This window comes from Rhinoderma darwinii, chromosome 11, assembly GCF_050947455.1.
Source record: "Rhinoderma darwinii isolate aRhiDar2 chromosome 11, aRhiDar2.hap1, whole genome shotgun sequence".
NCBI lineage: Eukaryota > Metazoa > Chordata > Amphibia > Anura > Rhinodermatidae > Rhinoderma > Rhinoderma darwinii.
In genome coordinates this window covers 2,013,650-2,085,738 of record NC_134697.1, presented here as the reverse complement: position 1 = coordinate 2,085,738, position 72,089 = coordinate 2,013,650, and the positions used below count along the sequence as shown (strand labels likewise).

General features: G+C 39.4%; 1 protein-coding gene across 2 annotated transcripts; it reads left to right on the top strand.

Annotated features, from left to right (window-relative positions):
* The first annotated feature begins 30,393 nt into the window (after window positions 1-30,393).
* On the top strand, window positions 30,394-70,756 carry LOC142663567 (pancreatic triacylglycerol lipase-like). Of its 2 annotated transcripts, none has more exons than XM_075842313.1 (11): window positions 30,394-30,534; window positions 35,511-35,559; window positions 37,190-37,344; window positions 39,070-39,195; window positions 39,903-40,037; window positions 63,258-63,366; window positions 64,067-64,186; window positions 65,567-65,686; window positions 65,767-65,885; window positions 67,569-67,700; window positions 70,678-70,756. In XM_075842313.1, exons 2-10 carry the CDS (start codon window positions 35,511-35,513, stop codon window positions 67,677-67,679), a joined length of 1,044 nt encoding a protein of 347 aa, XP_075698428.1. In that variant the 5' UTR covers window positions 30,394-30,534; the 3' UTR covers window positions 67,680-67,700; window positions 70,678-70,756. The 2 variants fall into 2 exon arrangements, with proteins under 2 accessions (XP_075698428.1, XP_075698429.1); XM_075842314.1 differs by lacking the exon at window positions 30,394-30,534 and adding an exon at window positions 35,340-35,419.
* Window positions 70,757-72,089: the final 1,333 nt, after the last annotated feature.

Genomic DNA, 72,089 nt, shown 5'->3' with positions numbered 1-72,089 from the left:
GTGGCTCAGCAGACAGTATCACACATGATAGGATTAGATACAATGGCTCAGCAGACAGTATCACACATGATAGGATTAGATACAATGGCTCAGCAGACAGTATCACACGTGATAGGATTAGATACCGCTCAGCAGACAGTATCACACATGATAGGATTAGATACAGTGTCTCAGCAGCCAGTATCACACATGATAGGAGTAGATACAGTGGCTCAGCAGCCAGTATCACACATGATAGGATTAGATACCCAGCTCAGCAGACAGTATCACACATGACAGGATTAGATACCCAGCTCAGCAGACAGTATCACACATGATAGGATTAGATACCGCTCAGCAGACAGTATCACACATGATAGGATTAGATACACAGCTCAGCAGACAGTATCACACATGATAGGATTAGATACACGGCTCAGCAGACAGTATCACACATGATAGGATTAGATACACAGCTCAGCAGACAGTATCACACATGATAGGATTAAATACCCAGCTCAGCAGACAGTATCACACATGACAGGATTAGATACCCAGCTCAGCAGACAGTATCACACATGATAGGATTAGATACAGTGTCTCAGCAGCCAGTATCACACATGATAGGAGTAGATACAGTGGCTCAGCAGCCAGTATCACACATGATAGGATTAGATACCCAGCTCAGCAGATAGTATCACACATAGGATTAGATACACAGCTCAGCAGACAGTATCACACATGATATGATTAGATACACAGCTCAGCAGACAGTATCACACATGATAGGATTAAATACCCAGCTCAGCAGACAGTATCACACATGACAGGATTAGATACCCAGCTCAGCAGACAGTGTCACACATGATAGGATTAGATACAGTGTCTCAGCAGCCAGTATCACACATGATAGGTGTAGATACAGTGGCTCAGCAGCCAGTATCACACATGATAGGATTAGATACCCAGCTCGGCAGACAGTATCATACATGACAGGATTAGATACCCAGCTCAGCAGACAGTATCACACATCATAGGATTAGATACAGGGCTCAGTAGACAGTATCACACATTATGGGATTAGATACAGGGCTCAGTAGACAGTATCACACATTATGGGATTAGATACAGTGGCTCAGCAGACAGTATCACACATGATGGGATTAGATACAGTGGCTCAGCAGCCAGTATCACACATGATAGGATTAGATACACAGCTCAGCAGACAGTATCACACATGATAGGATTAGATACACAACTTAGCAGACAGTATCACACATGATGGGATTAGATACAGTGCCTCAGCAGACCGTATCACACATGATGGGATTAGATACAGTGGCTCAGTAGCCAGTATCACACATGATAGGATTAGATACACAGCTCAGCAGACAGTATCACACATGATAGGATTAGATACAATGGCTCAGCAGACAGTATCACACATGATAGGATTAGATACAATGCCTCAGCAGACAGTATCACACACGATAGGATTAGATATAGGGTCCAGCAGATAGAATCACACATGATAGGATTAGATATACAGCTCAGCAGACAGTATCACACGATAGGAGTAGATACAGTGGCTCAGCAGACAGTATCACACATGATAGGATTAGATACAGTGGCTCAGCAGACAGTATCACACATGATTGGATTAGATATAGGGCCCAGCAGACAGTATCACACATGATAGGATTAGATACATGCTCAGCAGACAGTATCACACATGATGGGATTAGATACAGTGGCTCAGCAGACCGTATCACACATGATGGGATTAGATACAGTGGCTCAGTAGCCAGTATCACACATGATAGGATTAGATACACAGCTCAGCAGACAGTATCACACGTGATAGGATTAGATACACGGCTCAGCTCGCTGACATTGCGGCTCCAGCGCTGGACCCAGGAAAGGTAAGAATAATAATTTTGCTTCTTTATGTGTTACTGATTATTTTTGTGTGTTTGTGTTTTTTTACAGGTTCGGTTGTTGGACTTCGGGTACGAGGACTTCAATGACAGCGTTTTTTTATTCTCAATAAAATGGTTAATGAGGGTTGTGTTTTTTTATTTCAATAAAATATATTTTCTACGTGTTTTTATCTTTTTAAACTGTATTATCACCGCCTTAGTAATGGCCGCTGGCTGATTGGCAACCTAAGGCGGGACTTAATGTTACCAGGTGCAGAGGCCAACACTAACCCCTATTATTACCCCGGTACCCACCGCCACCTGGGGTACTGGGAAGAGCCGGGTACGAACCAGTACCCGACCATCTGTAGTGACAGGCAGGTACCAGGGCGGCCGCAGGCTGGTAGTATTAGGCTGGGGAAGGCCAAAACCAGTGGCACCTACCACCCTGGTAATGCTGCCTGCTGCTGCTGTGTTGTATCTTGCTGGTTATGAAATTTGTGGCGGGGGACCCCACATCGTTCTTTCCAATTATTATATATTTTTTTTAAATGACGTGGGGTCCCCCCATTTTTCATAACCAGCCAGATACAATAAAGCAGCAGCAGGCAGCATTACCAGGGTGGGAAGGGCCACTGTTTTTGGCCTTTCCCCTCCTGATAATACCAGCCTGCGGCCGCCCCAGTGGCCGGCCATCACTACAGATGGTCAATTACTGGATGGTACCCGGCTCTTCCAGCACCCCTGGTGGCGGTGGATACCGGGGTAATAATGGGGGTAAGGCCTTATGCACACGACCGTATTTTTTCCCACCCGTAAATACTGGCGTAAATACGGGTCCGGTGTCACACGTATTCCACCCGTTTTGCACCAGTATTTACGAACCCGTGCCCGTAAATATGGGTCCGGTGTCACCCGTATTCCACCCGTATTTACGAGCACGTTTTTGGCGGCAAAATAGCACTGCACTAATCGGCAGCCCCTTCTCTCTATCAGTGCAGGATAGAGAGAAGGGACAGCCTTTTCTGTAATAAAAGTTAAAGAAATTCATACTTACCCGGCCGTTGTCTTGGTGACGCGTCCCTCTCTTCACATCCAGCCCGACATCCCTGGATGACGCGGCAGTCCATGTGACCGCTGCAGCCTGTGATTGACCTGTGATTGGCTGCAGCGGTCACATGGCCTGAAACGTCATCCAGGACGTCGGGCCGGATGTCGAGAGGGACGCGTCACCAAGGCAACGGGCGGCAGACCGGACTGGAGGAAGCAGGAAGTTGTCGGTAAGTATGAACGTCTTTTATTTTTATTTTTTACAGGTTTATACTGATCGGTAGTCACTGTCCAGGGTGCTGAAAGAGTTACTGCCGATCAGTTAACTCTTTCAGCTCCCTGGACAGTGACTATTTACCGACGTCGCCTAGCAACGCTGCCGTAATGACGGGTGCCCACATGTAGCCACCCGTCATTACGAGAGCTCCATAGACTTCTATGGACTGTCCGTGCCGTTATTACGGCCTGAAATAGGACATGTTCTATCTTTTTCATTGGCACGGGCACCTTCCCGTGAGAAAACGGGAAGGCACCCGTCGCCAATAGAAGTCTATGAGCCCGTTATTACGGGTCGTAATTACGACCCGTAATAACGGGAGTTTTTACGGTCGTGTGCATGAGGCCTTAGTGCTAGCCTCTGCACCGGCTAACACTAAGCCCCGCCTTAGCAATGGATGCTGTCAATCAGCCGGCGGCCATTACTAAGGCGGTAGTAATATAGTTTAAAATAAAAACACAAAGACATAGAAAAAATATTTTATTGAAATAAAAAAAAAAACACACAGCCCTCATTAACCATTTTATTGATAATAAAAGAAAAAGCCGTCATCGAAGTAGTCCTGGAATCCGACGTAGTCCAACGACCGAACCTGTAAGAAAACACACAAGAAAAACGATTAGTAACACATGTGTTTGGCTTAGATACAGGGCCCATGTGTGATACGGTCTGTGGGATCCTGTATCTAAGCCTACCACAACGTAGGCTTAGATACAGAGTCCAGCAGACAGTAATGTTATACAGTATAAGATTACTGTGTGCCGGGGCCCTTTATCTAAACCTACCTGTGGTAGGCTTATATACAGGATTCCACAGACCGTATCACATATGGGCCCTGTATCTAAGCCTACCATGTGATTGGCTTAGATACAGGGCCCAGCAGACAGCATCACACAATCTGTGATCCTGTCTCATGGGCCCTCTAAGCCTGCTACATCGTAGGCTTAAAGGGGTTGTCCAGTCCCTAAACATTGATGGCCTATCCTCAGGATAGGCCATCAATAGCTGATGGGTCGGGGTCCAACTCCTGGGACCCCCGCCGATAAGCTGTTTAGAAGGGGGTGCAGAGCTCGTAAAATCGCTGCTTCCCCTTCATTTCCCTCACTTGCACACAGTGGCGTAGCTATAGGGGTCGCAGCGGTCGCAGTTGCGACCGGGCCCATAAGCCTGGGGGGCCCACGGGCCCCCGTTGCTATACAGCATGTTTTCTAACTAAATCTTCTGGGCCGTGAAGCCGGCACTTCCTGGTTACGGTCACATGGTACACTTAGTGTACCATGTGACCGTGTTGTCACGTGACACGGCTTCCAGACAGAGCAGAAGAGTCGGTGCGGAGGACTCCAGGTAAGCTGCAGTGTAATGTAATGTATTGTGTTGTAACGTTATGTATTGTAATGTAATGTGTGTGATGCCTTGTAATGTATTGTGTTGTATGCGGTGGAGAGGGGGGGGAGCGTTAAATCACAGCCCCCCCCCCTCCTCCACCGCAAACTGCACAATACAGTATAGTACACGAGTGTATGAGAGCGGGGCTGCGGCTGTGTAATACAGTCACTGCCCCGCTCCTGAGTCCTGACATGTGCGCGCCGTCAGGATGATGTGATGCGGCCGGCGCTGCACTAATGAGCGTCGGCACTGAAGACAGAACATGGTGGGCGCGCTACAAAACACCCCCATGTTCTGTCCCCAGGGCCTGAACTGCCGCTCATTAGTGCAGCGCCGGCCGCATCACCTCATGCTGACCGCGCGCGCACTTATATCAGGAGCGGGGCAATGGCTGTATTACACAGCTGCAGCCCCGCTCTATAACGGCAGAGATCAGAGAAACCTCTCCTCTCATTCTCCTGAATGCTGTGATCAAAGATAACTGCAGCATTCAGGGGAAAATGAGAAGGGGGGATGCCCCTGGATCGCGTCACGGGGAATTCCTGTGACGCGATTAAGGGACATACCATATATGGGCAGACAGCCCAGGGTCTGTTGAAGGACCCCAGGGCTGTCCTACCATATTTCCTGTTAGGGCATACTGAGGTATGTCTTAACAACTGCCTGTGTACTATCCGTACACAGGCTAATGTACAGACTTATAGCTATATGCCAGTACATTGAAGTTTAAAAATAAAATAAAAACAAAGTAATGTTAAATAAAAAAATTACACATTCACCTTTTTTATAATAAACATTAAAATAAGTCTCAATACATAAAACATACACATAATCGGTATTGGCGCGGCCGTAATAACCTGCACAACAATTTTTTTGCATCATTTATGATGTGTACTCTGTAAAAAAAAAAAAATTGCTTTCTATCACTTAGGCCCCATTCACACGACCGTGCCCGCAATCACGGCCCGCGATTGCGGGCACGGCCGGCCGCCGACTGCCACCCGCATTTTCGGGCTGTGCTCCCATACAAAGTATGGGAGAACGGCCCGCAAAATGCAAAAGGACGGACATGTTCCATAATTTCCGGAATATTTCTACGGCACGGACACCCATCCGTAGCGCTACGGAAATGTGTCCACGATCAATGAAAGTGAATGGGGATTATTTACGGTCGTGTGCATGGGGCCTAATTGTGAGGCACGAGGTGCGATGATGAATTTAACCTCCATGTGCCTCACATTAATAGTAATTAACCCCATCATGTACCTCACACATTAACCCATTATGACTGAGAAACATGATGAGGTTAATTACTATTAATGTGAGGCACATTCAAAATTCATCATCGCACCTCGTGCCTCACATCATAAAATGGAAGAACTTTTTTTTTAATTTTTATTACTGTTGGCAAAGTAAACGAAGTATCGGTATCGAAGTCCAAATTTTGGTATCGTGACATCCCTACACTGTGGGTCGCGTCCCCCTGGGGGTTCGTGAGTCACTCACCGAGGTCCCGGTTCCAATCAATGCTGGAGCAAGGAGCTGACATCTCCTTGATCCAGCATTCCCTGTGCCGTGAGCGGCTCGACGCAGGCAGGCGGGATGTAGTGACATCATCGCGCCTTCCTGCGCCGAGTCACTCATAGTACACACCTGAGGAGGCGAAGGGTCCTCCACTCGACGTGGGAACGGGGATAGGTAAGTAATTATGCACATATGGGGGCATTATACTGTATGGGGGGGCTGATATTGCGGGGGGGGAGGGGGCATTATACTGTATGGGGGGCTGATATGGGGAGCATTATACGGTATGGGGCCATTATGGGGGGGCAGTATACGTTATGGGGCATTATACTGTGTGGGGGCAGCTATGGGAGCATTAACTGTGTGGGGGCATTATACTATGGGGGCTGTTGGGCAAGGCGTCTGGGCATAGGAGCGCGCAGGGGTCTGATGATGATGGTGGTGTTGGGGAGGTGTAGGGGGGCCCAAGCTGAATTCTTGCACCCGGGCCCATGAGCCTTTAGCTACGCCCCTGCTTGCACACATATCCGTGTCGGCGATTCAGTGTGAGAAAGTGACCGGAATGAAGGGGAAGTAGCGATTGTACGAGCTCTGCACCCCCTTCTAAACAAATAATTGGCAAGGGTCCCGGCTGCAGTGGATGTTCTGACTCCATCCAGGGTCTGGATGTTGTGCGCTGCGCACAGCGCTGTGACGTCAGGATCTCCGCTGCGATCCGGAAAGAGGGGGGGTAAGTACTGTCAGTTACTATAGTAACGGGGGCCCGTGTAGTTTATTACATAGGCCCCCGTTACTATAGTAACTTTTCATTGATGTGCGGGGGGGGGGGGGCGCACATGCGACCGCTGCGACCCACTATAGTTACGCCACTGACTCTGACGATGTGTCCACCAGTAAAAACCACGGATCCCCCGTAATAACTGCAGCTCTGACTGGCTGAGCCCTGACACAAAGGGTTAAGGTTTCGGGTTACATTGTGACAGCAGAGCCGCCATACTTCATTTTTATGACAGTCGTTCCATCGGCAATGTGCCGGCTCCCTGATATACTCGGCCATGATGGCGCTCACATTAGGAGACTTTCTTTATTACCACACCATTCTGATTTTTCATTTCTGTGTAAGAAATATATCTGTAGTGTAATTGCGGCACAGATAACCACGAGTGCGACACAAACCGCGGCAGCGACACGTTACTGTCCTGTACTCTGCAGACCATTGTATGGACCGCAGGTTATGTATACAAATTCACAAATTCACCAGGAACTGAACGGCTCGGACTATAAGGCTCTTTTCACACGGTTAACAAAAAACGGCCAAAAATTCGGAGCTTTTCAAGGGAAAATAGCCCCTGATATTCATCCGTTTTTTAAGCAACTTGCGTTTTTTGAGGTGTTTTTTACGGCTGTTTTTTAGCTGTTTTTCAATGAAAAACGGCTCAAGAAGCGACATGTACTTATTTTACGTGACTGCTTTTAAAAATGGCCGTGTAAAAAATGCCCCATGGGAACGGAACGCCATTTTTCCCATTGAAACCAATGGGTAGATGTTTGGAGGCGTTCATCCCCCCCCCCCATTTTTAGCTGTTTTTCGGGGCATTTACAGCCCAAAAAATGGCTAAAAATAGGTCATGTGAACACACCCTAACACTTACCTTATACTCCATCCAGAGCTGCATTCACCATTCTGCTGTTACATGTCTTGTACTCTGTTTGTAATGACGGGGTAGGGAGACAGACAGGTGAGCCCTAATCTACCCGCCACTCAGTCCCTGCCTACATGCAACGGCCCGTCCTAGGCGACGGCATACAACTGGGCGACGGTCCCTACGCTCAATAAGTGCACGACAGACAAACAGACAAGGGTACACAGAAGCTAAGGGAAATGGGGCAGTTTCCCACGGCAACACAGTGAGCAACAAGAGTAGTGAACAAGCCGAGTCAAACCAGGAGTGCACGAGGTACAAATCGCAGAGCAGGAGCGTAGTCCGTAAAGTCAGGGTCAAAATGAAGCAAGGTCAATAATCATAGCAGGAGCAGCAGAGCCAGGAAACAGAAAAGAATCACAGGCAAAGGAGGAGCAGGAAATGCAGGTATAAATAGACAGAGGGCGGGAGCTAGCTCCGTCTGGCCAGGCTGTGATAGGCTCTCCCACTCCTCAGCCTCCCAGCCTGACTGGTAGAAGATCGTGTCACTCTCTCAGACTTAGGAGCAGGTGCAGACTGATTACCCACATCAAGAGCTGCATTCACCTGTCTGATGTTGCATCATGTCTTATACTCTGGCCACATCCAGAGCTGCAATTACAATTGTTTTCTTTAAACGGTCACAAACTTTTCAACAGACCTTAAATAATTATAATCGATCGTACAAGCGAATATAAGAAACTTTGTAATATACCTTATTAGAGAGAAATTTCTCTTTTTCCACTTATACGGCTATCCCCCCCAACTGTTTTCTCACTCTAAGGCTGGGTTCACACAACCTATTTTCAGACGTATTGGAGGCATTTTACGCCTCGAATTACGTCTGAAAAAACGCCTCCAATACGTCGGCAAACATCTGCCCATTACTTTCAATGGGTCTTATGATGTTCTGTGCTGACGACCTGTCATTTTACGCGTCGCTGTCAAAAGACGGCACGTAAAATTACAGCCTCGTCAAAGAAGTGCAGGACACTTCTTGGGACATAATCGGAGCCGTTTTTCATTGACTTCAATGAAGAACAGCTCCAAATTACGTCCGTAAAAGATGCGGCGAAAAACGCCAGTACATGCAATTACGACTGAAATTCAGGAGCTGTTTTCTCCTGAAAACAGCTCTGTAATTTCAGACATAAATGCAGTTATCGTGTGCACATACCCTAAATTTACTGCTATTTCCATCATCTCAAGACTAGACAGATTATCAGATAGCTGAGGGATCAGGTTACAGCTGCCAATAGAAATCCATGGAGAGGAGATGAGGAAGCAGGTGCAGAGTGAGAGAAAGGCAGAGAGACCCACAGAGACGCTGCTGCTGCTGCATCTAGTTTGTGTTCTTTCTCACCACATTGCTGGATTCTCAGCTACTGCTGTTTAATCTCCTCCATTCTTCTGCTTCCAGTATATTTTATATCTCACCCCAGGGCTGGATTCACGGCTACACTGTTCAGTACTGTTTTATAATGTCATCCATGCTGCTGCTTCTAGTAAGTGTTCTACCTCACCCCAGTGCTGGATTCACTGCTACAATGCTCAATACTTCTGTATAATGTCCTTCATGTTGCTTCTGCATCTAGTATGTGTTTTATCTCACCCCAGTGCTGGATTCACTGCTACATTACTCATTACTGCTGTATAATCTTCATGCTGCTGCAGTTTCTATATACAGTATGTGATATATAGTGATAAGATGGCAGGATCTCCTATTTTATGTGTGCAGTGTATGGCAGACATAATAGCAATTAGGCTCAATCCACTGGCTCAGAAAATTAGAGAGAGAGCATGCAAGGGATAAAACTGCTAAAAAAATGCAGAATACAAGTAATATAATGGGCAGAAATAGTGTTATTCTTCATGTACGCACATATGACAGTTTATTCTGAGAAGTCTCCTGAAAGGACAGGAACACTCTTAGGCCTCATGCACACGAACGTATTTTTTTCCTCTCGTAAATACGGGTCCTTTGTCACACGTATTCGACCCGTATTCCACCAGTATTTACGGACCCGTGCCCGTGAATACGGGTCCGGTGTCACCAGTATTCCACTCGTACTTATGGACCCGTTTTCTCTGCACTAATCGGCAGCCCCTTCTCTCTATCAGTGCTGGATAGAGAGAAAGGGCAGCCCTTTCGGGCAGAGTTTCCGCAGCGATTGAAAGTAAAAGAAGTTCATACGTACCGTTGTCTTGGTGACGCGTCCCTCTTTTGACATTCAGTCCGACCTCCTTGGATGACACGGCAGTCCATGTGACCGCTGCAGCCTGTGATTGGCCTGTGATTGGCTGCATCGGTCACATAGGATGAAACGTCACCCCGGGAAGCCGGACTGAGGAAGAAGCAGGTAAGTTAACTTTTAATACTATTAACTCCAGCGGTAGTCACTGTCCCGGGTGCTGAGATTTACTGCCGATCAGTTAACTCTTTCAGGACCCTGGACAGTGACTATCCCCTGAAGTCGCCTAGCAACGCTCCCGTAATTACGGGAGCCCCATAGACTTCTATGGGCCTGCCCGTGCCGTTATTATGGCCTGAAATAGGACATGTTCCATATTTTTCAACGGCACGGGCACCTTCCCGTAAGCATACGGGGAGGTACCCGTGGCCAATAGAAGTCCATGGGCCCGTAATTATGGGCCGTAATTACGGGCGTTTTTAAATTCGTGTGCATGAGGCCTAAGGCTCTATTCACACGAGCATGTTCGGTCCGTAATGGACGGAACGTATTTCGGCCGCAAGTCCCAGACCGAACACACTGCAGAGAGCCGGGCTCCTAGCATCATAGTTATGTATGACGCTAGGAGTCCCTGCCTCTCCGTGGAACTACTGTCCCGTACTGAAAACATGATTACAGTAAGGGACAGTTGTCCGGCAGCGAGGCAGGGACTCCTAGCGTCGTACATAACTATGATGCCAGGAGCCCGGCTCCCTGCACTGTGTTCGGTCCGGGACTTGCGGCCGAAATACATTCCGTCCATTACGAACCGAACATGCTCGTGTGAATCCAGCCTAAGACAGGTCTACTTGTACACTCCCTGCTGGTTCAGTATCTGTACAATAGTGTGACTGGACTAGTAAGCAGATTGCACACAGGGTTAGTATAGGTGGTGCTTCCCCTGCCTATATCACCCTGTACATCAAGACCAATCTACATTAAACTTTTACCAATAAGCTGCAGAGTTTGCTCATACTTGACAACTTTAAAGAACCAACTATAGAAAGCTTCGACATGCGGAACGCTTCACACGTCTAGGACAATTTTTTCCAATGTAAACCCCACCCATAAGTATAGACCACACCCACATAATGACAGCTAAAGTGCCACCGGCACTGTCAGACTGACCCATAGACAGACTTATCTAAGTGCCCCCATAAACAGTTCCAGCAGAGTGCCCACAAATAAAAATACTGCCATCAGAGTACCCCCACATAAACAATACTGCCAGTAGAGGTCCCCCTGATAAATAGTGCCAGCAGAGTGCCCCCACATAAATAGTTCCAGCAGAGTGCCCCCACATAAACAGTTCCAGCAGAGTGCCCACAAATAAAAATACTATCATCAAAGTACCCCCACATAAACAATACTGTCAGCAGTGGTCCCCTGATAAATACCGTCAGCAAAGTGCCACAATAAACATCTCCAGCAGAGTTCCTCCAAATAAAAATACTGTCAGCAGAGTGCCCGAATAAGCAATACTACAAGCAAAGTGCCCCCCACGTAATCATTTCCAGCAGAGTGACCTATAAATATAATAGCTCCCACCATTTGATTGGTGGGGGCCCAACTGCTGGGATCACCACTGATTATAGAATGAGGGTCCCGGGCCCCTGTATGCTCAAACGGAAACCAGGTGGAGAGCGAGTAGAAAGCGATGTCGGCTGCACGTGTGCTCCACTCTTTATTATAGTCGGTGGGATTCATAGAAACAGTCCAGCCGCTCATCACAGATTATCCTGGGGGTAGACGGAGGTGTCTGACAAATATCATTTATGTCCATTGCTGCTTCCTCGTAGGCGGTCCCAATCTGTGCGAATAATTTCCTGTATTCAGAGATGACGGTTGTATTTATTATTGAGTTCGGTGGGAGCTCCCGTAGTGGTGGTTGCAGACACCCCGGACTTATCATATCTCCCTATGGCTGCGTGAAGGAACGTGGGGAAAACTTTATCAGAAAAATGGAGCTCCGATTGCTATAAAGATGTATTATGCACCTGGGAACCCCTAGTATTTCTCATATATGAAGATTTGCTACAATGTATCCAGAGCAGTAAATCTGCTTCAGGCTGATACATTTTACCCAATCAGGACAGAGTTTATACAGATGATGAATTTAACTTAGAGGAAGCACAGAATCTGTGAGGCTCTGTTCACACGCAAACGAAAAACGGCTGTAAAATGTGGAACTTTTCAAGGAAAGCCTCTGATTTTCAGTTTTTTATGCATCAAGCGTTTTTTGATGCGTTTTTTACGGCCGTTTTTGGAGCTTTATTTCTATTGAGACGATGAAAAACGGCCCAAGAAGTGACATGCAATTCTTTTTTACGGGGCGCTCAATGGGCAGATGTTTGGAGGCGTTCAGCCCCCCGTATTTTCAGCTGTTTTTCGGGGCGTTTACAGCCTGAAAAACGGTTGAAAATGAGCCGTGTGAACGTACCTTTAGAAAGCTGCAGAATATTTTATTATACAATGATTGTAGCTAAATGTTCAACAAACTTCTGACATCTCATAGTGACATTTTAGAAGTTTGGATTGGTGGGGGGTCCGAGCACTTAGTCCCCCGCCAATCAACTAAACGAATCTGTAGAAGCGCTCGTGTGGGCGCTCAGCCGCTTCGTTTCTGTTCGGCTTTTCCGGAGGGCCGATGTAGCGGTGTACGGGCTCATAGACTTTCTATTGAGTCCATCCTCCAATACATTGATTTCCGGAAAAAGCCGAACAGAAACTAAGCGGCTGAGCGCCCACACGAGCGCTTCTACAGATTCGTTTTAGCGATTGGCGGGGGACTGTGTGCTTGGACCCCCCACCAATCAAAACTTTTTCATCCGTAATTAAGGACCGTAATTACCAACCCATTCATTTCTATGGGCTGCGGACACCTTTCCGTATTTTTACGAATGAGTGTCCGTGCCGTAGAAATGATAGAACATGTCCTTTTTTGTCCATAATTATGGCACAGACTCCCCATAGAGGTCTATGGGCACTTCCGTAATTACGATCTGTATCCATAGCCGTCCATAGTTATAGAAGCGTTGCTATGCGACCCCAGGGGATTACCCAAGATTCCTCCTTGTTTTTTTGTGGATCCGTAAATACGGATGCACTATGGACCGTATGTATGGACACCCTTCCGTATATGTGGCTGATTTATGGATGACTATAAATGACTACAGATCCGTATTTACGGACAGTATTTACGGATGGATGAAAAATACGGTCGTGTGCCTTGCCCTTTAATGTGATCTGTCTGATAAGTATGTTGAGCTATGTCAGGGCAGCGCAGCTACAGGTCGGTATATACACGTGCATACATCAGCCTGTCAGTCACCGCAGGGCGAGGCGGGGGGAGCGCTCCCCTCAAACATACACCAGACTTATAACTATGAGTCCGCGCCATTCTTTCAGCGCTCATATTAGCCAAATGGCACAATATTTTTTCTACTAGTACAGACCTGTATATTTAATATGCTGCCCTTACGTAATTGGTATTGCCGCAACCGTAACGTCCCGTACTATAAAATGACTACATTATTTATCCTGCACTGAGAGTGGCAGGAAAAAATCCTAAAAAACAAGGACAGAATTAATTTCTTTGTTCATTACACATAAAATGTAATCAATAAAATATATGAACTCCAAAAGGGTTCCAATTAAATTTACAGCGGATTCTGCATGAAACGAGGCCTCATACGACAAGAATGTGGTGATGTAAAAAAAATCGCTGCGTCCTTAAGGGGTTAAAGTTGTTTGTTCGTTACATAATAGTCACCGCAGATTAGCGCTGCAATGGTGCGACGATATTAGACCTGTGACTGGCAGCCAGTAGGAGCGGAGCGCACGTTTCGTTACATAAGCGCGATGTAGAATAACACGCCGTCCCCCGTGTCCTTGAGACTTCATTCTTAGCTGCTCCGCTGGAGCTTTACTTATCTCGGCAAGAAGTGAAATGAATATTATTGCCATCTGTCGATACTTGAGATTTTCACAGGTTGTGAGCAGCGCCATAATATTGTCAAGTACATAAGTGCTGATCCCGCAGAAATGAACCCAATACTCCAGCTTATTGTAATGTCAGCTCCGTCTTCATAGAGACATTCAAGAGAACGATGAATCAGCAAATGGGTAAAATGAAAATGTCCTTAAAGTAAAGATTTACCTCTACAGATTCTATAATGACATAATATGGTCAATCCTGTAAATGTGTCAGTCATGGACTCCAGGTACAGTAGAACAGCACTTTAGTTTATGGATGGTACCAGATCAATGTCTATGGAGGCATGTCCGCTCCTCGTTGGAAATAAGGGTATGTTCACACGGCCTATTTACGGACGTAATTCGGGCGTTTTTGCCCCGAATTACGTCTGAAAATAGCGCCTCAATAGCGCTGACAAACATCTGCCCATTGAAAGCAATGGGCAGACGTTTGTCTGTTCACACGAGGCGTATATTTACGCGCCGCTGTCAAATGACGGCGCGTAAATAGACGCCCGCGTAGAAGAAGTGACCTGTCACTTCTTTGGCCGTAATTGGAGCCGCTATTCATTGACTCCAATGAATAGCAGCGCTAATTACGGCCGTAATTGACGCGGCGTTCAAGCGCCTGCACATGCCGGTACGGCTGAAATTACGGGGATGTTTTCAGGCTGAAACATCCCCGTAATTTCAGCCGTTACGGACCCCCGCCGTGTGAACATACCCTAAAAATACATTTGCGATAATACTGATAACAAAATACTGCTATACAGTGCCCACATAATACTGCTATACAGTGCCCACATAATACTGCTATACAGTGCCCACATAATACTGCTATACAGTGCCCACATAATACTGCTATACAGTGCCCACATAATACTGCAATACAGTGCCCACATAATACTGCTATACAGTGCCCACATAATACTGCTATACAGTGCCCACATAATACTGCTATACAGTGCCCACATAATACTGCTATACAGTGCCCACATAATGCTGCCATATGGTGCCTTCATAATACTGCTATACAGTGCCCACATAATACTGCTATACAGTGCCCACATAATACTGCTATACAGTGCCCACATAATACTGCTATACAGTGCCCACATAATACTGCTATACAGTGCCCACATAATACTGCTATAAAGTGCCCACATAATACTGCTATACAGTGCCCACATAATACTGCTATACAGTGCCCACATAATACTGCTATACAGTGACCACATAATACTGCTATACAGTGCCCACATAATGCTGCCATATGGTGCCCACATAATACTGCTGTACAGTGCCCACATAATACTGCTATACAGTGCCCACATAATACTGCTATACAGTGCCCACATAATACTGCTATACAGTGCCCACATAATACTGCAATACAGTCCCCACATAATACTGCTATACAGTGCCCACATAATACTGCAATACAGTGCCCACATAATACTGCTATACAGTGCCCACATAATACTGCTATAAAGTGCCCACATAATACTGCTATACAGTGCACACATAATACTGCAATACAGTGCCCACATAATACTGCAATACAGTGCCCACATAATACTGCTATACAGTGCCCACATAATACTGCTATACAGTGCCCACATAATACTGCTATACAGTGCCCACATAGTACTGCAATACAGTGCCCACATAATACTGCAATACAGTGCCCACATAGTACTGCAATACAGTGCCCACATAATACTGCTATACAGTGCCCACATAATACTGCAATACAGTGCCCACATAATACTGCTATACAGTGCCCACATAATACTGCTATACAGTGCCCACATAATACTGCTATACAGTGCCTTCATAATACTGCTATACAGTGCCCACATAATACTGCAATACAGTGCCCACATAATACTGCTATACAGTGCCCACATAATACTGCTATACAGTGCCCACATAATACTGCTATACAGTGCCCACATAATACTGCTATACAGTGCCCACATAATACTGTTATACAGTGCCCACATAATACTGCTATACAGTGCCCACATAATACTGCTATACAGTGCCCACATAATACTGTTATACAGTGCCCACATAATACTGCTATACAGTGCCCACATAATACTGCTATAAAGTGCCCACATAATACTGCTATACAGTGCCCACATAATACTGCTATACAGTGCCCACATAATACTGCTATACAGTGCCCACATAATACTGCTATACAGTGCCCACATAATACTGCTATACAGTGCCCACATAATACTGCTATAAAGTGCCCACATAATACTGCTATACAGTGCCCACATAATACTGCAATACAGTGCCCACATAATACTGCTATACAGTGCCCACATAATACTGCTATACAGTGCCCACATAATACTGCTATACAGTGCCCACATAATACTGCTATACAGTGCCCACATAATACTGCTATACAGTGCCCACATAATACTGCTATACAGTGCCCACATAATACTGCTATAAAGTGCCCACATAATGCTGCCATATGGTGCCTTCATAATACTGCTATACAGTGCCCACATAATACTGCTATACAGTGCCCACATAATACTGCTATAAAGTGCCCACATAATACTGCTATACAGTGCCCACATAATACTGCTATACAGTGCCCACATAATACTGCTATACAGTGCCCACATAATACTGCTATAAAGTGCCCACATAATACTGCTATACAGTGCCCACATAATACTGCTATACAGTGCCCACATAATACTGCTATACAGTGACCACATAATACTGCTATACAGTGCCCACATAATGCTGCCATATGGTGCCCACATAATACTGCTGTACAGTGCCCACATAATACTGCTATACAGTGCCCACATAATACTGCTATACAGTGCCCACATAATACTGCTATACAGTGCCCACATAATACTGCAATACAGTCCCCACATAATACTGCTATACAGTGCCCACATAATACTGCAATACAGTGCCCACATAATACTGCTATACAGTGCCCACATAATACTGCTATAAAGTGCCCACATAATACTGCTATACAGTGCACACATAATACTGCAATACAGTGCCCACATAATACTGCAATACAGTGCCCACATAATACTGCTATACAGTGCCCACATAATACTGCTATACAGTGCCCACATAATACTGCTATACAGTGCCCACATAGTACTGCAATACAGTGCCCACATAATACTGCAATACAGTGCCCACATAGTACTGCAATACAGTGCCCACATAATACTGCTATACAGTGCCCACATAATACTGCAATACAGTGCCCACATAATACTGCTATACAGTGCCCACATAATACTGCTATACAGTGCCCACATAATACTGCTATACAGTGCCTTCATAATACTGCTATACAGTGCCCACATAATACTGCAATACAGTGCCCACATAATACTGCTATACAGTGCCCACATAATACTGCTATAAAGTGCCCACATAATACTGCTATACAGTGCCCACATAATACTGCAATACAGTGCCCACATAATACTGCTATACAGTGCCCACATAATACTGCTATACAGTGCCCACATAATACTGCTATACAGTGCCCACATAATACTGCTATAAAGTGCCCACATAATGCTGCCATATGGTGCCCTCATAATACTGCTATACAGTGCCCACATAATACTGCTATACAGTGCCCACATAATACTGCTATAAAGTGCCCACATAATACTGCTATACAGTGCCCACATAATACTGCTATACAGTGCCCACATAATACTGCTATACAGTGCCCACATAATACTGCTATAAAGTGCCCACATAATACTGCTATACAGTGCCCACATAATACTGCTATACAGTGCCCACATAATACTGCTATACAGTGAACACATAATACTGCTATACAGTGCCCACATAATGCTGCCATACGGTGCCCACATAATACTGCCGTACAGTGCCCACATAATACTGCCATACAGTGCCCACATAATACTGCTATACAGTGCCCACATAATACTGCTATACAGTGCCCACATAATACTGCAATACAGTGCCCACATAATACTGCTATACAGTGCCCACATAATACTGCAATACAGTGCCCACATAATACTGCTATACAGTGCCCACATAATACTGCTATAAAGTGCCCACATAATACTGCTATACAGTGCACACATAATACTGCAATACAGTGCCCACATAATACTGCAATACAGTGCCCACATAATACTGCTATACAGTGCCCACATAATACTGCTATACAGTGCCCACATAATACTGCTATACAGTGCCCACATAGTACTGCAATACAGTGCCCACATAATACTGCAATACAGTGCCCACATAGTACTGCAATACAGTGCCCACATAATACTGCTATACAGTGCCCACATAATACTGCAATACAGTGCCCACATAATACTGCTATACAGTGCCCACATAATACTGCTATACAGTGCCCACATAATACTGCTATACAGTGCCTTCATAATACTGCTATACAGTGCCCACATAATACTGCAATACAGTGCCCACATAATACTGCTATACAGTGCCCACATAATACTGCTATAAAGTGCCCACATAATACTGCTATACAGTGCCCACATAATACTGCTATACAGTGCCCACATAATACTGCTATACAGTGCCCACATAATACTGCTATACATTGCCCACATAATACTGCTATACAGTGCCCACATAATACTGCTATACAGTGCCTTCATAATACTGCTATACAGTACCCACATAATACTGCAATACAGTGCCCACATAATACTGCTATACAGTGCCCACATAATACGGCTATAAAGTGCCCACATAATACTGCTATACAGTGCCCACATAATACTGCTATACAGTGCCCACATAATACTGTTATACAGTGCCCACATAATACTGCTATACAGTGCCCAAATAATACTGCTATACAGTGCCCACATAATACTGCAATACAGTGCCCACATAATACTGCTATACAGTGCCCACATAATGCTGCCATATGGTGCCTTCATAATACTGCTATACAGTGCCCACATAATACTGCTATACAGTGCCCTCATAATACTGCTATACAGTGCCCACATAATACTGCAATACAGTGCCCACATAATACTGCTATACAGTGCCCACATAATACTGCTATAAAGTGCCCACATAATACTGCTATACAGTGCCCACATAATACTGCTATACAGTGCCCACATAATACTGCAGTACAGTGCCCACATAATACTGCTATACAGTGCCCACATAATACTGCTATAAAGTGCCCACATAATACTGCTATACAGTGCCCACATAATACTGCTATACAGTGCCCACATAATACTGCTATACAGTGCCCACATAATGCTGCCATATGGTGCCTTCATAATACTGCTATACAGTGCCCACATAATACTGCTATACAGTGCCTTCATAATACTGCTATACAGTGCCCACATAATACTGCAATACAGTGCCCACATAATACTGCTATACAGTGCCCACATAATACTGCTATAAAGTGCCCACATAATACTGCTATACAGTGCCCACATAATACTGCTATACAGTGCCCACATAATACTGCTATACAGTGCCCACATAATACTGCTATACAGTGCCCACATAATACTGCAATACAGTGCCCATATAATACTGCAATACAGTGCCCACATAATACTGCTATACATTGCCCACATAATACTGCTATACAGTGCCCACATAATACTGCTATACAGTGCCCACATAATACTGCTATACAGTGCCCACATAATACTGCTATACAGTGCCCACATAATACTGCTATACAGTGCCCACATAATGCTGCCATATGGTGCCTTCATAATACTGCTCCATGACTAACCTCGGACTTCCGGGGTCTGTGTCGGTAGCTCCGTAGAAATGAATGGAGCGCCGGTCGCGCTTGTGCGCATGCGTGACCAGCGCTCCTTTCATTTCTATTGAGCTGCGCAGACGCCGGAAGTCTGAGGTTAGTGATGGAGAACTTCAGGGGACTTTCAGTCCCCCGTTCTCCCTATCGCTGCCAGCGATCACACATGTATCCCCTATCCTGTGGATAGGGGATACATGTCTTTTGTCTTCTCACACTGTAGGTCGCATTTTTTTGGGGGGTTGGGGACGCTGTATGGCGTTCCCTACAGGGGGGGCTGTATAGCGTTCCCTATGGGGGGGGCTGTATGGCGTTCCCTACAGGGGGGGCTGTATAGCGTTCCCTACAGGGGGGGGCTGTATGGCGCTATCCGCAGGGGGGGGCTGTATGGCATTCCTTACAGGGGGGCTGTATGGCGTTCCCTACAAGGCGGGGGGGGGGGCTGTATGGCGTTATCTACAGGGGGACTGTATGGCGTTATCTACAGGGGGACTGTATGGCGTTATCTACAGGGGGGACTGTATGGCGCTATCTACAGAGGGGGCTGTATGGCGCTAGCTACAGAGGGGGCTGTAAAAAAGGCACTATCTACAAGGGGGGGGGGGTTGTGTGACACCCAGGGGAGGGGGGGCCCCAGTCAAAAGTTTGCTATGGGGCCCAGTCTTTCCTAGTTACGCCCCTGGACATAGGCGCTGATATTATTTAGCATTTTTTTTTACATCAGTTATATATCTGTGTATTACATGGCTGGTATCAGGGATATATCTGTGTATTACATGGCTAGTATCAGGGATATATCTGTGTATTACATGGCTGGTATCAGGGATATATCTGTGTATTACATGGCTAGTATCAGGGATATATCTATCTATTACATGGCTGGTATCGGGGATATATCTGTGTATTATATGGCTGGTATCAGGGATATATCTGTGTATTACATGGCTGGTATCAGGGATATATCTGTGTATTACATGGCTGGTATTAGGGATATATCTATGTATTATATGGCTGTATCTGGGATATATCTGTATTGTAGGGCTGGTATCAGGGATATATCTGTGTATTGTATGGCTGGTATCAGGGATATATCTGTGTATTACATGGCTGGTATCAGGGATATATCTGTGTATTACATGGCTGGTATTAGGGATATATCTGTGTTTTACATGGCTAGTATCAGGGATATATCTATCTATTACATGGCTGGTATCAGTTATATATCTGTGTATTACATGGCTGGTATCAGGGATATATCTGTGTATTACATGGCTGGTATCAGGGATATATCTGTGTATTACATGACTGGTATCTACATGGCTGGTATTAGGGATATATCTATCTATTATATGACTGGTATCTGGGATATATCTGTATTGTAGGGCTGGTATCAGGGATATATCTGTATTGTAGGGCTGGTATCAGGGATATATCTGTGTATTACATGGCTGGTATTATATGGCTGGTATCAGGGATATATCTGTGTATTACATTGCTGGTATCAGGGATATATCTGTGTATTACATGGCTGGTATCAGGGATATATCTGTGTATTACATGGCTGGTATCGGATATATCTGTGTATTACATGGCTGGTATCAGGGATATATCTGTGTATTACATGGCTGGTATTCGATATATCTGTGTAGTACATGGCTGGTATAAGGGATATATCTCTGTATTATATGGCTGGTATCAGGGATATATCAGTGTATTAAATGGCTGGTATCAAGGATATATCTATGTATTAGATGGCTGGTATCAGGAAAATATCTGTGTATTACATGGCTGGTATCAGGGATATATCTGTGTATTACATGGCTGGTATTAGGGATATATCTGTGTATTATATGGCTGGTATCAGGGATATATCTGTGTATTACATGGCTAGTATCAGGGATATATCTGTGTATTAGATGGCTGGTATCAGGGATATATCTCTGTATTACATGGCTGGTATCAGGGATATATCTGTGTATTAGATGGCTGGTATCAGGGATATATCTATGTATTATATGGCTGTTATCAGGGATATATCTGTGTATTACATGGCTGGTATCAGGGATATAGCTGTGTATTACATGCCTGGTATCAGGGATATATCTGTGTATTATATGGCTAGTATCAGGGATATATCAGTGTATTACATGGCTAGTATCAGGGATATATCTGTGTATTACATGGCTAGTATCAGGGATATATCTGTGTATTAGATGGCTGGTATCAGGGATATATCTGTGTATTAGATGGCTGGTATCAGGGATATATCTATGTATTATATGGCTGTTATCAGGGATATACCTGTGTATTACATGGCTGGTATCAGGGATATATCTGTGTATTACATGGCTGGTATCAGGGATATATCTGTGTATTACATGGCTGGTATCAGGGATATATCTGTGTATTACATGGCTGGTATCAGGAATATATCTATGTATTGTATGGCTGGTATGAGGGATATATCAGTGTATTACATGGCTGGTATCAGGGATATATCTGTGTATTAGATGGCTGGTATCAGGGATATATCTATGTATTATATGGCTGTTATCAGGGATATATCTGTGTATTACATGGCTAGTATCAGGGATATATCTGTGTATTACATGGCTGGTATCAGGGATATATCTGTGTATTACATGTCTGGTATCAGGAATATATCTATGTATTGTATGGCTGGTATGAGGGATATATCAGTGTATTACATGGCTGGTATCAGGAATATATCTATGTATTATATGGCTGGTATCAGGGATATATCTGTGTATTACATGGCTGGTATCAGGGATATATCTGTGTATTAGATGGCTGGTATCAGGGATATATCTGTGTATTAAATGGCTGGTATCAGGAATATATCTATGTATTGTATGGCTGTTATCAGGGATATATCTGTGTATTACATGGCTGGTATCAGGAATATATCTATGTATTGTATGGCTGTTATCAGGGATATATCTATGTATTATATGGCTGGTATGAGGGATATATCAGTGTATTACATGGCTGGTATCAGGGATATATCTGTGTATTAGATGGCTGGTATCAGGGATATATCTATGTATTATATGGCTGGTATCAGGAATATATCTATGTATTATATGGCTGGTATCAGGGATATATCTGTGTATTACATGGCTGGTATCAGGGATATATCTGTGTATTAGATGGCTGGTATCAGGGATATATCTGTGTATTACATGGCTGGTATCAGGAATATATCTATGTATTGTATGGCTGTTATCAGGGATATATCTATGTATTATATGGCTGGTATCAGGGATATGTGCTTTGGAGTTCTGGCATGTCATATATCTATGTATTATATGGCTGGTATCAGGAATATATCTATGTATTATATGGCTGGTATCTGGGATATATCTGTGTATTACATGGCTGGTATCAGGGATATATCTGTGTATTACATGGCTGGTATCAGGGATATAACTGTGTATTACATGGCTGGTATCAGGGATATATATGTGTATTACATGGCTGGTATCAGGGATATATCTGTGTATTACATGGCTAGTATCAGGGATATATCTGTGTATTACATGGCTGGTATCAGGGATATATCTGTGTATTACATGGCTGGTATCAGGGATATATATGTGTATTAGATGGCTGGTATCAGGGATGTATCTGTGTATTACATGGCTGGTATCAGGGATATATATGTGTATTACATGGCTGGTATCAGGGATGTATCTGTGTATTACATGGCTGGTATCAGGGATATATCTGTGTATTACATGGCTAGTATCAGGGATATATCTGTGTATTAGATGGCTGGTATCAGGGATATATCTGTGTATTAGATGGCTGGTATCAGGGATATATCTATGTATTATATGGCTGTTATCAGGGATATACCTGTGTATTACATGGCTGGTATCAGGGATATATCTGTGTATTACATGGCTGGTATCAGGGATATATCTGTGTATTACATGGCTGGTATCAGGGATATATCTGTGTATTACATGGCTGGTATCAGGAATATATCTATGTATTGTATGGCTGGTATGAGGGATATATCAGTGTATTACATGGCTGGTATCAGGGATATATCTGTGTATTAGATGGCTGGTATCAGGGATATATCTATGTATTATATGGCTGTTATCAGGGATATATCTGTGTATTACATGGCTAGTATCAGGGATATATCTGTGTATTACATGGCTGGTATCAGGGATATATCTGTGTATTACATGGCTGGTATCAGGAATATATCTATGTATTGTATGGCTGGTATGAGGGATATATCAGTGTATTACATGGCTGGTATCAGGGATATATCTGTGTATTAGATGGCTGGTATCAGGGATATATCTATGTATTATATGGCTGGTATCAGGAATATATCTATGTATTATATGGCTGGTATCAGGGATATATCTGTGTATTACATGGCTGGTATCAGGGATATATCTGTGTATTAGATGGCTGGTATCAGGGATATATCTGTGTATTAAATGGCTGGTATCAGGAATATATCTATGTATTGTATGGCTGTTATCAGGGATATATCTGTGTATTACATGGCTGGTATCAGGAATATATCTATGTATTGTATGGCTGTTATCAGGGATATATCTATGTATTATATGGCTGGTATGAGGGATATATCAGTGTATTACATGGCTGGTATCAGGGATATATCTGTGTATTAGATGGCTGGTATCAGGGATATATCTATGTATTATATGGCTGGTATCAGGAATATATCTATGTATTATATGGCTGGTATCAGGGATATATCTGTGTATTACATGGCTGGTATCAGGGATATATCTGTGTATTAGATGGCTGGTATCAGGGATATATCTGTGTATTACATGGCTGGTATCAGGAATATATCTATGTATTGTATGGCTGTTATCAGGGATATATCTATGTATTATATGGCTGGTATCAGGGATATGTGCTTTGGAGTTCTGGCATGTCATATATCTATGTATTATATGGCTGGTATCAGGAATATATCTATGTATTATATGGCTGGTATCTGGGATATATCTGTGTATTACATGGCTGGTATCAGGGATATATCTGTGTATTACATGGCTGGTATCAGGGATATAACTGTGTATTACATGGCTGGTATCAGGGATATATATGTGTATTACATGGCTGGTATCAGGGATATATCTGTGTATTACATGGCTAGTATCAGGGATATATCTGTGTATTACATGGCTGGTATCAGGGATATATCTGTGTATTACATGGCTGGTATCAGGGATATATCTGTGTATTACATGGCTGGTATCAGGGATATATCTGTGTATTACATGGCTGGTATCAGGAATATATCTATGTATTGTATGGCTGGTATGAGGGATATATCAGTGTATTACATGGCTGGTATCAGGGATATATCTGTGTATTAGATGGCTGGTATCAGGGATATATCTATGTATTATATGGCTGTTATCAGGGATATATCTGTGTATTACATGGCTAGTATCAGGGATATATCTGTGTATTACATGGCTGGTATCAGGGATATATCTGTGTATTACATGTCTGGTATCAGGAATATATCTATGTATTGTATGGCTGGTATGAGGGATATATCAGTGTATTACATGGCTGGTATCAGGGATATATCTGTGTATTAGATGGCTGGTATCAGGGATATATCTATGTATTATATGGCTGGTATCAGGAATATATCTATGTATTATATGGCTGGTATCAGGGATATATCTGTGTATTACATGGCTGGTATCAGGGATATATCTGTGTATTAGATGGCTGGTATCAGGGATATATCTGTGTATTAAATGGCTGGTATCAGGAATATATCTATGTATTGTATGGCTGTTATCAGGGATATATCTGTGTATTACATGGCTGGTATCAGGAATATATCTATGTATTGTATGGCTGTTATCAGGGATATATCTATGTATTATATGGCTGGTATGAGGGATATATCAGTGTATTACATGGCTGGTATCAGGGATATATCTGTGTATTAGATGGCTGGTATCAGGGATATATCTATGTATTATATGGCTGGTATCAGGAATATATCTATGTATTATATGGCTGGTATCAGGGATATATCTGTGTATTACATGGCTGGTATCAGGGATATATCTGTGTATTAGATGGCTGGTATCAGGGATATATCTGTGTATTACATGGCTGGTATCAGGAATATATCTATGTATTGTATGGCTGTTATCAGGGATATATCTATGTATTATATGGCTGGTATCAGGGATATGTGCTTTGGAGTTCTGGCATGTCATATATCTATGTATTATATGGCTGGTATCAGGAATATATCTATGTATTATATGGCTGGTATCTGGGATATATCTGTGTATTACATGGCTGGTATCAGGGATATATCTGTGTATTACATGGCTGGTATCAGGGATATAACTGTGTATTACATAGCTGGTATCAGGGATATATATGTGTATTACATGGCTGGTATCAGGGATATATCTGTGTATTACATGGCTAGTATCAGGGATATATCTGTGTATTACATGGCTGGTATCAGGGATATATCTGTGTATTACATGGCTGGTATCAGGGATATATATGTGTATTAGATGGCTGGTATCAGGGATGTATCTGTGTATTACATGGCTGGTATCAGGGATATATATGTGTATTACATGGCTGGTATCAGGGATGTATCTGTGTATTACATGGCTGGTATCAGGGATATATCTGTGTATTACATGGCTAGTATCAGGGATATATCTGTGTATTAGATGGCTGGTATCAGGGATATATCTGTGTATTAGATGGCTGGTATCAGGGATATATCTATGTATTATATGGCTGTTATCAGGGATATACCTGTGTATTACATGGCTGGTATCAGGGATATATCTGTGTATTACATGGCTGGTATCAGGGATATATCTGTGTATTACATGGCTGGTATCAGGGATATATCTGTGTATTACATGGCTGGTATCAGGAATATATCTATGTATTGTATGGCTGGTATGAGGGATATATCAGTGTATTACATGGCTGGTATCAGGGATATATCTGTGTATTAGATGGCTGGTATCAGGGATATATCTATGTATTATATGGCTGTTATCAGGGATATATCTGTGTATTACATGGCTAGTATCAGGGATATATCTGTGTATTACATGGCTGGTATCAGGGATATATCTGTGTATTACATGGCTGGTATCAGGAATATATCTATGTATTGTATGGCTGGTATGAGGGATATATCAGTGTATTACATGGCTGGTATCAGGGATATATCTGTGTATTAGATGGCTGGTATCAGGGATATATCTATGTATTATATGGCTGGTATCAGGAATATATCTATGTATTATATGGCTGGTATCAGGGATATATCTGTGTATTACATGGCTGGTATCAGGGATATATCTGTGTATTAGATGGCTGGTATCAGGGATATATCTGTGTATTAAATGGCTGGTATCAGGAATATATCTATGTATTGTATGGCTGTTATCAGGGATATATCTGTGTATTACATGGCTGGTATCAGGAATATATCTATGTATTGTATGGCTGTTATCAGGGATATATCTATGTATTATATGGCTGGTATGAGGGATATATCAGTGTATTACATGGCTGGTATCAGGGATATATCTGTGTATTAGATGGCTGGTATCAGGGATGTATCTATGTATTACATGGCTGGTATCAGGGATATATCTGTGTATTACATGGCTGGTATCAGGGATATATCTGTGTATTACATGGCTGGTATCAGGGATATATATGTGTATTAGATGGCTGGTATCAGGGATGTATCTGTGTATTACATGGCTGGTATCAGGGATGTATCTGTGTATTACATGGCTGGTATCAGGGATATATCTGTGTATTAGATGGCTGGTATCAGGGATGTATCTGTGTATTACATGGCTGGTATCAGGGATATATATGTGTATTACATGGCTGGATCAGGGATATATATGTGTATTACATGGCTAGTATCAGGGATATATCTGTGTATTAGATGGCTGGTATCAGGGATATATCTGTGTATTACATGGCTGGTATCAGGGATATATCTGTGTATTACATGGCTGGTATCAGGGATATATATGTGTATTAGATGGCTGGTATCAGGGATGTATCTGTGTATTACATGGCTGGTATCAGGGATATATCTGTGTATTAGATGGCTGGTATCAGGGATGTATCTGTGTATTACATGGCTGGTATCAGGGATATATATGTGTATTACATGGCTGGATCAGGGATATATATGTGTATTACATGGCTAGTATCAGGGATATATCTGTGTATTAGATGGCTGGTATCAGGGATATATCTATGTATTACATGGCTGGTATCAGGGATATATCTGTGTATTACATGGCTGGTATCAGGGATATATCTGTGTATTACATGGCTAGTATCAGGGATATATCTGTGTATTACATGGCTGGTATCAGGGATATATCTGTGTATTACATGGCTAGTATCAGGGATGTATCTGTGTATTACATGGCTGGTATCAGGGATATATCTGTGTATTACATCGCTGGTATCAGGGATATATCTGTGTATTAGATGGCTGGTATCAGGGATATATCTGTGTACTACATGGTTGGTATCAGGGATATATCTGTGTATTACATGGCTGGTATCAGGGATATATCTGTGTATTACATGGCTGGTATCAGGAATATATCTGTGTATTACATGGCTGGTATCAGGGATATATATGTGTATTAGATGGCTGGTATCAGGGATGTATCTGTGTATTACATGGCTGGTATCAGGGATATATCTGTGTATTAGATGGCTGGTATCAGGGATGTATCTGTGTATTACATGGCTGGTATCAGGGATATATATGTGTATTACATGGCTGGATCAGGGATATATATGTGTATTACATGGCTAGTATCAGGGATATATCTGTGTATTAGATGGCTGGTATCAGGGATATATCTATGTATTACATGGCTGGTATCAGGGATATATCTGTGTATTACATGGCTGGTATCAGGGATATATCTGTGTATTACATGGCTAGTATCAGGGATATATCTGTGTATTACATGGCTGGTATCAGGGATATATCTGTGTATTACATGGCTAGTATCAGGGATGTATCTGTGTATTACATGGCTGGTATCAGGGATATATCTGTGTATTACATGGCTGGTATCAGGAATATATCTATGTATTGTATGGCTGTTATCAGGGATATATCTGTGTATTACATGGCTGGTATCAGGGATATATCTGTGTATTACATGGCTGGTATCAGGGATGTATCTGTGTATTACATGGCTGGTATCAGGGATATATCTGTGTATTACATGGCTGGTATCAGGGATATATCTGTGTATTACATGGCTGGTATCAGGGATATGTGCTGGGGAGTTCTGGCATCTCATTTATCTGACTTGGTAGAATCACGATAAATGAAGGACGGACAAACCTTTAATAGAAGAAGAAAATGAAAGCAAAAACTAATAGTCAAACATGAATAGATGGAAAGAAATGGAGCTCCTCATCATCTGCGTCAGGGAGTGATTCTCTGCACAATCCATGGACTGAGCTATTCTGAGGAATAATTGTAGTTCTTCCAGATGCAGGAACGGTGCGGCGGGATTCTTGGATATTTTTGGGATTATGACATTGGACGACCCTCCTCCTGTGGCCGGAATCCTCGCTGGCGATATAGATGTCAATTCACAGGGATTCTATTGATATTTTTAGGGAAACCATTAATAATATGTAACTGGTGAATGGCCGGAAGAACCGGCTGGAAATGCAAAATCTTTTGAGAAATTGTTATGTAACAACTGAATTATAAGGCGAAGTTCTGATGAAATATGATGAACCTGTCAAGGCCAATAGACCGGGAGAACCCCAACATTCACTGTATATGCAATACAACAAAGTATACAGACAATATATCCGTGCCGGGAACTGGGGGCTGGGAGCTGGGGGTTGGAAGGTGGGTGTTGGGGGCTGGGGGTTGGAAGGTGGGTGTTGGGGGCTGGGGGTTGGAAGGTGGGTGTTGGGGGCTGGGGGTTGGAAGGTGGGTGTTGGGGGCTGGGGGTTGGAAGGTGGGTGTTGGGTGCTGGGGGTTGGAAGGTGGGTGTTGGGGGCTGGGTGCCAGGGGTTGGGGAGCTAGGTGCTCGCTGTTAGGGGGCTGAGTGCTGGGTGTTGGAAGGTGGGTGCTGGCGGCTGGGTGCCAAGGGTTGGGGTGCTGGCTGTTAGGGGGCTGGGTGCTGGGGGTTGGGAGCTGGCCGCTGGGAACTGGGTGCTGGCTGTTGGGGGTCTGGGTGCTGGCCGCTGGGAGCCAGGGTTTGGGGGTTGGGAGCTCAGGGTTGGGAGCTGGCCGCTGGGTGCTGGCTGTTGGGGGTCTGGGTGCTGGCCGCTGGGAGCCAGGGGTTGGGGGTTGGGAGCTGGGTGCAGGAGGATAAGGCAGGTTCTCGGAGCTGTTACATAAACTGCAGCATGTGTTGTATTTATTACTCGGCTTTTTCTGGCTTTGTCCTTGGGAATCTGAATCTCGTTTTCCCGTCCTTCAGTTAATGCTTCTACAGACCTTGTTCAGCTGACGAACCCCTCCCCCGCCATCATCAGAGGATTACGCTGCTGTTATATTGGGCTGGTGCAGTCCTATGTAAATAAGACCTAATCATTGTATAATGTAAGTTCTACAACTTTCTAACAAACTTTTGGGGGAGATTTATTTAGTCCGGTGCATAAAAACAAAATATGTTGGGATTAAGATGCGCCAAATTAAGAGGTGCTCGCGTTTGAATAGATTTGGTGCATCTTTGGCTGTCCATGCGCCAGAAAGGGAAATCTACGCCTGGCAAAGCTTCGAACCATGACTTACGCCAATTTTTGGTGTAAATTATGGTAAATCTGCCCATGCGCCATAATTTCAGATTTTTTTAATACCAGAATTTTGACTGCTTGCTGTCAGTGGATGGAAACATTTATTGTTTGCCTCCAGAGGCTGCAAAATTATCTTATCTAATCCTGGTCACAAAGCTGCTGGACTGGGGCCACTGGGGTGGACAACCCTGCGGAGCTGAAGACCCTGTCCAGATACGGTAGATAAATAAATTCAGTTTCTTGCCGTGGATTTGCTGCGGTTTTCACCCTATGAATTGCAAAATTGTGAAGTCTGCGGTGAAAATCTGTGGCTTTTCCAGACAAGTGTGAGCATGATACAGATTTGAAATTCGTGCTGATTAATTTTCGTGCTGATTTCCCGCTAGGTGCGGGGGAGGTTTTGAAAACCCCAACCACTTGTATTGTGCTATAAATTGCTGCAAATCCGCTACGTCTGGACCCGGCCAAACACCAGAGAAGCTGCACAATTCTCGCTCCTGTCCTCCGGGATGATTGTTCTGCTGTGTTCACATCGCGTTACAACCATACGTTCAGCGTATCGCCAGGAAAGATAATCTGCGTATTCCTTACTGCGGGAACCTTATAGCAGCGCACGCCGCGGTGTCTTCTGTCAGAGGAACATGTCTGGAGATCCTGCTAACGTTTATCTCCAACATAGTCCTGTAACATGAGAACTGAGCCTTATCTGACCTGCGGCCATGGGCACCGTATCCTCCTCTAGAAGCAATTCATCTAGGGGCATATACCTCTGTGACATGGCATCTGATGGAGCGTGCCGCCATTTTTTGTTTCCACAGATTCCGTACCAATTTGTCAGGATAAAACCTCTGCATGCCCGGCATGATAGGACAGGATGGACCCATACACTGCTAGGAGCTGGTACAGAAGATTTCATTCAGCTTAAATTCCATAAATTCAGAAAATGCGTCTCCTGGGAGGAGGGGACTGATCTGAGCGGTGCCCCTTTCACTGGACTCCATTGCAGCATCTTGGGTGCCAATATAGTATATCCACCCTCATCCATGGGCATAGAGGATGGAGTCCAGCTGGACCCCCATCTCCATGGGCCTCATAGTATCCTTAGGGGCTGCCCTTATAGTGCATATTTCCTTGCACTCAACTTTTGCTGGTTTGCTAATTAGGAACTTGGTAATTGTTGTATCTCTGTGAATATAAATATACAAGTACCTGCAGCCACATTAGATGTCTGATGGTAACATAAAGAGTATTCCAGTTTTACCAGATAAATGTTATCCATTGTACAATCAAAAGTTATGCAATTTTCCTCATGGTTTTCGAGATCTTTGCTTGCTATCATTCAATACCTTCATTATGTATTTCCAGTGGATAACAATCTGTCCAGTCATGTTACAAATACACAGGTGCACGACTCATTACAAGACACAGCTCGGAGAACTTTAATGTGTGCTGCACCTGTGTGTACATGCGTGGTCTACCACTTTGTGTCTGAGCTGTTCTTACTCATAGATGCTTCCACATCACAATAATAACACTTATAGGTGACCGGGACAGATCTAGCAGATAATAATAACAATTACAGGTGACTTGGGCAGAACTAGAAGATAATAATAACACTTACAGGTGACTAGGGCAGAACAAGCAGATAATAATAACACTTACAGATGACCGGGGCAGATCTAGCAGATAATAATAACACTTACAGGTGACTGGAGCAGATCTAGCAGATAATAATAACACTTACAGGTGACTCGGGCAGAACTAGCAGATAATAATAACACTTACAGGTGACTAGGGCAGAACTAGCAGATAATAACACTTACAGGTGACCGGGGCAGATCTAGCAGATAATAATAACACTTACAGGTGACTGGAGCAGATCTAGCAGATAATAATAACACTTACAGGTGACTGGAGCATATCTAGCAGATAATAATAACACTTACAGGTGACTAGGGCAGAACTAGCAGATAATAATAGCACTTACAGGTGACTAGGGCAGAACTAGCAGATAATAATAACACTTACAGGTGACTAGGGCAGAACTAGCAGCTAATAATAACACTTACAGGTGACTAGGGCATATCTAGCAGATAATAACACTTACAGGTGACTGGGGCAGATCTAGAAGATAATAATAACACTTACAGGTGACTAGGGCAGAACTAGCAGCTAATAATAACACTTACAGGTGACTAGGGCAGATCTAGCAGATAATAACACTTACAGGTGACTGGGGCAGAACTAGCAGATAATAACACTTACAGGTGACTAGGGCAGAACAAGCAGATAATAATAACACTTACAGGTGACTAGGGCAGAACTAGCAGATAATAACACAGGTGACCGGGGCAGATATAGCAGATAATAATAACACTTACATGTGACCGGGGCAGACCTAGCACATAATAACACTTACAGATGACTAGGGCAGATCTAGCAGATAATAATAACACTTACAGAAGACTAGGGCAGATCTAGCAGATAATAATAACACTTACAGGTGACTAGGGCAGAACAAGCAGATAATAATAACACTTACAGATGACTAGGGCAGAACAAACAGATAATAACACAGGTGACCGGGGCAGATCTAGCAGATAATAATAACACTTACATGTGACGGGGGCAGACCTAGCAGATAATAACACTTACAGATGACTAGGGCAGATCTAGCAGATAATAATAACACTTACATGTGACGGGGGCAGACCTAGCAGATAATAACACTTACAGATGACTACTGCAGATCTAGCAGATAATAATAACACTTACATGTGACCGGGGCAGACCTAGCAGATAATAACACTTACAGATGACTGGGGCAGATCTAGCAGATAATAACACTTACAGGTGACCAGGGCAGATCTAGCAGATAATAACACTTACAGGTGACCAGGGCAGATCTAGCAGATAATAATAACACTTACATGTGACCGGGGCACAGAGGCGTAGCTAGGTTCTCCAGCACCCGGGGCAAAGATTCAGTTTGGCGCCCCCCCCCAACCTCTTTCCCGACATCTCCTTCCCCCTCGCCGTGTTTGTTTTCTCTACCAATCGCCGTGTCATTTCTTTTTATGTAACGCGAGCATAAAAATATTTGTACATTTCACAAGCAATATGGTTCTATACACAACACAAGAACCAAGCTCAGTACATGTATATACAGCCCCAGAAGCAAGCTCACTACATATATACAACACCAGCACAAATACAGCTCAATTTAGTGCAACCCCTGCCGTATAGGTGTGTACGGCGTAAAACTACAGCTCCCAGCATGGACCGAACAATGGTGAGGATATGCTGGGAGATGCCGTTTCACAAAAAATAAGTCATATTATAATCACACCACCCATCATCTCGCTGCAGATCATACCGTGACTACAGTGCTGATTAGAGGCAGAATGAACATTTACATTGAGTGACTCACCGGTGACGTCTCAGATTCTAGTTCTTTTTTTCCATCCGACTTCTATGATGACTTCTCCCGGTCACAGACCATTTCTGCAGTTTGCCGCTCAGATGTCTTCAGCTTCTCACTTTACCAACATTTCTGCACCTATAAATAAATATAAAGTTATCATTATACCACACACTACGCCCCTAAATATAATAGCGCCATACACTGCACCTCTAATTATAATAGCACCATACACTGTGTCCCACACACACACACTGTGCCCCCTGTAGATAGTGCCTGCCATAGAGCCCCCTGTAGATAGTGCCCCCATATAGACCAGCCCTGTATATAGTGTCCCACAAATAACGCCCATGCCCCGCCTGCCCCCCCTAGCTACGCCCCTGCCGGGGCAGATCTAGCAAATAATAATAACAACACTTACAGGTGACCGGGGCACAACTAGCAGTTAATAATAATACTTACATGTGACCGGGGCAGATCTAGCAGATAATAACACTTACAGGTGACCGGGGCAGATCTAGCAAATAATAATAACACTTACAGGTGACCGGGGCAGATCTAGCAAATAATAATAACACTTACAGGTGACAGGGGCAGATCTAGCAGATAATAACACTTACAGGTGACCGGGGCAGATCTAGCAAATAATAATAACACTTACAGGTGACCGTGGAAGATCTAGCAGATTAGAAATGTCATGAACGGACTTGTGGTACAGGTGGGATCCTATGACAGTGCCACGTGTAAAGTCACTGAGCTCTTCAGTATCACCCGTACTACTAGTAATGCTTCTCTATGGAGATGACATGGCTGTGTGCTGGATTTTATCCACCTAATTTGCAATGTTTGTGTCTAAAACACCTGAACTCATTTAATAGGGGGCACATACATTTGGACATATATTATATAATTTTTTTTCTCTTGGGGTTGACCTTCCATCTACATTTTGTGGGCACCAACAGCAACACCCGCCATAGTAACAACCTGTCACAGATTCTGCATTGTGTTCCTCTTACTATATAATGTCACATGCACAGATATTCCACATCTCCCATTTTCCCCTAGTTGTCCCCCTTGACCTTGTAAGTTTCCACTTTAGGTCTTATATAACTCAATCTTCCAACTGCAACAGATGTATTAATAGAAACAGAAGATAATCATTACTTGTGCAGGTCGGACCCCACCCCCTATACGTCCAGCTCTATATATATATATATACACTGTGAGCTCCAGTGAATGTGTAGCTGATACAGGCTCTGCAGGGACAAAGGTGAGTGTGATACATGATATCTCATCTGTTGTACTGACCAGGTCTACAGCTAGGGGGAGCTCTAATATTATCCATATTCTCCTCTCTGTAGATGTTGCTCATCTGGACCATTGCTGTTTTTTTCTTCGGCGCTGTGAAAGGTAAAAACACAATAAAATCTGTATCTGGTTACTTTTCAATACAACTTCCTAATAAATTCACAGGGCTGGTCCCAATGCCCATCAGATGCTCCTCTTGTGTGCATGCACATGACTCTTGCAACATAGATTAAATAGAGGGATCACTTAGGGACTGACAGCACCTACAAAATAATTATTCATAGATATATGTAAGATACGGCAGAGTTCAGCTTCTGTATCGTGTTATTTAGTAATTGGCTTTCACATTTCATATATAGAATTATTATACATAATCACTGTATACATACATGACAGTTATTCTCCTGTACTGATCCTGAGTTATATCCTGTACTGATCCTGAGTTACATCCCGTATTATACTCCAGAGCTGGACTCACTATTCTGCTGGTGGAGTCACTGTGTACATACATTACTTATCCTGTACTGATCCTGAGTTACATCCTGTATTATACTCCAGAGCTGCACTCACTATTCTGCTGGTGGAGTCACTGTGTACATACATTACTTATCCTGTACTGATCCTGAGTTACATCCTGTATTATACTCCAGAGCTGCACTCACTATTCTGCTGGTGGAGTCACTGTGTACATACATTACATTACTTATCCTGTACTGATCCTGAGCTATATCCCGTATTATACTCCAGAGCTGGACTCACTATTCTGCTGGTGGAGTCACTGTGTACATACATTACATTACTTATCCTGTACTGATCCTGAGTTACATCCTGTATTATACTCCAGAGCTGCACTCACTATTCTGCTGGTGGTGTCACTGTGTACATACATTACATTACTTATCCTGTACTGATCCTGAGCTATATCCCGTATTATACTCCAGAGCTGCACTCACTATTCTGCTGGTGGAGTCACTGTGTACATACATTACATTACTTATCCTGTACTGATCCTGAGTTACATCCTGTATTATACTCCAGAGCTGTACTCACTATTCTGCTGGTGGAGTCACTGTGTACATACATTACATTACTTATACTGTACTGATCCAGAGTTATATCCTGTATTATACTCCAGAGCTGCACTCACTATTCTGCTGGTGGAGTCACTGTGTACATACATTACATTACATTACTTATGCTGTACTGATCCTCAGTTATATCCTGTATTATACCCCAGAGCTGCACTCACTATTCTGCTGGTGGAGTCACTGTGTACATACATTACATTACTTATCCTGTACTGATCCTGAGTTACATCCTGTATTATACTCCAGAGCTGCACTCACTATTCTGCTGGTGGAGTCACTGTGTACATACATTACATTACTTATGCTGTACTGATCCTCAGTTATATCCAGTATTATACCCCAGAGCTGCACTCACTATTCTGCTGGTGGAGTCATTGTGTACATACATAACATTACTTATCCTGCACTGATCCTGAGTTATATCCTGTATTATACTCCAGAGCTGCACTCACTATTCTGCTGGTGGAGTCATTGTGTACATACATTACATTACTTCTCATGTAATGATTCTGAGTTACATCCTGTATTCTGCTCCAGAGCTGTACTCATAATTCAGCTGGTATCAGAGGTTATGATAAGCTGTAAACACCCCAGGACGTAGTGATAATAGGTGATGCTACATTCTGTTTGTTTCCTTCTTGTAGGCGCTGAGGTTTGTTATAGCAGAATCGGCTGCTTCAATGATGCCAAACCATGGGCCGGCACCATAGAGAGACCGTTCACCAAATTACCATGGACCCCAGAAAGGATTAACACACGTTTCCTGCTTTACACTAGGAGCAATCAGAACAGTTACCAGGTGAGGCTCATGTTCTAAAAAGATTTATAGAAAAAACAGACGACATCGTAGGACATCCAGCGTTTAATGGAGATGTCTGGTTGGCGTCCAGGTAGGTCCTTCATGCCGCTGCTCTTTGGACATTGGATCCCATGTGGTAACCTGTATACTGGATAGCAAACCTTCAGGCCCAGGTGGCGGGAGAACCAGCGTGGTGTGGCGGCCAGTTTGGCGCACAGCGTGATGACGTCACTCACGTCCGTGCTGTTTGTTAATTGGCTGACGCGTTTCATCCCATCCGTGACTTCCTTGCAGCGCTTCTGCTTTATATAATATCACCATTAAAGGCGGCAGGAACAGCAATATTTCAACTTCAAGAAATAGTTTATCTTAGATTATCGCATAAAATTCAACAAGACTACGTCTTCCTTATAATTCAGGAGCGCCCAATTATTATATGGGACATTTTGAATTAACCCTGTCAATATACTGAGAAGGTTCCACCCCCTACCTGACAAAAATATCAAAGAAAAAATACGGGGAAAAAAATAAATGAAATAAAACAGAAATGCTATAAATTGTAATAATGAAGCGATGTCTGTGCCACGTTACCGATGTATACTCTGTAAATAATATCTCTCAGGACATAAGGTGATGTCTGTCAGGATAGCAGGGAGCCAATCAGGGACAAGACATTGAGCCACAGACCCGGCCCCACCATCCAAAACCGGCCCCTATTAACCCTTCCCAAAGGAGCAAATAAATATTAACATATTATCAATCGAATATCAAGTACATTCCGAGAACGTTTTTTAGAACAAATATCAATCACAAGGTCATTATCAATGAGAATATACTGGTCCAAGGTGGCAGGGAGCGAGTAAAGGACCAAAATGAAACGGACCATAACCTGGTCCCACCACCCAGGACCAAATATGCCCCATATGTATCTCTCCAAGATTATATCTCAACTGAGATATGTGCAGAGAAAGCGTCAACCGCAGTTTTATTGGTAAATCCGATTACAAAGTCACTTATAAAGAATTCCCAGTTATCATGAAATGTAGCTGCCAGAGGAGCCCGCAACGGGTGGATGCCGGAGCCCGCAACGGGTGGATGCCGGAGCCCGCAACGGGTGGATGCCGGAGCCCGCAACGGGTGGATGCCAGAGCCCGCAACGGGTGGATGCCGGAGCCCGCAACGGGTGGATGCCGGAGCCCGCAACGTGTGGATGCCGGAGCCCGCAACGTGTGGATGCCGGAGGCGCATGTTATACCATAAATTACAGCTGCAAACTCTGCAGAGATGTAGAAAGAAAAGACAAGCGGTGGGGGAGGGGTAATGATATCCTGCAGGGACTAAAGTTTTTAGCGGGGTGACATTTCTGTAGCCTTCATAGAGCACCGTATCAAGTCAAAGGCGTGGCTTATGTGATAAGGGGCGTGTCAGATCTAATAGTCCCTACATACTTAGATTGCATATAGTCGTATTTGTTCTCATATAGTAAAGTAGTCCATAGAAATGTCATTAGATAAGTCCCATATAGATATAATAGTCCCTACACTGGTGGATTCACACCCCATATAGGCAGTGCTCAGTATTTGCCCGCAGAGAGTGTTCTATGGTGGATGATGTGATTTCATATTTGACATTTACAATTGTTTCTATGATTTACATGATGTCGTTGTAGCAGTGATCTCCTCCTCAGATCCAGGTCCTGACCCCCCCTGTGTCCTCTTCTTCCAGGTGGTCAGCGCCATCAACCCCTCCTCCATCTCCTCATCCAACTTCAGTACTGCCAAGAAAACTCGCTTTGTGATACACGGCTTCACCGACAGTGGAGAGTCAAGCTGGCTGTCTGACATCTGCCGGGTATGAGACCACAGCTTCCTCTGGTGCTGCTCCACCATCTACATACAATCTCCATATATCACTTCCTAAAGCCTTCATTTATTTTGTACTGATTCTGAATAACGGAAGAGCTGCAATCACAATTCTGCTGCTACATCATGTATTATACTCCTCACATCCGGAGCTGCAATCACAATTCTGCTGCTACATCATGTATTATACTCCTCACATCCAGAGCTGCAATCACAATTCTGCTGCTACATCATGTCTTGTACATGAGTCACATCCAGAGCTGCAATCACAATTCTGCTGTTATATCTTGTCTTATACATGGGTCACATCCAGAGCTGCAATCACAAATCTGCTGATAGAATTTTCTCCTGAGAGATTTTTTTTCTCGACATTAGACTACAATATAGTGACTAGTGGAAGGTATCCCTGACAGTGCTGCACAGCAGAGCATTGTAGCTACAGACACTGGGCCAGCAGGGACTGTCTGTGAGCTCCGCGCTCAGAAGTCAGCAATAATAGCAACGCAACTCACCAGCCTCTAACAAGACGTGAGGTTTCAGGATCAGTACAAGATCAGCAAAGGATTTACAGCGTTATATGGAGACTTATTCAGATTTATCCTGGTGCCTGAGGGGGTCACACGGGGAGGGTGTTGTATATATTGTATGTTTTGGTGTACACTCAAATAACTGATAAAACCGATGAATCTCCTCCAGAAACTGTTCCAGATTGAAGACTCCAACTGCATCAGTGTGGACTGGAGCGGAGGATCCCGCACTCTGTATTCTCAGGCCTCTAACAACATCCGTGTCGTGGGGGCTGAAGTGGCTTATTTCATTGACATTCTTCAGGTAACGCAGACGTCACGTCTCCCTGTGACTGGAGCCTTGTGTGTCCCAGCTGAGAGCGCACCCTGGTATTGTTCACTAGTGTTAAAGGACAATACACTGCAACAATAGGGATGATATCATTTATGTCCATTGTTGATATTTTACAATCACAGCAAAGGTTTTACCTATAAACATATTATTATATTATATATTACATATAGACACATTAGAAAGCTGCAGAGATTTATACGTGTAATCTGGGCACCTTAGACGCCTCCTATCACTATACCCAACCCACAGCAATGTCTCCTGCATACTGTGCTAACATGACAAATAATATTGCCATCTAATAACCACATAATGATGCCATACAGTGCCCAAGTAATAGATACATTACCTGAATCATAGTGCCAGACATTGCACAAATTATGCCACTATAAAGCCCTAAATAATGCCAGCACGTGTGTCCAAATATTACCTTAATACAAATAATGCAGCCAAACAGTGTCCAAATAATAACCCAATACAATACCCAAATAATAACCCAATACAATACCCAAATAATAACCCAATACAGTGTCCAAATAATAACCCAATACAGTGTCCAAATAATAACCCAATACAGTGTCCAAATAATAACCCAATACAATGTCCAAATAATAACCCAATACAATGTCTAAATAATAACCTAATACAATGTCCAAATAATAACCTAATACATGTCCAAATAATAACCCAATATAGTGTCCAAATAATAACCTAATACAGTGTCCAAATAATAACCTAATATAGTGTCCAAATAATAACCTAATATAGTGTCCAAATAATAACACAATACAATGTCCAAATAATAACCCAATACAATGTCCAAATAATAACCCAATACAATATCCAAATAATAACCCAATACAGTGTCCAAATAATAACCTAATATAGTGTCCAAATAATAACCTAATACAGTGTCCAAATAATAACCTAATACAGTGTCCAAATAATAACCTAATACAGTGTCCAAATAGTAACCCAATACAGTGTCCAAATAATAACCTAATAAGGTGTTCAAATAATAACCTAATACAATGTCCAAATAATAACCCAATACAATGTCCAAATAATAACCCAATACAGTTTCCAAATAATAACCAAATATAGTGTCCAAATAATAACCCAATACAATGTCCAAATAATAACCCAATACAGTGTCCAAATAATAACCTAATACAGTGTCCAAATAATAACCCAATACAATGTCCAAATAATAACTCAATACAATGTCTAAATAATAACCTAATATAATGTCCAAATAATAACCTAATACATGTCCAAATAATAACCCAATACAGTATCCAAATAATAACCCAATACAGTGTCCAAATAATAACCTAATAGAATGTCCAAATAATAACCTAATATAATGTCCAAATAATAACCCAATACAGTGTCCAAATAATAACCTAATATAGTGTCCAAATAATAACCTAATACAGTGTCCAAATAATAACCCAATACAATGTCCAAATAATAACCTAATATTGTGTCCAAATAATAACCTAATATAGTGTCCAAATAATAACCCAATACAGTGTCCAAATAATAACCTAATATAATGTCCAAATAATAACCCAATACAGTGTCCAAATAATAACCTAATATAATGTCCAAATAATAACCCAATACAGTGTCCAAATAATAACCCAATACAGTGTCCCAATAATAACCTAATATAATGTCCAAATAATAACCCAATACAGTGTCCAAATAATAACCCAATACAATGTCCAAATAATAACCCAATACAGTGTCCAAATAATAACCCAATACAGTGTCCAAATAATAACCCAATACAGTGTCCAAATAATAACCTAATACAGTGTCCAAATAATAATCTAATATAGTGTCCAAATAATAACCTAATACAGTGTCCAAATAATAACCCAATACAGTGTCCAAATAATAACCCAATACAGTGTCCAAATAATAACCCAATACAATGTCCAAATAATAACCCAATACAATGTCCAAATAATAACCTAATACAGTGTCCAAATAATAACCCAATACAATGTCCAAATAATAACCCAATACAGTGTCCAAATAATAACCTAATACAGTGTCCAAATAATAACCCAATACAGTTTCCAAATAATAACCAAATATAGTGTCCAAATAATAACCCAATACAATGTCCAAATAATAACCCAATACAGTGTCCAAATAATAACCTAATACAGTGTCCAAATAATAACCCAATACAGTGTCCAAATAATAACCTAATACAGTGTCCAAATAATAACCCAATACAATGTCCAAATAATAACCCAATACAGTTTCCAAATAATAACCAAATATAGTGTCCAAATAATAACCCAATACAATGTCCAAATAATAACCCAATACAGTGTCCAAATAATAACCCAATACAGTGTCCAAATAATAACCCAATACAGTGTCCAAATAATAACCCAATACAGTGTCCAAATAATAACCCAATACAATGTCCAAATAATAACCCAATACAATGTCCAAATAATAACCTAATACAGTGTCCAAATAATAACCCAATACAATGTCCAAATAATAACCCAATACAGTGTCCAAATAATAACCCAATACAGTGTCCAAATAATAACCTAATACAGTGTCCAAATAATAACCCAATACAGTTTCCAAATAATAACCAAATATAGTGTCCAAATAATAACCCAATACAATGTCCAAATAATAACCCAATACAGTGTCCAAATAATAACCTAATACAGTGTCCAAATAATAACCCAATACAGTGTCCAAATAATAACCTAATACAGTGTCCAAATAATAACCCAATACAATGTCCAAATAATAACCCAATACAGTTTCCAAATAATAACCAAATATAGTGTCCAAATAATAACCCAATACAATGTCCAAATAATAACCCAATACAGTGTCCAAATAATAACACAATACAGTGTCCAAATAATAACCTAATACAGTGCCCAAATAATAACCTAATACAGTGTCCAAATAATAACACAATACAGTGTCCAAATAATAACCCAATACAGTGTCCAAATAATAACCTAATACAGTGTCCAAATAATAACCCAATACAATGTCCAAATAATAACCCAATACAGTTTCCAAATAATAACCAAATATAGTGTCCAAATAATAACCCAATACAATGTCCAAATAATAACCCAATACAGTGTCCAAATAAAACCTAATACAATGTCCAAATAATAACCCAATACAATGTCCAAATAATAACCTAATACAGTGTCCAAATAATAACACAATACAATGTCCAAATATCTCAATACAATGTCCAAATAATAACCTAATATAGTGTACAAATAATAACCCAATACAGTGTCCAAATAATAACCTAATACAATATCCAAATAATAACCTAATACAATGTCCAAATAAAAACCTAATACATGTCCAAATAATAACCCAATATAGTGTCCAAATAATAACCTAATACAGTGTCCAAATAATAACCTAATATAGTGTCCAAATAATAACCTAATATAGTGTCCAAATAATAACACAATACAATGTCCAAATAATAACCCAATACAATGTCCAAATAATAACCCAATACAATATCCAAATAATAACCCAATACAGTGTCCAAATAATAACCTAATATAGTGTCCAAATAATAACCTAATACAGTGTCCAAATAATAACCTAATACAGTGTCCAAATAATAACCTAATACAGTGTCCAAATAGTAACCCAATACAGTGTCCAAATAATAACCTAATAAGGTGTTCAAATAATAACCTAATACAATGTCCAAATAATAACCCAATACAATGTCCAAATAATAACCCAATACAATGTCCAAATAATAACCCAATACAGTGTCCAAATAATAACCCAATACAGTGTCCAAATAATAACCCAATACAATGTCCAAATAATAACCCAATACAATGTCTAAATAATAACCTAATACAATGTCCAAATAATAACCTAATACATGTCCAAATAATAACCCAATATAGTGTCCAAATAATAACCTAATACAGTGTCCAAATAATAACCTAATACAGTGTCCAAATAATAACCCAATACAGTTTCCAAATAATAACCAAATATAGTGTCCAAATAATAACCCAATACAATGTCCAAATAATAACCCAATACAATGTCCAAATAATAACCCAATACAATATCCAAATAATAACCCAATACAGTGTCCAAATAATAACCTAATATAGTGTCCAAATAATAACCTAATACAGTGTCCAAATAATAACCTAATACAGTGTCCAAATAATAACCTAATACAGTGTCCAAATAGTAACCCAATACAGTGTCCAAATAATAACCTAATAAGGTGTTCAAATAATAACCTAATACAATGTCCAAATAATAACCCAATACAATGTCCAAATAATAACCCAATACAGTTTCCAAATAATAACCAAATATAGTGTCCAAATAATAACCCAATACAATGTCCAAATAATAACCCAATACAGTGTCCAAATAATAACCTAATACAGTGTCCAAATAATAACCCAATACAATGTCCAAATAATAACCCAATACAATGTCTAAATAATAACCTAATATAATGTCCAAATAATAACCTAATACATGTCCAAATAATAACCCAATACAGTATCCAAATAATAACCCAATACAGTGTCCAAATAATAACCTAATAGAATGTCCAAATAATAACCTAATATAATGTCCAAATAATAACCCAATACAGTGTCCAAATAATAACCTAATATAGTGTCCAAATAATAACCTAATACAGTGTCCAAATAATAACCTAATACAGTGTCCAAATAATAACCTAATACAGTGTCCAAATAGTAACCCAATACAGTGTCCAAATAATAACCTAATAAGGTGTCCAAATAATAACCTAATACAATGTCCAAATAATAACCCAATACAATGTCCAAATAATAACACAATACAATGTCCAAATAATAACCTAATACAGTGTCCAAATAATAACCTAATACAGTGTCCAAATAGTAACCCAATACAGTGTCCAAATAATAACCTAATACAATGTCCAAATAATAACCCAATACAGTGTCCAAATAATAACCCAATACAATGTCCAAATAATAACCTAATACAGTGTCCAAATAATAACCTAATACAATGTCCAAATAATAACCTAATACAGTGTCCAAATAATAACCCAATACAGTGTCCAAATAATAACCTAATACAATGTCCAAATAATAACCTAATACAGTGTCCAAATAATAACCTAATACAATGTCCAAATAATAACCTAATACAGTGTCCAAATAATAACCTAATAAAATGTCCAAATAATAACCCAATACAATGTCCAAATAATAACCTAATATAGTGTCCAAATAATAACCCAATGCAGTGTCCAAATAATAACCCAATACAGTGTCCAAATAATAACCTAATACAGTGTCCAAATAATAACCTAATATAGTGTCCAAATAATAACCCAATACAGTGTCCAAATAATAACCTAATACAATGTCCAAATAATAACCCAATACAGTGTCCAAATAATAACCTAATACAGTGTCCAAATAATAACCTAATACAGTGTCCAAATAATAACCTAATACAGTGTCCAAATAATAACCTAATACAATGGCCAAATAATAACCTAATACAGTGTCCAAATAATAACCTAATAAAATGTCCAAATAATAACCCAATACAATGTCTAAATAATAACCTAATATAATGTCCAAATAATAACCTAATACATGTCCAAATAATAACCCAATACAGTATCAAAATAATAACCCAATACAGTGTCCAAATAATAACCTAATAGAATGTCCAAATAATAACCTAATATAATGTCCAAATAATAACCCAATACAGTGTCCAAATAATAACCTAATATAGTGTCCAAATAATAACCTAATACAGTGTCCAAATAATAACCCAATACAATGTCCAAATAATAACCTAATATTGTGTCCAAATAATAACCTAATATAGTGTCCAAATAATAACCCAATACAGTGTCCAAATAATAACCTAATATAATGTCCAAATAATAACCCAATACAGTGTCCAAATAATAACCCAATACAGTGTCCAAATAATAACCCAATACAATGTCCAAATAATAACCTAATATAGTGTCCAAATAATAACCTAATACAGTGTCCAAATAATAACCCAATACAGTGTCCAAATAATAACCCAATACAATGTCCAAATAATAACCCAATACAGTGTCCAAATAATAACCCAATACAGTGTCCAAATAATAACCCAATACAGTGTCCAAATAATAACCTAATACAGTGTCCAAATAATAATCTAATATAGTGTCCAAATAATAACCTAATACAGTGTCCAAATAATAACCCAATACAGTGTCCAAATAATAACCCAATACAGTGTCCAAATAATAACCCAATACAGTGTCCAAATAATAACCCAATACAATGTCCAAATAATAACCCAATACAATGTCCAAATAATAACCTAATACAGTGTCCAAATAATAACCCAATACAATGTCCAAATAATAACCCAATACAGTGTCCAAATAATAACCTAATACAGTGTCCAAATAATAACCCAATACAGTTTCCAAATAATAACCAAATATAGTGTCCAAATAATAACCCAATACAATGTCCAAATAATAACCCAATACAGTGTCCAAATAATAACCTAATACAGTGTCCAAATAATAACCCAATACAGTGTCCAAATAATAACCTAATACAGTGTCCAAATAATAACCCAATACAATGTCCAAATAATAACCCAATACAGTTTCCAAATAATAACCAAATATAGTGTCCAAATAATAACCCAATACAATGTCCAAATAATAACCCAATACAGTGTCCAAATAATAACCCAATACAGTGTCCAAATAATAACCCAATACAGTGTCCAAATAATAACCCAATACAGTGTCCAAATAATAACCCAATACAATGTCCAAATAATAACCCAATACAATGTCCAAATAATAACCTAATACAGTGTCCAAATAATAACCCAATACAATGTCCAAATAATAACCCAATACAGTGTCCAAATAATAACCTAATACAGTGTCCAAATAATAACCCAATACAGTTTCCAAATAATAACCAAATATAGTGTCCAAATAATAACCCAATACAATGTCCAAATAATAACCCAATACAGTGTCCAAATAATAACCTAATACAGTGTCCAAATAATAACCCAATACAGTGTCCAAATAATAACCTAATACAGTGTCGAAATAATAACCCAATACAATGTCCAAATAATAACCCAATACAGTTTCCAAATAATAACCAAATATAGTGTCCAAATAATAACCCAATACAATGTCCAAATAATAACCCAATACAGTGTCCAAATAATAACACAATACAGTGTCCAAATAATAACCTAATACAGTGCCCAAATAATAACCTAATACAGTGTCCAAATAATAACACAATACAGTGTCCAAATAATAACCCAATACAGTGTCCAAATAATAACCTAATACAGTGTCCAAATAATAACCCAATACAATGTCCAAATAATAACCCAATACAGTTTCCAAATAATAACCAAATATAGTGTCCAAATAATAACCCAATACAATGTCCAAATAATAACCCAATACAGTGTCCAAATAAAACCTAATACAATGTCCATATAATAACCCAATACAATGTCCAAATAATAACCTAATACAGTGTCCAAATAATAACACAATACAATGTCCAAATATCTCAATACAATGTCCAAATAATAACCTAATATAGTGTACAAATAATAACCCAATACAGTGTCCAAATAATAACCTAATACAATATCCAAATAATAACCTAATACAATGTCCAAATAATAACCTAATACATGTCCAAATAATAACCCAATATAGTGTCCAAATAATAACCTAATACAGTGTCCAAATAATAACCTAATATAGTGTCCAAATAATAACCTAATATAGTGTCCAAATAATAACACAATACAATGTCCAAATAATAACCCAATACAATGTCCAAATAATAACCCAATACAATATCCAAATAATAACCCAATACAGTGTCCAAATAATAACCCAATACAGTGTCCAAATAATAACCCAATACAATGTCCAAATAATAACCCAATACAATGTCCAAATAATAACCTAATACAGTGTCCAAATAATAACCCAATACAATGTCCAAATAATAACCCAATACAGTGTCCAAATAATAACCTAATACAGTGTCCAAATAATAACCCAATACAGTTTCCAAATAATAACCAAATATAGTGTCCAAATAATAACCCAATACAGTGTCCAAATAATAACCCAATACAGTGTCCAAATAATAACCTAATACAGTGTCCAAATAATAACCCAATACAGTGTCCAAATAATAACCTAATACAGTGTCCAAATAATAACCCAATACAATGTCCAAATAATAACCCAATACAGTTTCCAAATAATAACCAAATATAGTGTCCAAATAATAACCCAATACAATGTCCAAATAATAACCCAATACAGTGTCCAAATAATAACACAATACAGTGTCCAAATAATAACCTAATACAGTGCCCAAATAATAACCTAATACAGTGTCCAAATAATAACACAATACAGTGTCCAAATAATAACCCAATACAGTGTCCAAATAATAACCTAATACAGTGTCCAAATAATAACCCAATACAATGTCCAAATAATAACCCAATACAGTTTCCAAATAATAACCAAATATAGTGTCCAAATAATAACCCAATACAATGTCCAAATAATAACCCAATACAGTGTCCAAATAAAACCTAATACAATGTCCAAATAATAACCCAATACAATGTCCAAATAATAACCTAATACAGTGTCCAAATAATAACACAATACAATGTCCAAATATCTCAATACAATGTCCAAATAATAACCTAATATAGTGTACAAATAATAACCCAATACAGTGTCCAAATAATAACCTAATACAATATCCAAATAATAACCTAATACAATGTCCAAATAATAACCTAATACATGTCCAAATAATAACCCAATATAGTGTCCAAATAATAACCTAATACAGTGTCCAAATAATAACCTAATATAGTGTCCAAATAATAACCTAATATAGTGTCCAAATAATAACACAATACAATGTCCAAATAATAACCCAATACAATGTCCAAATAATAACCCAATACAATATCCAAATAATAACCCAATACAGTGTCCAAATAATAACCTAATATAGTGTCCAAATAATAACCTAATACACTGTCCAAATAATAACCTAATACAGTGTCCAAATAATAACCTAATACAGTGTCCAAATAGTAACCCAATACAGTGTCCAAATAATAACCTAATAAGGTGTTCAAATAATAACCTAATACAATGTCCAAATAATAACCCAATACAATGTCCAAATAATAACCCAATACAGTGTCCAAATAATAACACAATACAATGTCCAAATAATAACCTAATACAGTGTCCAAATAATAACCTAATACAGTGTCCAAATAGTAACCCAATACAGTGTCCAAATAATAACCTAATACAGTGTCCAAATAATAACCCAATACAATGTCCAAATAATAACCCAATACAATATCCAAATAATAACCCAATACATTGTCCAAATAATAACCTAATATAGTGTCCAAATAATAACCTAATACAGTGTCCAAATAATAACCTAATACAGTGTCCAAATAATAACCTAATACAGTGTCCAAATAGTAACCCAATACAGTGTCCAAATAATAACCTAATAAGGTATCCAAATAATAACCTAATACAATGTCCAAATAATAACCCAATACAATGTCCAAATAATAACACAATACAATGTCCAAATAATAACCTAATACAGTGTCCAAATAATAACCTAATACAGTGTCCAAGTAGTAACCCAATACAGTGTCTAAATAATAACCTAATACAATGTCCAAATAATAACCCAATACAGTGTCCAAATAATAACCCAATACAATGTCCAAATAATAACCCAATACAGTGTCCAAATAATAACCCAATACAGTGTCCAAATAATAACCTAATACAATGTCCAAATAATAACCTAATACAATGTCCAAATAATAACCTAATACAATGTCCAAATAATAACCTAATACAGTGTCCAAATAATAACCTAATAAAATGTCCAAATAATAACCCAATACAATGTCCAAATAATAACCTAATATAGTGTCCAAATAATAACCCAATGCAGTGTCCAAATAATAACCCAATACAGTGTCCAAATAATAACCTAATACAGTGTCCAAATAATAACCTAATATAGTGTCCAAATAATAACCCAATACAGTGTCCAAATAATAACCTAATACAATGTCCAAATAATAACCCAATACAGTGTCCAAATAATAACCTAATACAGTGTCCAAATAATAACCTAATACAGTGTCCAAATAATAACCTAATACAGTGTCCAAATAATAACCTAATACAATGGCCAAATAATAACCTAATACAGTGTCCAAATAATAACCTAATAAAATGTCCAAATAATAACCCAATACAATGTCCAAATAATAACCTAATATAGTGTCCAAATAATAACCCAATGCAGTGTCCAAATAATAACCCAATACAGTGTCCAAATAATAACCTAATACAGTGTCCAAATAATAACCTAATATAGTGTCCAAATAATAACCCAATACAGTGTCCAAATAATAACCTAATACAATGTCCAAATAATAACCCAATACAATGTCCAAATAATAACCCAATACAGTGTACAAATAATAACCTAATACAGTGTCCAAATAATAACCCAATGCAGTGTCCAAATAATAACCCAATACAGTGTCCAAATAATAACCTAATACAGTGTCCAAATAATAACCTAATACAATGTCCAAATAATAACCCAATACAATGTCCAAATAATAACCTAATACAATGTCCAAATAATAACATAATACAGTGTCCAAATAATAACACAATACAATGTCCAAATAATAACCCAATACAGTGTCCAAATAATAACCTAATACAGTGTCCAAATAATAACCTAATACAGTGTCCAAATAATAACCCAATACAATGTCCAAATAATAACCTAATACAGTGTCCAAATAATAACCCAATACAATGTCCAAATAATAACCTAATACAATGTCCAAATAACAACCCAATACAATGTCCAAATAATAACCCAATACAATGTCCAAATAATAACCCAATACAATATCCAAATAATAACCCAATACAGTGTCCAAATAATAACCTAATATAGTGTCCAAATAATAACCTAATACAGTGTCCAAATAATAACCTAATACAGTGTCCAAATAATAACCTAATACAGTGTCCAAATAGTAACCCAATACAGTGTCCAAATAATAACCTAATAAGGTGTTCAAATAATAACCTAATACAATGTCCAAATAATAACCCAATACAATGTCCAAATAATAACCCAATACAATGTCCAAATAATAACCCAATACAGTGTCCAAATAATAACACAATACAATGTCCAAATAATAACCTAATACAGTGTCCAAATAATAACCTAATACAGTGTCCAAATAGTAACCCAATACAGTGTCCAAATAATAACCTAATACAGTGTCCAAATAATAACCCAATACAATGTCCAAATAATAACCCAATACAATATCCAAATAATAACCCAATACATTGTCCAAATAATAACCTAATATAGTGTCCAAATAATAACCTAATACAGTGTCCAAATAATAACCTAATACAGTGTCCAAATAATAACCTAATACAGTGTCCAAATAGTAACCCAATACAGTGTCCAAATAATAACATAATAAGGTATCCAAATAATAACCTAATACAATGTCCAAATAATAACCCAATACAATGTCCAAATAATAACACAATACAATGTCCAAATAATAACCTAATACAGTGTCCAAATAATAACCTAATACAGTGTCCAAATAGTAACCCAATACAGTGTCTAAATAATAACCTAATACAATGTCCAAATAATAACCCAATACAGTGTCCAAATAATAACCCAATACAATGTCCAAATAATAACCCAATACAGTGTCCAAATAATAACCCAATACAGTGTCCAAATAATAACCTAATACAATGTCCAAATAATAACCTAATACAATGTCCAAATAATAACCTAATACAATGTCCAAATAATAACCTAATACAGTGTCCAAATAATAACCTAATAAAATGTCCAAATAATAACCCAATACAATGTCCAAATAATAACCTAATATAGTGTCCAAATAATAACCCAATGCAGTGTCCAAATAATAACCCAATACAGTGTCCAAATAATAACCTAATACAGTGTCCAAATAATAACCTAATATAGTGTCCAAATAATAACCCAATACAGTGTCCAAATAATAACCTAATACAATGTCCAAATAATAACCCAATACAGTGTCCAAATAATAACCTAATACAGTGTCCAAATAATAACCTAATACAGTGTCCAAATAATAACCTAATACAGTGTCCAAATAATAACCTAATACAATGGCCAAATAATAACCTAATACAGTGTCCAAATAATAACCTAATAAAATGTCCAAATAATAACCCAATACAATGTCCAAATAATAACCTAATATAGTGTCCAAATAATAACCCAATGCAGTGTCCAAATAATAACCCAATACAGTGTCCAAATAATAACCTAATACAGTGTCCAAATAATAACCTAATATAGTGTCCAAATAATAACCCAATACAGTGTCCAAATAATAACCTAATACAATGTCCAAATAATAACCCAATACAGTGTCCAAATAATAACCTAATACAGTGTCCAAATAATAACCTAATACAGTGTCCAAATAATAACCTAATACAGTGTCCAAATAATAACCTAATACAATGGCCAAATAATAACCTAATACAGTGTCCAAATAATAACCTAATAAAATGTCCAAATAATAACCCAATACAATGTCCAAATAATAACCTAATATAGTGTCCAAATAATAACCCAATGCAGTGTCCAAATAATAACCCAATACAGTGTCCAAATAATAACCTAATACAGTGTCCAAATAATAACCTAATATAGTGTCCAAATAATAACCCAATACAGTGTCCAAATAATAACCTAATACAATGTCCAAATAATAACCCAATACAATGTCCAAATAATAACCCAATACAGTGTCCAAATAATAACCTAATACAGTGTCCAAATAATAACCCAATGCAGTGTCCAAATAATAACCTAATACAGTGTCCAAATAATAACCTAATACAATGTCCAAATAATAACCCAATACAATGTCCAAATAATAACCTAATACAATGTCCAAATAATAACATAATACAGTGTCCAAATAATAACACAATACAATGTCCAAATAATAACCCAATACAGTGTCCAAATAATAACCTAATACAGTGTCCAAATAATAACCTAATACAGTGTCCAAATAATAACCCAATACAATGTCCAAATAATAACCTAATACAGTGTCCAAATAATAACCCAATACAATGTCCAAATAATAACCTAATACAATGTCCAAATAACAACCCAATACAATGTCCAAATAATAACCCAATACAATGTCCAAATAATAACCCAATACAATATCCAAATAATAACCCAATACAGTGTCCAAATAATAACCTAATATAGTGTCCAAATAATAACCTAATACAGTGTCCAAATAATAACCTAATACAGTGTCCAAATAATAACCTAATACAGTGTCCAAATAGTAACCCAATACAGTGTCCAAATAATAACCTAATAAGGTGTTCAAATAATAACCTAATACAATGTCCAAATAATAACCCAATACAATGTCCAAATAATAACCCAATACAATGTCCAAATAATAACCCAATACAGTGTCCAAATAATAACACAATACAATGTCCAAATAATAACCTAATACAGTGTCCAAATAATAACCTAATACAGTGTCCAAATAGTAACCCAATACAGTGTCCAAATAATAACCTAATACAGTGTCCAAATAATAACCCAATACAATGTCCAAATAATAACCCAATACAATATCCAAATAATAACCCAATACATTGTCCAAATAATAACCTAATATAGTGTCCAAATAATAACCTAATACAGTGTCCAAATAATAACCTAATACAGTGTCCAAATAATAACCTAATACAGTGTCCAAATAGTAACCCAATACAGTGTCCAAATAATAACCTAATAAGGTATCCAAATAATAACCTAATACAATGTCCAAATAATAACCCAATACAATGTCCAAATAATAACACAATACAATGTCCAAATAATAACCTAATACAGTGTCCAAATAATAACCTAATACAGTGTCCAAATAGTAACCCAATACAGTGTCTAAATAATAACCTAATACAATGTCCAAATAATAACCCAATACAGTGTCCAAATAATAACCCAATACAATGTCCAAATAATAACCCAATACAGTGTCCAAATAATAACCCAATACAGTGTCCAAATAATAACCTAATACAATGTCCAAGTAATAACCTAATACAATGTCCAAATAATAACCTAATACAATGTCCAAATAATAACCTAATACAGTGTCCAAATAATAACCTAATAAAATGTCCAAATAATAACCCAATACAATGTCCAAATAATAACCTAATATAGTGTCCAAATAATAACCCAATGCAGTGTCCAAATAATAACCCAATACAGTGTCCAAATAATAACCTAATACAGTGTCCAAATAATAACCTAATATAGTGTCCAAATAATAACCCAATACAGTGTCCAAATAATAACCTAATACAATGTCCAAATAATAACCCAATACAGTGTCCAAATAATAACCTAATACAGTGTCCAAATAATAACCTAATACAGTGTCCAAATAATAACCTAATACAGTGTCCAAATAATAACCTAATACAATGGCCAAATAATAACCTAATACAGTGTCCAAATAATAACCTAATAAAATGTCCAAATAATAACCCAATACAATGTCCAAATAATAACCTAATATAGTGTCCAAATAATAACCCAATGCAGTGTCCAAATAATAACCCAATACAGTGTCCAAATAATAACCTAATACAGTGTCCAAATAATAACCTAATATAGTGTCCAAATAATAACCCAATACAATGTCCAAATAATAACCCAATACAATGTCCAAATAATAACCCAATACAGTGTCCAAATAATAACCTAATACAGTGTCCAAATAATAACCCAATGCAGTGTCCAAATAATAACCCAATACAGTGTCCAAATAATAACCTAATACAGTGTCCAAATAATAACCTAATACAATGTCCAAATAATAACCCAATACAATGTCCAAATAATAACCTAATACAATGTCCAAATAATAACATAATACAGTGTCCAAATAATAACACAATACAATGTCCAAATAATAACCCAATACAGTGTCCAAATAATAACCCAATACAGTGTCCAAATAATAACCTAATACAATGTCCAAATAATAACCTAATACAATGTCCAAATAATAACCTAATACAATGTCCAAATAATAACCTAATACAGTGTCCAAATAATAACCTAATAAAATGTCCAAATAATAACCCAATACAATGTCCAAATAATAACCTAATATAGTGTCCAAATAATAACCCAATGCAGTGTCCAAATAATAACCCAATACAGTGTCCAAATAATAACCTAATACAGTGTCCAAATAATAACCTAATATAGTGTCCAAATAATAACCCAATACAGTGTCCAAATAATAACCTAATACAATGTCCAAATAATAACCCAATACAGTGTCCAAATAATAACCTAATACAGTGTCCAAATAATAACCTAATACAGTGTCCAAATAATAACCTAATACAGTGTCCAAATAATAACCTAATACAATGGCCAAATAATAACCTAATACAGTGTCCAAATAATAACCTAATAAAATGTCCAAATAATAACCCAATACAATGTCCAAATAATAACCTAATATAGTGTCCAAATAATAACCCAATGCAGTGTCCAAATAATAACCCAATACAGTGTCCAAATAATAACCTAATACAGTGTCCAAATAATAACCTAATATAGTGTCCAAATAATAACCCAATACAGTGTCCAAATAATAACCTAATACAATGTCCAAATAATAACCCAATACAATGTCCAAATAATAACCCAATACAGTGTACAAATAATAACCTAATACAGTGTCCAAATAATAACCCAATGCAGTGTCCAAATAATAACCCAATACAGTGTCCAAATAATAACCTAATACAGTGTCCAAATAATAACCTAATACAATGTCCAAATAATAACCCAATACAATGTCCAAATAATAACCTAATAAAATGTCCAAATAATAACATAATACAGTGTCCAAATAATAACACAATACAATGTCCAAATAATAACCCAATACAGTGTCCAAATAATAACCTAATACAGTGTCCAAATAATAACCTAATACAGTGTCCAAATAATAACCCAATACAATGTCCAAATAATAACCTAATACAGTGTCCAAATAATAACCCAATACAATGTCCAAATAATAACCTAATACAATGTCCAAATAACAACCCAATACAATGTCCAAATAATAACCCAATACAATGTCCAAATAATAACCCAATACAATATCCAAATAATAACCCAATACAGTGTCCAAATAATAACCTAATATAGTGTCCAAATAATAACCTAATACAGTGTCCAAATAATAACCTAATACAGTGTCCAAATAATAACCTAATACAGTGTCCAAATAGTAACCCAATACAGTGTCCAAATAATAACCTAATAAGGTGTTCAAATAATAACCTAATACAATGTCCAAATAATAACCCAATACAATGTCCAAATAATAACCCAATACAATGTCCAAATAATAACCCAATACAGTGTCCAAATAATAACACAATACAATGTCCAAATAATAACCTAATACAGTGTCCAAATAATAACCTAATACAGTGTCCAAATAGTAACCCAATACAGTGTCCAAATAATAACCTAATACAGTGTCCAAATAATAACCCAATACAATGTCCAAATAATAACCCAATACAATATCCAAATAATAACCCAATACATTGTCCAAATAATAACCTAATATAGTGTCCAAATAATAACCTAATACAGTGTCCAAATAATAACCTAATACAGTGTCCAAATAATAACCTAATACAGTGTCCAAATAGTAACCCAATACAGTGTCCAAATAATAACATAATAAGGTATCCAAATAATAACCTAATACAATGTCCAAATAATAACCCAATACAATGTCCAAATAATAACACAATACAATGTCCAAATAATAACCTAATACAGTGTCCAAATAATAACCTAATACAGTGTCCAAATAGTAACCCAATACAGTGTCTAAATAATAACCTAATACAATGTCCAAATAATAACCCAATACAGTGTCCAAATAATAACCCAATACAATGTCCAAATAATAACCCAATACAGTGTCCAAATAATAACCCAATACAGTGTCCAAATAATAACCTAATACAATGTCCAAATAATAACCTAATACAATGTCCAAATAATAACCTAATACAATGTCCAAATAATAACCTAATACAGTGTCCAAATAATAACCTAATAAAATGTCCAAATAATAACCCAATACAATGTCCAAATAATAACCTAATATAGTGTCCAAATAATAACCCAATGCAGTGTCCAAATAATAACCCAATACAGTGTCCAAATAATAACCTAATACAGTGTCCAAATAATAACCTAATATAGTGTCCAAATAATAACCCAATACAGTGTCCAAATAATAACCTAATACAATGTCCAAATAATAACCCAATACAGTGTCCAAATAATAACCTAATACAGTGTCCAAATAATAACCTAATACAGTGTCCAAATAATAACCTAATACAGTGTCCAAATAATAACCTAATACAATGGCCAAATAATAACCTAATACAGTGTCCAAATAATAACCTAATAAAATGTCCAAATAATAACCCAATACAATGTCCAAATAATAACCTAATATAGTGTCCAAATAATAACCCAATGCAGTGTCCAAATAATAACCCAATACAGTGTCCAAATAATAACCTAATACAGTGTCCAAATAATAACCTAATATAGTGTCCAAATAATAACCCAATACAGTGTCCAAATAATAACCTAATACAATGTCCAAATAATAACCCAATACAGTGTCCAAATAATAACCTAATACAGTGTCCAAATAATAACCTAATACAGTGTCCAAATAATAACCTAATACAGTGTCCAAATAATAACCTAATACAATGGCCAAATAATAACCTAATACAGTGTCCAAATAATAACCTAATAAAATGTCCAAATAATAACCCAATACAATGTCCAAATAATAACCTAATATAGTGTCCAAATAATAACCCAATGCAGTGTCCAAATAATAACCCAATACAGTGTCCAAATAATAACCTAATACAGTGTCCAAATAATAACCTAATATAGTGTCCAAATAATAACCCAATACAGTGTCCAAATAATAACCTAATACAATGTCCAAATAATAACCCAATACAATGTCCAAATAATAACCCAATACAGTGTCCAAATAATAACCTAATACAGTGTCCAAATAATAACCCAATGCAGTGTCCAAATAATAACCTAATACAGTGTCCAAATAATAACCTAATACAATGTCCAAATAATAACCCAATACAATGTCCAAATAATAACCTAATACAATGTCCAAATAATAACATAATACAGTGTCCAAATAATAACACAATACAATGTCCAAATAATAACCCAATACAGTGTCCAAATAATAACCTAATACAGTGTCCAAATAATAACCTAATACAGTGTCCAAATAATAACCCAATACAATGTCCAAATAATAACCTAATACAGTGTCCAAATAATAACCCAATACAATGTCCAAATAATAACCTAATACAATGTCCAAATAACAACCCAATACAATGTCCAAATAATAACCCAATACAATGTCCAAATAATAACCCAATACAATATCCAAATAATAACCCAATACAGTGTCCAAATAATAACCTAATATAGTGTCCAAATAATAACCTAATACAGTGTCCAAATAATAACCTAATACAGTGTCCAAATAATAACCTAATACAGTGTCCAAATAGTAACCCAATACAGTGTCCAAATAATAACCTAATAAGGTGTTCAAATAATAACCTAATACAATGTCCAAATAATAACCCAATACAATGTCCAAATAATAACCCAATACAATGTCCAAATAATAACCCAATACAGTGTCCAAATAATAACACAATACAATGTCCAAATAATAACCTAATACAGTGTCCAAATAATAACCTAATACAGTGTCCAAATAGTAACCCAATACAGTGTCCAAATAATAACCTAATACAGTGTCCAAATAATAACCCAATACAATGTCCAAATAATAACCCAATACAATATCCAAATAATAACCCAATACATTGTCCAAATAATAACCTAATATAGTGTCCAAATAATAACCTAATACAGTGTCCAAATAATAACCTAATACAGTGTCCAAATAATAACCTAATACAGTGTCCAAATAGTAACCCAATACAGTGTCCAAATAATAACCTAATAAGGTATCCAAATAATAACCTAATACAATGTCCAAATAATAACCCAATACAATGTCCAAATAATAACACAATACAATGTCCAAATAATAACCTAATACAGTGTCCAAATAATAACCTAATACAGTGTCCAAATAGTAACCCAATACAGTGTCTAAATAATAACCTAATACAATGTCCAAATAATAACCCAATACAGTGTCCAAATAATAACCCAATACAATGTCCAAATAATAACCCAATACAGTGTCCAAATAATAACCCAATACAGTGTCCAAATAATAACCTAATACAATGTCCAAGTAATAACCTAATACAATGTCCAAATAATAACCTAATACAATGTCCAAATAATAACCTAATACAGTGTCCAAATAATAACCTAATAAAATGTCCAAATAATAACCCAATACAATGTCCAAATAATAACCTAATATAGTGTCCAAATAATAACCCAATGCAGTGTCCAAATAATAACCCAATACAGTGTCCAAATAATAACCTAATACAGTGTCCAAATAATAACCTAATATAGTGTCCAAATAATAACCCAATACAGTGTCCAAATAATAACCTAATACAATGTCCAAATAATAACCCAATACAGTGTCCAAATAATAACCTAATACAGTGTCCAAATAATAACCTAATACAGTGTCCAAATAATAACCTAATACAGTGTCCAAATAATAACCTAATACAATGGCCAAATAATAACCTAATACAGTGTCCAAATAATAACCTAATAAAATGTCCAAATAATAACCCAATACAATGTCCAAATAATAACCTAATATAGTGTCCAAATAATAACCCAATGCAGTGTCCAAATAATAACCCAATACAGTGTCCAAATAATAACCTAATACAGTGTCCAAATAATAACCTAATATAGTGTCCAAATAATAACCCAATACAATGTCCAAATAATAACCCAATACAATGTCCAAATAATAACCCAATACAGTGTCCAAATAATAACCTAATACAGTGTCCAAATAATAACCCAATGCAGTGTCCAAATAATAACCCAATACAGTGTCCAAATAATAACCTAATACAGTGTCCAAATAATAACCTAATACAATGTCCAAATAATAACCCAATACAATGTCCAAATAATAACCTAATACAGTGTCCAAATAATAACCCAATACAATGTCCAAATAATAACCTAATACAGTGTCCAAATAATAACATAATACAGTGTCCAAATAATAACACAATACAATGTCCAAATAATAACCCAATACAGTGTCCAAATAATAACCTAATACAGTGTCCAAATAATAACCTAATACAGTGTCCAAATAATAACCCAATACAATGTCCAAATAATAACCTAATACAGTGTCCAAATAATAACCCAATACAATGTCCAAATAATAACCTAATACAATGTCCAAATAACAACCCAATACAATGTCCAAATAATAACCCAATACAATGTCCAAATAATAACCCAATACAGTGTCCAAATAATAACCCAATACAGTGTCCAAATAATAACCCAATACAGTGTCCAAATAATAACCTAATACAATGTCCAAATAATAACCCAATACAGTGTCCAAATAATAACCCAATACAGTGTCCAAATAATAACCCAATACAGTGTCCAAATAATAACCCAATACAGTGTCCAAATAATAACCCAATACAGTGTCCAAATAATAACCCAATACAGTGTCCAAATAATAACCTAATACAGTGTCCAAATAATAACCTAATACAGTGTCCAAATAATAACACAATACAATGTCCAAATAATAACCTAATACAGTGTCCAAATAATAACCTAATACAGTGTCCAAATAATAACCCAATACAGTGTCCAAATAATAACCTAATACAGTGTCCAAATAATAACCCAATACAGTGTGCAAATAATAACCTAATACAGTGTCCAAATAATAACCCAATACAATGTCCAAATAATAACCCAATACAGTGTCCAAATAATAACCTAATAGTGTCCAAATAATAACACAATACAATGTCCAAATAATAACCTAATACAGTGTCCAAATAATAACCTAATACAGTGTCCAAATAATAACCCAATACAGTGTCCAAATAATAACCTAATACAGTGTCCAAATAATAACCCAATACAGTGTCCAAATAATAACCTAATACAATGTCCAAATAATAACCCAATACAGTGTCCAAATAATAACCCAATACAGTGTCCAAATAATAACCCAATACAGTGTCCAAATAATAACCCAATACAGTGTCCAAATAATAACCCAATACAGTGTCCAAATAATAACCCAATACAGTGTCCAAATAATAACCCAATACAGTGTCCAAATAATAACCCAATACAGTGTCCAAATAATAACCCAATACAGTGTCCAAATAATAACCCAATACAGTGTCCAAATAATAACCCAATACAGTGTCCAAATAATAACCCAATACAGTGTCCAAATAATAACCCAATACAGTGTCCAAATAATAACCCAATACAGTGTCCAAATAATAACCCAATACAGTGTCCAAATAATAACCCAATACAGTGTCCAAATAATAACCCAATACAGTGTCCAAATAATAACCCAATACAGTGTCCAAATAATAACCCAATACAGTGTCCAAATAATAACCCAATACAGTGTCCAAATAATAACCCAATACAGTGTCCAAATAATAACCCAATACAGTGTCCAAATAATAACCCAATACAGTGTCCAAATAATAACCCAATACAGTGTCCAAATAATAACCCAATACAGTGTCCAAATAATAACCTAATACAGTGTCCAAATAATAACCTAATACAGTGTCCAAATAATAACACAATACAATGTCCAAATAATAACCTAATACAGTGTCCAAATAATAACCTAATACAGTGTCCAAATAATAACCCAATACAGTGTCCAAATAATAACCTAATACAGTGTCCAAATAATAACCCAATACAGTGTGCAAATAATAACCTAATACAGTGTCCAAATAATAACCCAATACAATGTCCAAATAATAACCCAATACAGTGTCCAAATAATAACCTAATAGTGTCCAAATAATAACACAATACAATGTCCAAATAATAACCTAATACAGTGTCCAAATAATAACCTAATACAGTGTCCAAATAATAACCCAATACAGTGTCCAAATAATAACCTAATACAGTGTCCAAATAATAACCCAATACAGTGTCCAAATAATAACCTAATACAATGTCCAAATAATAACCCAATACAGTGTCCAAATAATAACCCAATACAGTGTCCAAATAATAACCCAATACAGTGTCCAAATAATAACCCAATACAGTGTCCAAATAATAACCCAATACAGTGTCCAAATAATAACCCAATACAGTGTCCAAATAATAACCCAATACAGTGTCCAAATAATAACCCAATACAGTGTCCAAATAATAACCCAATACAGTGTCCAAATAATAACCCAATACAGTGTCCAAATAATAACCCAATACAATGTCCAAATAATAACCCAATACAGTGTCCAAATAATAACCCAATACAGTGTCCAAATAATAACCCAATACAGTGTCCAAATAATAACCCAATACAGTGTCCAAATAATAACCCAATACAGTGTCCAAATAATAACCCAATACAGTGTCCAAATAATAACCCAATACAGTGTCCAAATAATAACAGGAATATCGATCCGCAGACTTTCTTCCTCCTTCTTCCATGCTGCTCTTGTTTTATAGAAAGTTTCTCCCTTTTTTACTGTTTTTCTAGAAAAATTTTGGCTATGCTCCTGCGAAAGTCCATCTGATTGGCCACAGCCTGGGCGCACACACCGCTGCAGAGGCTGGAAAGAGGAAGGCAGGCATCGGCAGGATTACAGGTCAGGGAGGCAGCATCTGGGGGCAACACAGTGAGGACGCTGGGTGGAAATATTACATCCAGATACTGTCACATCATGTCTTATACTCCAGTCACATCCAGAGCTGCATTCACAATTCTACTGTCACATCATGTCTTATACTCCAGTCACATTCAGACCTGCACTTACAATTCTTCTGTCAAATCATGTCTTATACTCTAGTCACATGCATACCTGCATTCACAATCTTGCTGTTACAGCGTGTCCTATACTCCAGTCACATCTAGAGCTGCATTCACAATCTTGCTGTTACATCGTGTCTTATACTCCAGTCACATCTAGAGCTGCATTCACAATCTTGCAGTTACATCGTGTCCTATACTCCAGTCACATCTAGAGCTGCATTCACAATCTTGCTGTTACATCGTGTCTTATACTCCAGTCACATCTAAAGCTGCATTCACAATATTGCAGTTACATCGTGTCCTATACTCCAGTCACATCTAGAGCTGCATTCACAATCTTTCTGTTACATCGTGTCTTATACTCCAGTCACATCCATCTTTTTAGTCACAGTTCTGTTGATACCTGTTACTGTAGAGCAATGCATTGTGGGAGCTCAGATGACTGCGGAGTGGAGATCCCGCAGACCCCTGGTTGCCCTGTAAGTGCCGTAGTACTGGTGCGGTATTGGGGTCTGTAATTATAAATCCTTCCCCAGGTCTGGACCCCGCTGAACCCTACTTTCAGAACACACCCACAGAGGTCCGGCTGGATACCTCCGATGCTAAGCTCGTCGATGTCATTCACACAGATGCCGGCCCTCTGGTTCCCTCCCTGGGTCAGTACCTCAAGCCTCAAAATGTATCTAAGCCTCTAAATGTATCTACGCCTCTGAGGCTGGGTTCACACGTGGCGGAATTTCACTTAAATTCCGCTGCGGACACTCCGCAGCGTTAATCCGCAGCGGAGCCGTTTGTCCATTGACTTACACTTTAATTTAGCAGTGTTCGTTTACACGATGCGTAAAATTCCGCTGCGGAGCATAGGCTGCGGAGCGGAATTTGGTGTCCGCAGCATGCTCTGTCTGTTGCGGAGCAGTGGCGGACTCATGGCGGAATTTCTCCATTGACTTCAATGGAGATTCTAAGTTCCGCAATGAAGTCCGCAGCTGTCATGCACATGTTATGTGTGCTGCGGATGCGTCTTGCTTTTTTGCCATGACATTTCTTCATTCTGGCTGGACCTATGTATTTCTAGGTCTACAGCCAGACTGAGGAAGTCAATGGGGCTCCCGTAATGACGGGAGCGTTGCTAGGAGACGTCAGTAAATAGTCACTGTCCAGGGTGCTGAAAGAGTTAAGCGATCGGCAGTAACTGTTTCTGCACCCTGGACAGTGACTACCGATCCCAATATACAGCAACCTGTAAAAAAAAATGAAGTTCGTACTTACCGAGAACTCCCTGCTTCTGTCTCCAGTCCGGCCTCCCAGGATGACGTTTCAGTCTAAGTGACGGCTGCAGCCAATCACAGGCTAATAACAGGCTGCAGCGGTCACATGGACTGGCGCGTCATCCAGGGAGGTCGGGCTGGATGCCGAAGGAGGGACGCGTCACCAAGACAACGGCCGGTAAGTATGAAATTCGTTTACTTTCACTAGGGAAAGTGCTGTCCCTTCTCTCTATGCTGCACTGATAGGGAGAAGGGAAGCACTTTTCCCGCAGTCCGCAGCAGCTAGTCCGCATCAATTTTCTGCACATTTTGTGCAGATCCGCAGCCGTAATCCGCAACCCGGATTAGGTGCAGCATTGATGCGGACAGTTGCGGAGGAAATCCGCCACGTGTGGTCATGCCCTGATTGTATCTAATCCTGCGATTGTATCTAAGCCTCTGTTTGTGTCTAATCCTCTGATTGTATTGAAGCCTGTGATTATTTCTAAGCCCTCTACTGTATTTAAACATCAAAAAGTATCCAACCCTCTAAGTGTCTTAATGTATTAAAGTCTATGGATTGTATCTAAGCCTCTGATTGTATCTAAGCCTCTGATTATATCTAAGCCCTGATTATATCTATGCCCGATTGGATTTAAGCCCCTGATTGGATTTAAGCCTTCGATTGTATCTAGGTTTATAATTGTACCTAAGCTTGTGATTGAATCTAAGTCACTAATTGTATCTAAGTTTACGATTGTATCTAAGCTTCTTATATGTGTCTTTCAGGATTTGGAATGAGCCAAATCATTGGTCACCTGGACTTCTTCCCTAATGGTGGTGTCCACATGCCCGGATGTCCTCAGAACGTACAAATCCCTAATGTCAACGTGGAGGATATCTGGAGCGGTAAATACTGCGCAGACGTTACACGCCGCCGGTAGACCCCCTACATGTGTAACCCTTTCATGTCTGGATTTTCCCTGCAGGAGTCGTGAACTTTGTCACATGCAACCACATGAGAGCCATCAAGTACTACACCGACAGCATCACCAACTCCAACACCTTCGCCAGCTACCCCTGCTCCAACTGGAATACCTATCAGGCTGTAAGTCTGTACAGGGCTCTATAAGCATCAGCCTCTAGTGCCACAGCTGTGGAGTCCTGTCTCCCGGAGGGGTCAATCTTAGGGCTTTATAGAAAGACAAGGAACTGAGAAGTCTCCAACCAAGTGCCAGGTGTAAATCATAATGAGATTAGAAAGCTAATAATCTTATCATTGATGATTAGTTTCACTAATAATTCATAGTGCAGCTCGTATTATACTCTAGAGCTGCACTCAACATTCTGCAGGCATCACAACTAAAATACCCCAGCATTGCTTGGTTTTTTAGTGACTGCAAAGAGCTTGCTGTAGTAACAATACTCTATCATCTGATGTAAAAAAAAAACCTGCCCCCCTGCATTATAGGAGCTCAGCTAATTTGTTAGAAGGGTATCTGTCTACGTTTCTGACTGTTTCCAATAAAAACCAGCAGAATAGTGAGTGCAGCTCTGGAGTATAATACAAGATATAACTCAGGATCAGTACAGGATGAGTAATGTAATGTATGTACACAGTGTCTCCACCAGCAGAATAATGAGTGCAGCTCTGGAGTATAATACAGGATGTTAACTCAGGATCAGAACAGGATAAGTAATGTAATGTATGTACACAGTGACTCCACCAGCAGAATAGTGAGCGCAGCTCTGGCGTATAATACAGGATGTAACTCAGGATCAGTACAGGATAAGTAATGTAATGTATGTACACAGTGACTCCACCAGCAGAATAGTGAGTGCAGCTCTGGCGTATAATACAGGATATAACTCAGGATCAGTACAGGATAAGTAATGTATGTACACAGTGACTCCACCAGCAGACTAGTGAGTGCAGCTCTGGGGTATAATACAGGATCTAACTCAGGATCAGTACAGGATAAGTAATGTATGTACACAGTGAATCCACCAGCAGAATAGTGAGTGCAGCTCTGCAGTATAATACAGGCTATAACTCAGGATCAGTACAGGATAAGTAATGTAATGTATGTACACAGTGACTCCACCAGCAGAATAGCGAGAGCAGCTCTGGAGTATAATACAGGATATAACTCAGGATCAGTACAGGATAAGTAATGTAATGTATGTACACAGTGACTCCACCAGCAGAATAGTGAGTGCAGCTCTGGAGTATAATACAGGGTATAACTCAGGATCAGTACAGGATAAGTAATGTATGTACACAGTGACTCCACCAGCAGAATAGTGAGTGCAGCTCTGGAGTATAATACAGGATATAACTCAGGATCAGTACAGGATAAGTAATGTAATGTATGTACACAGTGACTCCACCAGCAGAATAGTGAGTGCAGCTCTGGAGTATAATACAGGATGTAACTCAGGATCAGTACAGGATAAGTAATGTAATGTATGTACACAGTGACTCCACCAGCAGAATAGTGAGTGCAGCTCTGGAGTATAATACAGGATGTAACTCAGGATCAGTACAGGATAAGTAATGTAATGTATGTACACAGTGACTCCACCAGCAGAATAGTGAGTGCAGCTCTGGAGTATAATACAGGATGTAACTCAGGATCAGTACAGGATAAGTAATGTAATGTATGTACAGTGACTCCACCAGCAGAATAGTATACAGTTACTGTATGTAGCACACACGTTAAGAATAATTCACTGAGCCATTCATGTATGAAATACGCTTATTAATATCATGTAATCTTCCATATTTCAGGGCACCTGCAGATCCTGCCCAAGTTCCGGATGTCCAAAGATGGGTCACTATGCTGATACTTACAGTGGTGTTACCGCTTCCAGCCAAACCTTTTATCTGGTCACCCCATAATCACTCACAGCCTAATCAATGGTAAATAATAAATGGACAAGGGAATTTGTAGTACAGGTTGTCCTCCAATAGAATACATTTAGGTCCTCCAGTAGAGGAAGGAATGGGTCTTCAGAAGATGTTGAGGCTTCTCCTTTAATAAGGCAGGATGTGGTACCCTAGTAGGAGCAGATATTGGTTCTTCAGTAGTGACTAAGGTTAGTTGTCCAGCAGGCGCCGGTGCTGTCCCTGCTGTAGCGGCAAAGACAAGTCATTTATAAGACGGTGACGTGTTTATAAATAGGGGCACGATTTAGTCCTCCAGTTGGGATAGGGATTGTCCTCCAAGGCAAGGACCAGTTCTTCAAAAAAGACAGGGGCTTGTTCCCCATTGGAGGTGGGGCCGGTCTTTCCAGTAGAGATAGGAAGTATTCTTCCGGAAGCCATGATCTCCTCCTGCAGTACTGGCAGGGTCTGGCACTCCATTAGAGCCAGTGTTAAATTCTTATATAGGGGACAGGGACTCGAGTGGAGCAGGGACTAATCCGTCAGCCAAGGACTGTTTTTGCAGTAAAGGAAAAGTCTGATTCTCCAGTTGTGCAGTGCTTGTCTTCAAGGCAGGAGTTGTTCTTGAAATAGCAGCAAAGACCAGTTCTATGCTAGAGAAAGTGTCTGGTTTTCTAGTTGGTGCAGGGACTGCTCATCCGGTAGACAGAGCTTGTCCTCCAGTAGAGAGCATGTTAAAAGGTTGTTTTTTCTATAGAGACAGAGGTTGGTTATCCAGAAAGGGCAAAGTGATCTAGTGATCCAGTAGGGACAGAGGCTTTCCCTCTGGTAGAGGAAGGGACTAGTCCTCCAGCATAGACAAGGTTTGTTCTTGAATAAAAATAGGATCTAGTTCTCTATTAGAGCTACTGTTTATTCCTTGAATAAGGGGAGGGGTTGTCCCCCAGTTGGAACAAAAACTTCCTCTTCACTAGAAGCTGGAATTGCTACTCCATTCGAGTTAGGCTCTGTTCCTGGAGTTGGTGCAGGGGCTGGTCCTTTAGTAGAGATGGTGGATCGTCCTTTAGTAGGGACTGGGTTTTCCTGGAGTCAGTGCAGGAGCTGGTCCTATCATAGGGGAAGGGGCTTGTCCTCCAGTAGAAGTAGTGGCTGGTCCTTCAGTAGAGTAAGGGACTGGTCCTTCTTTATTGGTCGTGGCTTGTCCTCCAGTAAAGGAAGTGGCTGGTCCTCCAGTAGTAGTAGTGGCTGGTACTCCAGTAGAGGAAGGGTCTGGGCCTCCACTCGAGCAAGAGGCTCTTCCTCCAGTAAAGTGAGGTGCTAGTCCTCCAGTATCAGAAGGGGATGGTCCTTCAATACAGGAAGTGGTTGGTCCTCCTGTAGTAGTAGCATCTGGACCTTCACTAGAGGCAGGATTTGGTACTCCAAGAGAGCTAGAGTCTGTTCCTAGAGTTGGTGCAGGGACTGGTCCTTCAGTAGAGGAAGGGGCTGGGCCTACAGTAGAGGTAGTAGCTGATCCACCAGTAGATTAAATTGGCTGGTCCTCCAGTAATAGTAGAGGCTTGTCCTTCACTAGTGGCAGAATTTGGTACTCCAATGGAGCGAGGGTCTGTCCCTAGTGTTTGGTGCAGGGACTGGTCCTCCAGTAGAAAAACTGGGCTGGTCCTTCAGTAGAGGTGGTAACTGACACACCAATAGAGGGAGTAGTTGGTCCTCCAGTAGTAGTGGCTGGTCCTTCAGTAGAGGAAGGGACTGGTCCTCCAGTAGAGAAATGGGGCAAGTCCTCCAGTTGAGTTAGTGGCTAATCCTCCAGTAGAGGTAGTGGCTGGTCCTCCATTAGAGGTAGTGGCTGGTCCTTCATTAGAGGGAGTGGCTGGTCCTCCATTAGAGGAAGGGGCTGGTTCTCCATTAGAGGTAGTGGCTGGTCCTCCATTAGAGGTAGTGGCTGGTCTTTCATTAGAGGTAGTGGCTGTTCCTCCATTAGAGGTAGTGGCTGGTCCTCCATTAGAGGTAGTGACTGGTCCTTCATTAGAGGTAGTGGCTGGTCCTTCATTAGAGGTAGTGGCTGGTCCTTCATTAGAGGAAGGGACTGTTTCTCCATTAGAGGTGGTGGCTGGTCCTTCATTAGAGGTAGTGGCTGGTCCTTCATTAGAGGTAGTAGCTGGTCTTTCAGTAGAGTCCGGGTTTTGTACTCCATTAGAGGTAGTGGCTGGTCCTCCATTAGAGGTAGTGGCTGGGCCTTCATTAGAGGTAGTGGCTGGTCTTTCATTAGAGGTAGTGGCTGGTCCTTCATTAGAGGTAGTGGCTGGTCCTTCATTAGAGGTAGTGGCTGGTCCTTCATTAGAGGAAGGGACTGTTTGTCCATTAGAGGTGGTGGCTGGTCCTTCATTAGAGGTAGTAGCTGGTCTTTCAGTAGAGTCCGGGTTTTGTACTCCATTAGAGGTAGTGGCTAGTCCTTCATTAGAGGTAGTAGCTGGTCCTTCATTAGAGGTAGTGGCTGGTCCTTCATTAGAGGAAGGGACTGTTTCTCCATTAGAGGTGGTGGCTGGTCCTTCATTAGAGGTAGTAGCTGGTCTTTCAGTAGAGTCCGGGTTTTGTACTCCATTAGAGGTAGTGGCTGGTCCTCCATTAGAGGTAGTGGCTGGGCCTTCATTAGAGGTAGTGGCTGGTCCTTCATTAGAGGTAGTGGCTGGTCTTTCCGTAGAGTCCGGTTTTTGTACTCCATTAGAGCTAGAGTTGGTGTAGGGGCTGGTCCTCCAAGAGAGGGTGTGGCTGGTCCATCAGTAGAGACAGAGTCTACTCCTCCATTAGAGCTGGGGGTCTAGTCCTTGAAAGGCGGAGGAACTGGTTTCCCATTAGAGGGAGGTTAATAAAGTATAAGAAGTTCTTGAACAGATGGATTCATAGTGATTAGCATATTTCAGGCTTTTTGGTTAAAGGCCTCTAGAACGGCAGAGCTCCTAGTATAGTTGTGTTACATTATATTAGTAGATTTCCTTCTTTCATCTTCTTCTAGGTTATGAGCTCGTGATCACAGACCCGGCTCCAGGTCCATCATGGTCGGGATACTCTAAACTATCAATAAAAGCCGCACTTTTCAATCACTCGTCTGTGTCCAGTTCTTCTGTCTATTGTGTCTCACAGGAGGTGGAATCAGTCACTGGGGTGGTAATGAGGAGACCAATCTAATATAATGCAGTTTACATAGGTGGTTCCTGACTTTTACCTTGGTATACACGCCCCAGTAACGTACAGAAAATACAGTCGCCCCACAGTAACTAAAGATGTTTCCTATGTATGTTCTCAATATGAGACTATACGGAGATCTTCTAATATCCAACATGTCCGCACCTCCTTATGTCCCGGCTATTTGTCTCTCAGATTACAGCCCCTGTTTGGTGACGTATTGTAGGGTTCTCCCAGTCTTGAGATGAATGCTGGGAACGTCATATATTATTATGTATTTACTTATATAGCGCCGCACAACTTCCTTACCGCTTTACATGGCATAATATTGTGATAACATTGTAACAGTTACTGAAGTGAAACAATGTTTACAAGACTCATTAGGAAGGAGCTCTGCCCATAGGAGGAATAGAACGTAGATACTAGAGGTCAGGAGACGGATGGAGCAGCTCTAGTCGTGTCCGGTCGGGGCAGTGTTGGCGGACTATGTAGGTCGGGTTAGACGCTTGTTTGAAGTGGTGAGTTTTTAGTGAGTGTTTAAAAGTTTGTAACGTCCCATGGAATGTGGGTCCAAAATCCAGAAGAGAGTGCGAGGAGTTGATGAAGACGGTGGAGAGGAGGTTGTCACTGGCAGAGGGAGGTCGTGTGCGGAGTGGTATCTGTGGATTAGGGAAGAAATGTAGGACGGGGCAGAATTGGACAGAGCTTTGTATGTTAGGTAATAGATATTGGATTTAATGTGTGTTGGTCAGTGGAGGGACTGATGGAGGAGAGGACAAGAGAGAACAGGGAGGAGATGTAGATGAGGGGTGCAGCAAAGTTAAAGAGACTATCCATTATAAGAGGGGGTTTAGGACCCTCATCTCTGGTGGAGAGCGGTTACATAGAGCGTCTCTCTCTGGAGGACCCGTCCTGTCCTGTATTACGCAGACACATTGATATGAGTGGACACTGTGTGGTGGCGCTGCAGGGAAATGAAATACATAAAGGGGCCCTCTACGTAACCCTCCACTCAATAGCCTGAACTTAGGAACGGGGTTACGTTCTAACACATTGTTCCGGCTGTTTATGAAACAGATGATAATTAAAGTCCAGGACCCCTTTAAGTCGGCTGCAGATATTAAACAGAAGTCGTGCATAACAAACGTCTCCCAGCGTTACAGCCGTTTAATATGTCTGAGCGAACGCAGAAAGTATCAGCTGTAGAATGGGAGAGACGCTGGATTACTTCTACCCATTCAC

Bases quoted from the DNA above. Each gene is read 5' to 3' on its own strand.
- LOC142663567 (XM_075842313.1), top strand. From the start codon at position 35,511: ATGTTGCTCATCTGGACCATTGCTGTTTTTTTCTTCGGCGCTGTGAAA. The intron at 37,345-39,069 runs GTGAGGCTCATG...CTCTTCTTCCAG, and splicing joins GCAATCAGAACAGTTACCAG to GTGGTCAGCGCCATCAACCC. The intron at 65,687-65,766 runs GTAAATACTGCG...TTTTCCCTGCAG, and splicing joins CGTGGAGGATATCTGGAGCG to GAGTCGTGAACTTTGTCACA.